We start from the raw sequence: 59,165 nt of genomic DNA on the forward strand, positions 1-59,165 counted from the left end.
TACAAGAACACTCCCACAGTTAAGGACGGTGCTTACTAATAGCGAAGTATTTTTGCACGGTTTATCACTATGCGGAAAAAGCAGATCTTGGTAGCGGCTATTGAAATCCGAAAAGAAAATTGGGGGTAACCACGCATTTTTTAGAGATAACTAAGCCACAATTATTCTAAAAAGCAGCAAAATACAAAGCAATGTATGGCGCTTTTTTCCAAATTGAAGCTTTATTATCTCTGAAAAATGCATGCTTACCCCCAATTTTCTTTTTGGAAACCATTGAAAATCACTTGCTAAGTTCTACTTTCTCCGCATAGTTTTAAAGCGCGCAAAAATATCCCTGTAATAGTAGGCACCACCCATAGGAAACCCGAGTATCTCCAGATGATTCGATGCTTTGTCTGCTTTCTCCCTGAGGCACGTGGTGTGGCAACGTGTGATTCGGGGAGCGGGCAGGTTCAAAGTACGAAACTTGATAGGACATGGGTTTTGTTGCATTTTATTTGAGCTGGCTCTGTCGCTGGTTTCACATAGAACTGCTACACCGTGCTGACGAGTTCCAATAAGAACGAAACAGCTGTCCACGGTTGCAGCCCTGTTTTGTCGGTTTCTGTCGGGTTGTTGTCTCGCAAAGTCAACTCTTTCACGTAGTATCAGCCTTGCAGTTTGTGTTACGGTATCTCCAGATGCGCAGAACGTATGCGCAGCAACAATAGTAGGCACCGTCCTTAAGATCAATAGAGCCGGGCCAGGAACGAATCAGGTCCTGATCCTGCATGGCTCCCGTAAGGCTCAATAATAAGGTAACACGCTGATTAAACGCTGGTATAGTGAGTCACTATGCATGCCACACGCAAACGGGTAAAGATGACCTAACACTTATCAGCACTGAGACACACGTACATCCCCGTGGTATGGCCAATACCGTACGCATGCGCACAACCATATCACCCGGGCAGTGGCAGCCATGGACAGCTGTTTCGCCCTTATTGGGGCTCATCAGCATGGCATAGCCGTCGGGTCAAGAAGCGGGAGTAAACCCGCGCATCGAGACCCTTAACTGCCGAGGCGAGTGCATAGCACTCAGTGCTGATAAAGATGACCTACACCATATGTACCGGTCTCCCATAAGTCAGTGGTTACAGTGTTTCAGCCTGTATCTGAGAGGTCATGGGTTCGATCCCCGTTGGGAACACGGAAATATAATTGATGTTTTGTTTCCGATCCATAAGTCGGTAATCCCGCTTTGCGTGGGATCGCGCGAGGACCACGCGTTCGCTCGTGAAAGGACCAACAAAGTGTGCGCGCGTGCAAGGAATACACGCACAACACGATGATCACGCTTACACAACGCGCAAGTCCGACACGAACTTGTTCTCTGATCTTTGGACCTTTTTCGGTTGTCTAAAGTTCTTTCACCTGGAGTGAGTGAGTGAGGGATTTAAAAAACAACCCGAGGAGCCAATAAGTTTGCGTCAAGTGCACAGCATGACCATCTGGCTTTTAAAAATAATGATAAAAAAAAGAAATGCAACATCGGGATACATGGGTCCTAGATCATCATCAGCTTCCTGTGATTTCCCCGTTTCGGATCGAACCTCATTTTGCTATGAAATCCGGGTCAGTAGTGTGCTTGTACTCAGTCCAGTTGCAATTGCATATGTCGGGAAATAGTTCAAAGCCGACAAAGAAAACTCACGTTATGGTTTTAACTATTTTAATTCCGTGTCTCGCATTAAGGGTAAAGGTTCTCGCCGATTGCAAAATCTTTGTCATCCTAGATCATCTATATCTTCGATCGTTCAAGGTCAATAATCACGCTTCACGTGATAATCACAACAGTAACAAAAAGTGAAACAGAGTCACGCATTACAAGGCTCCAAAGCAATTCACGTAAAGCAATGGCGACGGAGAGAGCAGATCAGTGTTCACTCCGAGAAGCACCATCCCAAATGCGAGATCGCGTATCAACATCGAGTTGATAATATAGTTGGAAGCGAGGCATTGTGGGAAACCTGATTTTTCCTCCTTTTAAGGCTCCATTTGCGACACATAGGTGCTCGCATCGATCAGGTCAAAAATGTAATTTTACATCAAAGTTAGAAAAAGTTGATTCGACTGAATCTTTTAGATTGCGTGGCGTGCCACTGAAAGGCCGGAAAGAAAGGTAAAATTTGAGCAGGAAGCGCTTGGCCGGCACACACAAGCTAACGATGTTACGAGCAAGTTACGACAAAATCAACTAAAAATGTTTTCTCGTTAGTAATTTGAAAGGAATATTTCAATTTCAGAATTCAAATAATTCACTGGCATTTGATTTTATTCTTTGTTCGGGACAAATTAAAATAAAATGTTCATCGGAGTAAAACATGATATGGGTACTTAGTATTAAGCCAACTGGGTCAACATTATTTTGCTTAAAAAAAAAAAAACAATGACCACCCATTAAAGCTGCCCGACTTTAAACAGCCAATGAAAATATTTTCTACACAACAAGTAAAAACGATCGATTTCCAAGTCTATTATAGTCAGCCTCTTTTACAAGAGCCTTTTTTATATGAACGTTGAGACTTTAATTAACAACATACACTCTGAATTTTGGGGCTGAGGATTAACGTTCTTATTGTTTTTAGGCAATTTGAGCCTGAAAAAGTTCTAAAGATGTTCTTCAGTTACCTGCTATAGTATTTCAATAAATCTATGCGGACGTGACCAGGCACCTATCAAAGATCAACTGTGTTTACAAGGCCCACCGCGACAAAACAAAAGTACCGGATACTGTAGTGAAGGATCTAATCAGCAAAAAAATTGTAAAACAAATAATCTAAGAAAAGAGCAAGGCTGATTTCACGGTCAGCCAGAAGTATATTTTTCCAATATTTCGAAAGGCACGCACTCACGACCTTTCTTCATCACACCCTGAAGAAGAAATATTGGGAAAATAAACTTCCCTGACCGTGAAATCAGCCTTGCTCTCTTTTAGATTACCTATCAAAGAGCATTATGTGCTGTAATGTGGTGTGAAGTTGCTTGTGGCACGCTCTTTTGCGCGGCTTACAAGTACTCTAGTGCTGGGCACAAGATGTCGCGAAAAAGAAGTTTTACTATGTACTGCAAGCATGCAATACGAAATCCATTGTTAATGTTTAAATGTGTCCCTTTATCATTTGGGTTAATTGGACTGTACAGACAGAAGTTTTAAAGGTATTATTTTATCCGTATTTACATTTGGTCCAAATGAAAATGTTCTTAACTGACTCTCCGCCTGGGTAATGTCCTTAGTATGTTTCTTAAGTTTTAGTTAATCTCAGCCCTAACGTTCTCGGTTCTTACATATAAAAAAGAGTGTACATACTTAGAGCATTCCTAGGCTGAGTCAGTTAAGAACGTCTTTATGTTTTGTTTTTAAAATGGGTAGTATAAATGCGCGTAAACTAACATATTGGTTTTCTTATTGTGTGGTTCATTTTGATCACCTCACTTTGCATTGTGTCTGTATTTATTGCTTCATTCAGTTATGCTTTGTTTCATTCAGTAATGCTATTTTTACAAGTGGTCACGTACGCATCGGTTATATTGAAAGTGTATTCTAAGAACATCTATAAGAAAATTTACAAGTTCAAATTGAAATTGTATAGATTTCAGCTTATACAAATTTTTGACGTGATAATGACGCCAAGCTAGCGTGGAAACTTCGTCGGATTTTTTTAAAGCCATTTTAAAGGGATGTTTTATCGCAATTTTTTTTTATTATGAAATGAATTTTAAAACACTTCTTCTTCGCAAATTCTACAAGGAAAAAATATGAACGTTCACTCCAGCCCCCAAATTAGGCATTGCTATAAAAAAGAGTATCCTCATGGAATCCACCTGTTCCTTGAATTCTTCGTTCAATTCAGCTTTTTGCGTTTGTTTCTATTTTTGAACCAGGCTGCGTCACTGATCACTGGCAACGTGCTTCATTTTGCATGCGCGTCACATTCGCGCGTGCGTGCGTGGGCAGAAGTTTCCGTGATGTTCCCATGCGCAGAAGATCGAAAATTCTCGCTTCATTTGTAAAAGTCGAGGGCTTCATGTTGGCTTCCTTAACTCAGCTCTCGGCAGGCCAATAAACGTGTACTGAATAAGTTTTATTGAAGCATGAATAATTTTTGAATACCAAACAGCTCGCGACTTTGACAAGTTATTTTTAGAACGAAGAATTTGCGGTTGCATAGCCGGTAGATAACCATTGATATTGAAATTCTGTAATGGCTTCTCCGCCTTATTAATTAACTCTACTAGCCTCCCAAAATTTATCAACACTTTATAATAGTTTCCGCTCGAACAGTTCTCAGGCAACCAGTGAATATAGTGATGCTCTGATTAAATGTACAAAATGCATCGAAACTGGTCATCGGATGTGAAACTGCGATTATTGCTACTTGTTTACTTAATCAGCTGTCCCGCAGAGATTCAGCCCCTTCACTGCAAGTTTCAACTCGCACAATTAAGGGGGGGGGGGGGGGGGGGGCCTGGCTATGCCCATACGGTACGGTCGCATGTGTGCTGATAATCGATGGAGAATACTTTTTAGAAAATCAAGAATTTTTGTCGTGAATAGGCGTTTCGTAGAACCAATGGTACCTTCTCACGCAAGCTTGCATCGAGAATCCTACCCCCCTTCCGTCTCGCGTGATATCGACTTAATGCTGTTCCGTTGCACGTACTTTGGTACAGGAAAGAACAACTTTCTTTAAATATCCTGTATAAACGTTTATTTTTCCTTCGACACAAAATTGGCTGGTTAACCTTTTTTAGTTTCAAGCACTTTATCAACTCAATCTATGTTTTGAGATGGCTTGTGATAATCAGAGAGGTTATCAGAGAGAGAGAGAAAAAAAAACAGTCGTTTTTATCAGATGGTGGAAATAATTTCGCAATTCATACAAAAGAAACTACTTATGCCTACTTGACACAGCCGTTACTGCTGAACGAAGTCCGATCCCGCGCAATGTGCAACGATATTTTTTCCGGCCATTTTGTTTCATTTACAAAAATGGTTGTTTCAGGCTCGTTCGGTCTTCCGGGTTTTCAAAACTAGAGTCAACTGCGATTCACAGATCACGCAGAGTGTTTATCTTTTATTTTTCGCAAGACCTCACGCGCGCAATTGTTGCTATAAATAAACAAAATTGAAAGCGACCTTTCGGGTTAAAGCAGACATGTTATTAAAAGGTCATTGTCCATCTCAACTTATGAGTAATCTAAATTCCTTTTAAATCGAAGCATGCAGTGTGTGAATCGAATTTAAAATCGTACATGCTGGCAATTTAAATGATTCTTGACATCCAGTCTCATTTTTTCAAATAATTATTTCATGGTCATATTTTTAAATAAATTTCGTTGGAGATATACTATTTTTTCTGAAGCTAGACGAGCCGTACGTAATTGGGAAATTTGGCGTAAGGAATTGCGAAAAAGGAAATGATACGTGATCCTTAAAACCCACAAACCATTAAAAATTTATATCTACGGTTTTTAACATCAACAGGAACCAAATTTTACTTAGCTTCCAAGAAACACTTTTAAATTTGCTTTTCTCTAGAATCTATCGTGTCACGTTCTAATTTCTGGGCAAGACCTCGGAAGCGATTATCGGGATTTATATCGGGACTGAATATTGTACTGTGTCTGTTTCAGGGTACAAGTGTTTTAGCAGACTAAACTGCGATTTCATTCTAGAAAGTTACAAAATGAAATAATCGTAACTCTTTCTAATAAACTGTAAACAAAATATAAGTGTCTTTAGATCATAGCCATCTGGTTGGCGTTTGACGTATTCGCGGCATTTTGACGTTGTCTGCTAATATGGAAATTGTCGCCGCAAAATCGGCCAGGTGTTTTAGAATGCTCGCAAACGAATGTCATCGTTGTTGAGAAAACAAGCACTACCTGCAGGCGAAATTTTTTTTTCTTTACAAAGAGAATTTGAATTCTATCAAAAGCAAGCATAAATAGAACAATTATTGAAAAATCCGGCTTGATTTCCTTGCGTAAGTTTGATCTTATCTCTTATGCTCCAGCAATATCACCTTTCGCTGTGGACATGTAATTATAATATAATTGCTCTCGTTCCCTATTGGCTGAAAATTGATGATGAAACCCCCGGGTCATGGCCTTCTATCGGGTTTCAAACAATACAAAGTGCGTAAACAATAAGAGCCAGCGCCTTGCGTGGCTGACAGCCATCACGTCTTCTCCACAGCGGATGTGCATTTAGAACTGACTCAAAACATTGCCATCAGGAAGCTTCAGGTACGCGCGAAAAATGGACTCGCCGACCAAAGATATTTTCAATGTTTTGGATGAATTCATCGCTGCCGTCGAAGAGACGAAACAAGTTTTAAAAAGCCCCAGCGTTCCTGGTAGAACAGACTCGTGTTGTCTGTGCGAGTGCGCCGTGCGGCAACCGCGAAGAAAGCTAGGACATTGCGAATGCGGAATGCTACAGTCGCGTCTGATCGGATCTGAGAGCGAACTGCACAGATACGACAATAGATATGAGGAAACAGTGTTTATTAATCAACACACTTCTCGCGAAAAAGAAGCCGAGGGTTTGGTGACAGAAATGAACTTGCTTCTAAACCAAATTTCTACAGCGGCTAACTCGTTGAAGAGGATGTATCGCCGCAGATCGGCGCCTGTTTTGCACGAAGTATGATGGATCGTTCTGGACGATCCGAAAATTCACCTAGTTGCAGCCGAAGATTAACTTGTGACGCACAAAGTTTCGCGCTCGAAGACACTGGGCATTTAACCACCATATGGAAGTAAATCAAGCGAATGGGAGACTATGTTCCTTCTTCTTGTTGATGTCTCTAGGTAAAATCTTGCACTACTAAATATCTGGTTTTGCTGCCACGAAAACCCTGGAAATCTGTCGAGTTCGACTCCGATCGAGGGCGCCCTCATGGGCCAGTAATCAATTATTTTGTTCGTGTTTGGAAAGCAACTATATACTCTGCGCAATTTTCACGCTCTGATGTAGATAAATCCGGACTGTCGCAATGAATATTTCCACTTCAGACATGGAAGGTATTCACAGGTAATTAATATGGAAAACAAAACGAAAATTCGGTACAAGATGTGGCCACGGTTGAATATATGTTTTGAAATCTCAGCTCGGTTTGGTGAGTTAATACTGCGTGCTGATTATTTTTGCGGCAGCTGGTAGTCTAAAATTATAAGCTTCTTTGGGTTTTCAGGTGTCAAAGCAGGTTGTGTTGGAAACCAAAGTAGAAAATAATATACATTTTGACATCTGGGATGTCGTTAAAGCGATACAAGTGTTCAAAAGACAAGAATGAAACAAAATTTGGTGTTATTTTTGGAACGATGTTTGTTTCATGTTAATTTCAGCGCGGGAAATTTGATGGGTTTGCGGGGAGTGGCTGGCAGTATTTATTAGAATCGAACAGTGACAAATTATATTTGAAATGTTTGAAAGTTTATTTGAAAATTTTTAAAATTTAATCGAAACAGAAAACCTTAGAGCGGAAGAGAAGACTCAAAACTTTCTAGAAAACAGTCGTTTGAAATTAGCAAATCGCTCATGAATAAATAAAAATTTCGAGAGATTAGCATGTAGATATCAAACAGGAACATGTAAATATTGTACATAGAGGAGGGATCGTGACTTAGGCAGAAATGTTTCCTTATTCCTGTATTTTAAATGTACGTTTGTTCGAGAAGCAGTAAAGAGAGAATAAAAGTATCATATCAAATTTAGTGCGAATGTAATCCTGTGTCCGTCTGTTATGTAAGCTAAGACGGCTGGGTGCACGCAACTTCAAAGCAAAGTACAGAGGGGAAAAATTGGTCCTTGTTGTACTGTTGAAATGTTGTCTTTGGTCAAGACATTAATTTTTCTCACTTTACTAGTTGGAAACCCTTCAAAGAATGAATACTATTTCCTGAAGGTCAAGATCGTGCAGTGTGGAGAGTGCGTGAAGGACATGGCAGGTGACACGTGCGTCGCGCGTGTCACGCTCGTCACGCTCGGAAGTCGCGAACAGCTTTTTGCGATGGCACTTAGCTGTAGCTCTCTTTTCCACTTGTAAACTAAAAATAAAGCACGGAGGAAACAAGAAACAAAGGAACGGATATTACTTACGACTATCTCTGTCATCCAAAATCGCAAGAAACCGCTCGCGTCCCGATACATATACACAAACGATCCCGTAGGAAAAAGTTACATAACTAGCTCATTATCATGCTTTGCCAGACACACTGATCTTTGTCCTATCTATGTCCAGGTACTGAGTGAATGGCACGTGCAAGGATGTTATGTAATCTCGGCGCGCGACTTCTGAAAGTTCACTTGAACAAACGGGAGCAATTTGCAGCTGGATATTCGTTCTAGATCAGGATCAGCAGTGGACTAAACGATCTTCATTGAGTTACACCTGGAACACTTAATTTTTTTGGTAAATTTGCTTTCAAGTTATTACATAACTTGTCAGTAGTTTAGCGTAAGTAATTGTTACAAACTCATTTGTAAACTGCAGGTGTAACTGATGAAGGTCGTGAGACGGAAACGGTCTTTATCTTTTTTTTTGTCAGCATATTCACACGTGCACGCGTGTGCCTGCCGCAGCGATTATTGTTTCACCATGAAAAAAACGATGAGAGAGAACATTTTTTGCTGTTTTTCTTTTTTACTTTTTTTTTGTTTGTTTTTATTCTGGTGTTAAGAGAGGGAGAAAAAAATCCGTGTTACGGGCACACTTACTGCCGAGGCGGGGAAGCTTCCTGATAGGAACAGTCAGTCAGAAATGCACGTGGAGATTTGGATCGCCTAAATTAATAGGGATGCGTGTGTATGTGTGACGACGAAACCAGTACAGGGTCGAAAAAAAATTTTTTTTTGAGCCAAAAATAAAGCCATCTGAATCAGGCAATTTTGAGTTCATAGGGACAGAAATAAAAATAAATAAATAAATACAAATTGAAGTGGAACAAAATAAAAGCGGCTTCCCCGCAGACTGAATTTGCGTCTGCGGCCTAGTAGTCTCCCTCGCAGCCGTTACGCAACGCTCCTCCCCGTTGCGTGACGACACTAAAAACGGCTGCGAGGGAGACCTTACTTGAAGAGTTTTCACCAACAGTCTAAAGTCCACCAATGCAAAGATGGTTTTCCCCTTATCTAGTACCCAGATCTTCTCAGGTTTTTCCCTACCATTGAATGCAATCTAAGAAGAACTCTGATTGGTCAACCTGCCAACACAGAGCCAATCAAATTCACGCAGCACGTTGCATGTAAGCTTTGACTCTTTGTTGCGCGAGAATTAGAGAAAACACAAATGTAGCTCAAAATTAGACGGCCAAAATTTTTATAACTGTGGAAACGTATTCACTCTGGCCCCGAACTGGATATAAAGATCTGGATCCGTCACTGAAACTGAGCTTTTTTCACAAATGCCACCTACAAATTTTTCGTGGTTTATACCAGAGAAAATAGCCGCGCTTGGCTTCCCCACCTCGAGGACTGATGTGGAATTTTTATGCAGTAATGGGGTGAAAAAACTGATATCTTTGACGAAGACGCCGCCGTGTTTGTATGGAATGAAGATGACTCAAGTTCATATTCCCATAAAAGACATGACAGCACCTTCAATTGAACAAGTGAACGAGTTTCTTAGCGTTACCGAAATGGCTCATCGGAGAGGTGAAGTAAGTAAGCTTACAAACAGTAAAATCGATCTTTTATAAACGCTAGCCTTGAGGCGACTTTACTCCACAGAAATATTAAGACTTGATTAGTCTCGCAGGGGTAGTCACACACTTAAGATTGGTTCCTACTTGTGCAATAAGCATCTAAGCAAATAAAAATTGTGTGAACCGATGTAATATAATTAATTCCATGTTGGACCTGCATGTGATAAGTACAAGCATTTATAAACGTAAGAGCTCAGCGGCCGGCAGGTTTCTTGTACAGGTCACTGCGATAATTGTATTTAAACAAGCTAAACAGGGTCTCCTAGCCCTTACCTCCATACTAAAAAGCTAATTCAGGGCTACGGCACGCTAATTAACCCACTTGCATTAGTCGTATACTAGTGCAACAGGGACCTGTGGTATGTGGCGTGTGGAATGTGACCTGCAAAAAAGACCTGTCCCTCAGTAGCACTACATGCACACATGTGGCCCTCAGGGCTTAAATTACTTAAGTTTTTCATTAGTGGGAAATGGTGTGAGATAAGTCCGGGTGGAGAGGGGGGGGGGACTCCCATATAAAAGTGATGGGGGCAATCGTCGTACCTTCTAGGGGTTAAAATTCATGGTTTGTTATCCTTTTAAGGGTGCTAAAATCTAAAATGACTTCTGTCAGAGGTATGGTGGCACTTTAAAGGGACCTGAGCTAGAAAAGATGAGAAGGACATATGTTGGTCAACTGATTTGGTACTTTTCAGGGGTAAAAAATCATTCAGACCATGCCCACAAAACAGAATTCTGACATCTATTAGGGGTTCTTCTCAAAATTTCCGATGATCACCGCGGTCACTTTTATATGGGAGACCCCCTATGGGGAGATATTAGCACAATCATTAAGCACTTTCAAGAAATGAAAAACGCTTTTTGATTCTCACACTAGTTTACACACTATTTTTCATATGCATGCTTGTGTGTAATACGAACCAGGCTTAAAACCTCTCCACCTTCCAGTCTCCCAAATTCCAGTGAGCTTGACTATCCACAGTCAAGTTCATTCCCTGGTTATAAAAATATGGTATGCTGTTTTACAGTGTTAACATTTCTCTTTTTGTTTATAAACCGTCTTTCACAAATTGGTTCACATATAAAAAATGATCCACAAATTCTGTTCAAGTTTCTGTAATAGAATAATTAGGGCTATACCCTATGACTTATAGCTGAAAACCCAGTTGATAAGACCTTTAAATGTTGCAGGCATTCTGGGTTTGCAGAAGCTACATACAATCAACGAAAAAAATCTTGGGAAGATTCCAAAGTTCTACTTCAATTCGACCTTCCTCCCCTCCCCTGTTTCAATGTTGAGCTTCAAAAATGAATCTTTTCGCATATATGAATTGTGGGGAATCCAACATTGAACAGGGGGGCAGGGGGGAAGGGGAAACGACAAACAAAGGCCTCAACATACAAAAGTAATAAATGTGCCGATGTCTTTATTTCATACCCACTTTCTGTTGCCTTGTTGAGTTAACCTTCCCAAAACATTTTGTCGTTGATTGTAGTTGCGACATTTGGCTCAATATGTGCTGAAATTCGTTTGGTCTGTAATACAGCATGAACAAAATTAACAGTCATAAACAAATGATTAAAATTACTTTAACCAACCAATAAAAGGCAAAGTTGCTAGAGCTTTAGGATATATACTGCCATAAATGCCAGGCTCCTGCTGTTTCATAATAATTATTAAGTCTTTCTGGTCATGCTTACTAATACAGAAGTATTTTTGTGCAGTTTATGACTATGCAGGAAAAGCAGATATTAGCAAGGGCTATCGATCAGAATCCACAAAGAAAATTGGGGGTTATAACTACACATTTTTTTACACGGAATGCCCTCAGGGCAGGCCGTGTCTAGGTTTGGGTTGGGTGTCTTTTTTTTTTTTCTTCGTCGTAGTCACAAATCGCCAAATTAATTTATGCATTGAAATATGTCCTCCCCTGGTAGGGATGTATTGTTCTGATTGTCTTCAACAAAAGCAGGCCAATCAAAATCTATTATTGGGGCACATATCATGAGAGAGGGGACCCACTCGTCCCTTCCTGTGTGACGTTAAATCATTATTTGAATTATTCATTAAACCTTGATTAAATTCTACCCTCTCCCAGAAGGGATTTATTGTTCTGATTGTCTTGAACAAAAACAGCCCAATCGAAAATCTATAATTGGCGCGTATTTCACGAGGGAGGGGACCCACTTATCTCTACCTGTGTGACGACGAAGCAACTCATCATTTCGAAAAGTTGTTTTTGTTCAATGGCGGCCACATGTATGAATTTAAGACTCTGATCTGCCGTTTTTAGAGAGAAAACTAACCTTTTTCTAGCGGTAAATTGAAATAATAACTCCCAAGTAGTACTCGACAGTTGAATTAAACGGTGGAAATTGGGAGAGTTCACAGCGAAGAAACTCCGCTTTCAAAAACAGATCAAATAATCAACGTGAAGGATTAGAGCTATAGGAGGCCAGACCAGTTCAGCGGGGTCATGACGTTATTGCAGAGCCATTTCTGGTATGATTCCTAGTTACACAACGATAATTAAGTATCACGCAATATATCTGAAAAAAGCCATTCAGACAATTATTTCAATTGCCAAGGGAGGATAGTTTTTAAATATCTGCGAAACATATTTACATTGGGGAATAATTGGGGCTACATTAAGCATTTCGTGTTAATGCCATTAGCCGAGCATCTTGTTAGAGATAATTAAGCAACAATAATTATAATAAGCTGTAAAATAAGGAATGTATGACATTTTTTTCCAAATTGAACTTGATTATCTCTGAGAAAAGGATCCTTACCCCCAATTTTCTTTTGGATACCATGCAAGCTAGAGCACTTGCTAATTTAGTTGTGCTTTCTTCACATAATTTTGAACCACACAAAAATATCCCTGTATTACTGTAGGTACTACCCATAGGATACCCGAGTATCTCATTATATGTAAAAGTAGGCACCATCCTAGCCTGATTCTCAGACAGTCCAGGTCACTTGCAGCCACACACTCTCTCCCTTTGGAGAGAGTGTGTGGCTGCAAGCGACCTGGACTGTCGCAGAAACAGGCCAGCCCAAATTCCTTCAAATATCATGTGTGATAGCGATTGGCCTGCACGCCCATTGATATTAACCACTTTTTAAATTTTTATATTTGCAACATTTTTATATCTTCATTTCTGACTAATAAATGGTGTTGTCACTTTGCAGGCAGTAGCGGTACATTGTAGATTTGGTTTAGGCAGAGTTGGCACAATGTTAGCCTGTTACCTTGTAAAAACAACCCACTGTACACCTGAGGAAGCCATTAGCATTGTTAGAAGAAAGAGGCCTGGCTCCATAGAGACAAAGGAACAAGAAAAGCTGGTCCAGGAGTTTAGTATGTCAATATTACCTTAATTGGAAAGTTGGCCATCATAATAATAATTTATTAATAAATAATTAATATCTTTACTAATATTATTTTTAATGCTAACCTTTAAAAAAGAGCTTAAATTAACACAATTATATTGAAAACACAATCTGGAGTTCACTTGATTCTGGAACAACACAATATACAAATAATAAACTGCAAGGAAAATATGTTTTTACTTTCTGAAAGTACAAAATTTATGTATTTATTTAATAGTACGTGCTTGCCCAACCTTTTAATTTGATCAGTAAATTGACCAGCTTTAATAATTAAAGCTGGTCAATGAACTGAAACCAGTTCCATTGAATTTCCATATTTGCTGCCCCCATCATCTCAGAGAAAAGGTGACTTTACCGATGTCTAAAATCAATATTTTAATTACTGTTAGCTAGCAGCAGCTATTAATATTATAAATATATAAATATTCTCTATCCTATATTTTATTACTATTTATTGAAGTCCAATGCATACATTATAATTTCAGTTGTGGGAGGGGGGGGGGGGGGGGGGGGGGACTCCAGTATATTATTCCTTGTTTCAGCACATACCTATTCCTTTATTTTTCTGTATGATGTAATAGGCGAAGCTAATAAAATAAAACAAATATAAAATATAAAAGTGATGGGGGGTGATCGACAAACCTTTTAGGGGTTAAAATTCATGGTTTGGTACCCCTTAGGGTGCTAACATCTAAAATGGCTTTGGTCAGAGATATGGTGGTACCTTTTAGGGTATTGAGCCAAAAATACAAGAGGAAGTAAATGTCAGTCAACTGATAGGGGTAAAAAATTGTTCAGACCAAGCCCACAAAACAGAATTCTGATACCTTTTGGGGGTTCTTTTCAAAGTTTTTGACGATCACCCCCATTACTTTTATATCGCAGTCCCCACCCGGCCAATTTTACAATTCAAGATATAGATAAGGATGGAATCTCAGCAAAGCCCTTAGTATAATATTTGTCTTTTAGATTTGTAGAGTAAAAAATGTGGTATTTAGGCTGGTTTATTGTGATGTTTCCCAGATTTTCTGGCCATGATATAAGTCCAGTTTGAAAATAATTGGGTGCCAAAAATTGACAGTATTATTTATCAATAGTTTGTGATGTCTCAAATCTTTTCATTTCATATTTTTTGAATTTTTTTTATTCCCAAGTTTACAGTCCTTAATTAGAAATCCCCCAATTTTCTTTCTTTCCAACACTAAGACCCTTCTTTCAGGGGTATTACAAAAATTATGGTTGAATGTTTCTAGCATATATTTATTTTAATTAATACATTATTTTAAAAAAATATTTATAACAACCTTCTGAGCAGAAATTGTTTTACGAATGCAAAATAATTATATGGAAATTTTTAAGAATTTTATTTAGAAGGAATTAGAAATTCTAGGAGTGGTCACGATAGAAGGGACTACCTTCAAAGGTTAAATTAATTAGAGAAAATGTGAACCTAAATAGAGGGGGTATTAGAAAAATTATTTCCATGGGGGTGAAATGGGTATTTTCTGGAACTAGACAGTGTGACTATATCTGTATTATACAACTCAAAGCTTGGGTCTAGGGTTTCCTATTTTTGTCTAACCGGAGTTCTTGTTAAAGATGAAATAATAAAAGAAAAAAACCTTATGTGAATGAAATACTGCTGTGTCCTGTGGGGAGTGGCGTGGAGAAAACTGCTATGTGAGCGAATGATAATTGTAGGTGGGGAGACTTGTCTCTTCTCGTTTTTTCATATATGCAATTTTTTCCAGACTGCTCTCCATTACCTAAATGCCTGTAACAGGCTAATCAAAGTTCTCCAGAATGAGATCTAACAAACCACCCCTCCCCAGTGGCCCTCTAAAAGAAGCAACCTGTGAAACATGCCTAAAAGGTCATTCACAGCCCAACTGCTAACACTGGTGGTACAATTGATGCATACCATGACCACACTCTAACAACTGACCCCCCTCTCTGTATAAAACACCCCCTTCTCTAAAGGTGCTAGATTATATGACCAGGCTAAAGCCCGGTTAGCTGACTCAGTTTCTAAATCTTGGCACAGACGTTTTTTGAATGACTTGTATCATCCGTTGAGATCACTTTCTGCATCTGTCTGTAATAATTACAGATTATTAGAAGGGCACTGTTTGTTAGCTACAAGTGAAAGAGTTTTAAAATTTGCCCCAGGCCGAGTTTTTTTCCACTTGCTGGGCAGCTCTTTTTTCACAGGGGTTAAACTTGTCATCATCTTGGTAAACTGGCAACCTGTGCCAGCCCAACTCAAGTATTAATTTGCCCCCTTATAATTAAGTCCCTCCCCTGGAGAAGGGGGTACTCACCTATATAAGCTATATAGGTATGTGTGGCACGAAAATAAAGGGAATGGTTTTGAGCTGTTTTGGTCTAAAATAGGGAATAGATTTTCACTATTTTGGTCTAAAGTCTTGAAATCGGTATGGATTCAAGAAACCAGGTCTGAAAATGTGTGTGAATTTTATGAGGTCAGGTCTGAAAAAGATCTCGGAAAATTGCATAGTTTGGTCAGAAATAGAGTCAGGGTTTGGAGACCAAACCTCCCCAATTTGGATGTTTTCAAAATACGCTCTTCAGCTCTTAGCCTGCGAACAGGCTTCCCTGGTGCGCTGAGATGGGAAGGGGCGTCTGACTGCGCCAGGGAAGCCTGTTCCCTGGCTATCCAGCCCTCTATAGGAGTCAGATTTGTATTCTCTATTATGCTTTACCCCATTTAGAACTACCGGTAAACTAGCAAATTGAGTTTCATTTGGCTGCCAGTTTGTAGGCAGGCTGCAAGCAAGACCTTTCTATCTGTCAAGAGAGGCTCCATCTGCTGGTGGTGTGTAGGGAAACTTGGGTACAAATTACAGTCGGACCTCAATTAAGCGGCCACCTTGGGGACTTTGAAAACTGGCCGCTTAATAGAGGTTGGCCGTTGAATAGAGGTATCGAATACAGCACTGTACTGACAAAAACATAATTCCGGACTTTGGAAAGTGGCCACTTAATGGAGGGTGGCCGCTTAATAGGTGGCCGCGTAATAGAGGTCCGACTGTATGTTCTTTTGCAAAACCGAGACACAACACCCAATACAAATTCATATATTTAGTTCTGCCTGAACTACCTCTGAGTCTTAATGGAATGAGATTTTGAAAATTCGGATGGAAAGAACTAAGTAGTATTACTAGTCACGGTTTCTTTTTTCTAGATATACATTAGAACGTTTCATTTGTTAGCAATATTTTTTGACAGGAGCATTGCGTGACCACTCATGAAAAACTTGCTGCGCTGGGGAGATTGTTACAAAAGCAACATCCGTCTGTGACGCAGGCTACATCCATGAAGATCGGATAATAACTTCCGCATTCTGTGCTGGATCGAACCATACATGTAAATTATTTGCAAATAAATAAATCCATGGATTTGTTCTTTGGGTCATATTTCCAAGCAAATTGGCATTCTGCGGTAGCTTTAATCTCCACATTTGACTCCATATATCTGTGAACTTTCATGAGGAAGTTTTGAATGTCCACAGGTATTTGCATTTTCACTGACTGCAATCGAATACTTTCCGATGGAGTCTGTTCCGTTGTGTCGACATTTTTTGAGTTAGTGTTCTGTGGAGCAGAGTTTTCTCTTCCTCTAGAGACAGAGACGAAGATACCCACAAGTAAAACTACATTTACAATTATCAGCGCAAAACATGCCCTTGCTTTCGTCGTATACAGGAAGCCGAGGGATGAAGACGAAGCCGCTCGGTTGGAACCCATTGTCGTTGTTGTGTCTGATCCAGCTGTTCAAAAGCCTTGTTTCATAATTTAGTGTTCATTCTCCAGTCAACATTTCAACATTCATGGTCCTTCAAATGCCACCAACATAAAGCTGTGAAATATTTCAAGCTTCGTAAGCTTTAAACGATATTTCATCGACCACCAAAGGTTTTCATCTCAGAGAGCGTGCGTGAGTGCGTATGCATGAACTCACGCGTATTCTGGGTCACGCAATATTTGTCAGTCAGTCACGAGCCAAACAAAAAAACAACTGGTTATACGGTGGTTCAAGGCTTGAAATTGGAAGGACGAGAAAAGGTACAGAAATAATATAAAAAAAAAAAACAACAACAATGGGCAAATGTGTCACCTGTCCAGTCATTCTCTTGATGACACGCAAAGTTACAATTTTCATTAAAATACGCTCTTTTTTTATAAGAATATACTCTATCAGAATATCGAGGCTGAAATTTGCGAAATTTTAAGAATATTTTAAGAATAAACCAGAGGTTGAAATTTTGAAAAGGATATATTTGTGTGTTGAAAATCTGTAAATAGAATACCATTATATGTTTTTAACTTTACCGTATAATATTATTCCTATTATTATTATAACGGCAAACTAGGCAACAAAACGAAAAAACCTGCACTAGCGCTAGCTGTAGCCAAATGTTCAATGCTAATGACAGTTCGATGAACGGTACATGTAATACATATGTACAGTATACAGCACAAAAGAAATGAACTAAACTGCAAAAAGTATCATGATAAATTCTTTCTTTGATATCAGGAGAAAATTTTCTCTTCTTGTTATTGATACCCCCAATACGTTCTAAAACGGAAATGTTGTAAGCTATAATTTAAGAAAAATACAAGAGTATTTTCAGTCTAATATCAGCAGAAAAATAAGAATATTCAGCCTGAGCCGGAAAAACAACATTCTTATAAAAAAAGAGTGTAAAAACACAATCTCAACAGCTCGATTTGTTAATTGTCAGTGAACCAGAAGTGGTTGACAAATATATATTCCTTTGCAAAAATTACCAACAGGAACTTAGGCTGATATGATGAGGTTTTCTAAATTCGGTATGATAAATCGATCTGTGAAGATGGGTTTTACAGTGCGACGCGCCTTACCGTGGCCACCCAACAAACCTTTTTTACAAGTTAGCCAATCAGGATACGCGAATTTGATTAACGGTCACGCCTCCTTACAAAGTCCAGCAGGCAAGTGATGCAACAACGAATTTTTGAAAACATATTGTTTTGTATTTTTTGAACAAGGAGGGAGATATCCTGATTGGCTAACTTGGAAAAAACGTTTGTTGGGTGGCCACGGAAAGGCGCGTCGCACCGTAAAGTATTGGAAATTGCAGTTTTACGTGACATCCGTAAATCACGCGAGCAGGACCTTTAGTATTCGACATATTCTATTCATGGAAAAAAAGTCACACCTTCGTTGCGTGCCGCGCGCTTGATTGATATCTACAAAGTTGCGTAGGCTTTGCAAAATCTATAAAAAAAAAATGTTCTGAACAGTCATTTTTTCCAGTGACTGTTAAACAAACTGAAAAAATACAAGCGCTCCTTGCAAACTTAGAGAAATCGTATTGAGCAGAATATATTTAACAAAGATTTTCGGTTTAAATCTACAGTATAACAGTATTTGTGGACATATTTACGAGCAAGACCCGTTTATCTTTTTTTCGTTTCTCATGCCTACTATATTTCCCGCTTTTAACCTTTAACGGTATTCTATTGTGAAAGTTTATTTATGTTTACTAACGTGTCAGACATGACGCGTGATATCCACTATGCAACTTGCGTAAATGTGAAACTGTGCACTGCGAAAACTTAAAAAAAAAATTAAACATCATTTCTTTTAAAATGACTGTTAGGATTCGGTTTAAGACTTTAAAAGCTATTGGATACCTATTTACCAGCGAGCAAGACCTATTATTCGACTTACTCTGCAATTAATGACAAAAAAAAGTCACACCTCAGTTGCGTGCCGCGCGCTTGATTGAAAGAAGAAAAATCACACTTCCTTCATGAAGCGCAGCGCGCTCGACTGAAAACAAACTGAAAACTCATAATCAGTACGCTCGGCGAAAACTAGAAAAAAATGTTTTGAACAGTATATCTTTACATAGACTGTTAGAACTATGACAGTTTTTCGGAGAGAGATTAACACGCGCAAGACCTGTAATTTTTTTCATAAGGACCGCAAGCTCATCATACTGCAAGCGCTTCGAATTCGGTGAAAACAAGGAAAAATGCTTGATCAGAATATTCTTAATCATCAAATGTAATCAGCTAGCATAAGGCTTCTTTTAAGGAGAAATGTCCAAATTCCAATTCGATGATTTATACACAGACCCTAAGCACAGCTGAGCGCCTCAAGTCATACACCGGGCATTGTTCACCTGATCGCCACTCAGCTTTCGATTACGCGCAATAAATTATAAATTATGTTTTAGTGCTTCGAGTTATACCAGGCATTTTATTAAGAGAGAAGTGGTCGATCTGAATGAGACTCATGCGGCGTATGCGCGCACCGGTGGTCAGTCCTCCTTGGGGTACACCAGTGACAATTGACCTGACGAGTGCAAATTTACTCTGCCCACTACCCCAATAGAGCTAAATTGTCACGCCGACAATTTCCCGATCAGTCGTGAGCTTTTCCGCTTAGCTTCGACCAAAGTCCCTCAGCGCTACCAAGGACAAAAGGACTATTGTCTAACGGCACAATGCCCAAGGTTGAGCCGGAACAATACACCATTTCTTGATACGATGGCAATGGTCTGTTGAGAAGGGACGCAATCAAGTTCCTTGAATTGAAAATTCGCCAATTTCGTATTCAGATAAATTCTTTTCAGAGAAGAGTGAGAAGATGTGGGGGCGAGTTAAAACTAACTCTTCCTTACTGGACTGTAATGACAAATGTTAGAGTAGGCTAATAGAATAGAGGGCGGGGCTAGAGGTCAAAGAACGATCTGATGTCCCAGATCGTGTAGGTGCCGGTTGGCGGGTGGGGCGGGCCTTAAGAGACGGGAGAGGGGTAGGGGTGTTCGCTACAAAATCTAACCTGCGGTTTGGGGGACGGGGGCAAAACTTAACGGTCTTAATTTTTTTTAAATAACACGATCTAATTAGGAACTGATGTCCCAAATCGGTTTGGTGCTGGTTGGTGGGTGGGGTTGGTGGGGAGGGTCTTAGATAGGGTCATGGACTCCTGATAGGGGAGAGGGGTAGCGGTGCTTACTACAAAATCTGACTTGCGTTTTAGGGGACGAAAGTAAAACTCATCCGGATTTCAAATTACGATCTTCTAAGATACGATACATTTTAGGTCGAAATGGAAAATCCAATCATCATTTACCTTTGCGGCGACGATGACTGAGGCAAACAAAACCAAATTACACTGTAATCACCCTTTATTTCATCCCGTAAAATACATTGCTTACAGAATAAGTAATTCACTAAATTTTGACGAATTTCACATAACAAGTTCTTAATCCCATTACCATTCGTACTTCAGTATAGCTCAAGAAAACAGACGACTTTTCCAAACCCAACCGCGTTCCTCTCACGGCCACACCGCATCTTTCCTGTCGACAAATCACGTTCGTTTCGTGTTTACATAGCGTTTCGTCAACAGGTTGCGTTCATTTCACGGGCCTCATTCACTTCACGTTAACAATGCGTTTACTTTGCGTTCACATTTCGTCCCCTCGCGATTCCGCTGCGTTCGGCATACGAGGAACCAAGGTATGGGTAAGAATGCCATCCGTTTTCTCAGAACACCATGCCTAACACTTTCAATCATATACAATTACAAAATCTAAAACTAATTAAGGTTCACCGTCATATTGAAAGAATTAAATATTTTACGAGCCACGAAGTGTATAAAAATATTTGCTTCGAAATTATTAACAGCCTTTTAAAAATTTACATTGTGGGTAGATTGCTCTTTGGTTGCCGAATAAATCTTTGTAAAAAGCAAAGTAATACGGGCAACAGTTCTTGTAGCTTGCTGCGCAAGAAATATTGCGTTGCAAGTTGTGACTGTTTGTTAACCGTATTACCACCTTCACGCGCAGTAAATTTCATGTTGCAAAAAGTAGAAGCGACGCCTACCTTCTGCAAAAGTATATTTGTTGCACGCGAAGGTGGTAATACGGTCAACAAACAGTCGCACCTTGCAACGCGACATTTCTTGCGCGGCAAGTTACAAGAAAATGTTGCCCTTATTACTTGGCCTCAAGTTTTGTAAATTACGTTTTTTTCTGCTTGTGCGTAATTCCTTTAAGTTATTTGTTTGTTTTTTTTCGCATTTGTTATTACTAGTGAATAGATTCTTGGCGTAACAGTGAAGTCGAAAATTTGCACAAAACTTTGTTTCAAAAAAGATAGACTTCACAAGACTACACTATCTAAAAAACCTACTGGACATAAATGTATTATTTACATAACTATTCTATGAAAAAGGGATATGCTTCTGATGATATGCAACGTATACAAAATGAATTTATTCGTACATTAATAAAAAAAAAAGGAACAAAAACGAAAAAAATTATTGCGGCTGGCGCTGTTATTTCTTGATACAGTGCTAGTTATCATGAATGACCCCCGAAAGAAATTTACTGGTAAAGCTATAGCTGGTTATAAAAAGACCCGTGTAGCGTTTTCTAACCAATCACAATAAAGAATGTCCTTTCTCCAGCCCTAATAAGGCACAAATTATTTGGCACGTTTTCCCGCGCTTGCAACGGGTCACGGTACGTTACACACGTAACGATTAGTAGCGATTGCGATTCAGTAGCGGTTGCTACTGGTGACATGTTTCTGATTAAGGTTCTTATTGGCGCATTACAATATTTTGGCAAAACTTATGTTCCTCTGTTGTCGTTAATTTGATGCAGCCAATGACAGTAATTACAATTTACCATTACTCAGCGGTTTTTAATCGATTGTTGCGAAACCAAACCAAAGTAATTAGTCTGGCCAATCACAACAGACGCACGCAACAAAATGAACCAATCAGAACTTGAAGCAAATGCATGTAACCGGCGCCAAGCGCGGGAAAACGCGTTCAAGCAAGTCACGATTGGTTTGGTTTAAATTCTCATTGGTTGAGAAAGTGGCGCGAGTTTTGTTAACCAATCACAGAGCGTATTAAAGGAAAACCAAAGCAAACACGAATTTCTTTCGACACTCAATGAAAAGCCGCTCTAAAACCAAGACTTATGAAACCCCAATTAAACCAAATATAAGTGACAATAATTAGGGAGGTAATATATGAAAATCAAATTCAATTTTTAAAAGCAAGACGGACTGTTGACAATATCAATGTTTTGTTGAAATTGAGCAAACTTGTGTCAAAAAAAAAGCTTGAAATAAATTCTTAAATTTAACTATTCGTTTCTCTTTTGTCAGGAAGGAAACACATCCTTGTAGCAAGGAATTGCCACGTCATTATTTCTCACTGGAAGATTTGCAAGCGTCCGTTTATATAAATGTATACAGAGGGTAATAATATTATAATTACGTAAGTTAGGTATAATTCGTGTTGATAACTAAACCTATATTTCATTTCAATAAATCTAAATTAACTGAATACCGATATATACTTTATTTGCCATCCATGAAAACAGACGACGAAAAAAGTCTCCGTCCGTTGACAAATGATGTCTTTGATGTCTTTCGTCTGTCAAATTAAACTAAGTTTAAACCATTTTACAGAAACTGAAAAAACAATACAAATGACAACCTCGCCAAGGCAAGTCGCATTAAAAAATTATGCAAAGATAATATACATAACTAATTTGGAAGAACTCTCGGTTTGAACAAAAGTTCTCTGAAAGGCAGCACAATAATTAAAAAACTTATATACAATACGAGCACCTTTTTTTTTAAATTCAGTTAAAGTCTCCTTGATACATTTTTTTAAAAAATGATTACTGCAACATGTCCAAAATATAAGGCGATTCATCTCTAATATGCTTCATCCTCGACCAAATTGGTTCTTTACTGTAAACAACTCGCACGGCTAAAAATACATTTGTAGATAATTATATCTTTTGATAAATGAACAGTTTAATGTTAGCATAAGTCCAATGTCGTTCTACGTTTCTTTGCTAGAAGCTGCCCTTTCGTGGAAAAATACCTTCGTTTGGTCTGTCAGCCTTCGTTCATCCTGCAGATTTTTTCAGTAGTCTCTATATCGCGTTATGAACGGGTTCTCCTTGCTTGTCCTTTGTATTAGTGCCCATGCTCCCACTCCGCTACACGTTGCCTCGGCTATCATGCACCCAGGAGGCTGGAACCCATTGAGGTTCCACATCAAGTTTATCAATCGTTTGTCTTAGTTCGTCGAACGTTCGCTCCAAGTCCGTGTTTACGATCGTTTTATCGAAGTAATGCCCGTATGTTTCTTCCATCTCTCGCGCTTTGTCTACCATATCACGCAGTTCCACGTCCTAAGAGGGAAATCAACAGTATTTAACATTCCAATACTGAGAGTCTTTCGACTCCGTTGATTTGTAAACAGATAAGGCCATCCCTTGTTTTGTCTTAATTTACTGTCGATCTGGGGCTTTAGGGGTTGGGGCACGTCTTCGATCAACTCAACGGATGACGTCACATTTGACTGCGCGACGACTGGGACGAGGCTGACTTTGGTTGTGTCCAGTTCCATTTACTGAGAGCTACTTCAACGGCCACCCGACAAAAAGAGCGCGAGATACATTATCAAAAATTTATATTACATGATGTTGGGAATGTCGTTGATGACTTACCGTCATTTGACCAGTCGGTTTAGGATTAAAAGGATCAACTTTTCCTCTTCTGAGGGTGAGGATTCTATCATAAGATGGCGGCGATATAAATACCACGTAAGGCTTCACATCTGAAGCTTTAAGCATCTTCAGCGCCTGGGGGAAAAAGCAAACCGATCGCTCAATCAATCAATCAATCAATCAATCAATCAATCAATCAATCAATCAATCAATCAATCACTCTCTCAATCAATCGATCATTTTACTCTATTAATTTACCCTGTTAAAGACGGTGAGGCCTAAAAACTTGACAGCTTTTTACAAAAACATTTAAAAGTGTACATGACAATTTGCTTGATCAAATTTTCTTTTTTTACAGCACCATTTGTTTATCCTCAGTTCAGAAAATTTGGACCTCTTGGGAGTGATACAAAAGTTAATGTCATACCTCACAGTGAAGATTTAAAATACAGTATTTGCCGGAGTTAGCCACTCTTCTTATGGAGTCCAGAGCTGTTCCATAATAATGACCCTCGAACTCTCCGTGTTCCACGAATTTGTGCGATACGATGTCTGTTTCAAACGCGGGCAGCGGTACAAAATAGTAATCCCTTTCATGTACCTCTTCTGGCCTCTTTGGCCGGCTTGTGTCTAAAGAAAAACAAACTTTATCAAATCACAAATCGCTACGAAAGGCAATCAGTTCCGGGAGAATATTAATAAGGCGCCAAATATGGTGTAGGGTGCTCACCAGAGTTCTCATATCTCCAATTCTGTGTGTCTGTCTGTCTGTCTGTCTGTCTGTCTGTCTGTCTGTCTGCCTGACTGACTGTCGGGCAGACGGACAAACTAATGCGAAGGCTATCAAGGTGAATAGGCTGCCTGGCTGACTAACCAAGCAACCGACTGATAAATGGACTGACTAACATGAAAATTAGTTTTGTTTGTCTGCCTGTCTGACCGTCTGGCGTCAGGGTGGATAGGCTGCCTGGCTGACTAACCAACCAACCGACTGATAAATGGACTGACTAACATGAAAATTAGTTTTGTTTGCTTGTGAATGAAAACTAATTTTCACCATCTTAAAGTAACTTGGAAATTGCCTAATTTTTAGCACACTTAAACGTCACTTCTACTTTTTAAACTAAAATTTAGAATTTAGATACTCTTTCCGACAATTAACCGTCAATTTGTTGTCGGAGTGGAGGTTCCCTTTAACTAGCTCATAAACACCGCGGTTATTAATTAAAACACTGCATTGCATGAATCTACTGAAAATAACGAAGTTTGCTTACGTGGTACCACTCCAGCGAATCTTTCCTGTGAAAAAAGAATCAGCTTCTGCCTCAATTCTTTTCGACCAACTTTGTCAGGTCCTGGAAACAAAGACAATCAATGAAGAGGTTAAACACTGAAAGCTACCCATGCGCGATCATGGAAAACTCAAAGTCCGTTTACAATAAACGAGGGAGAAGAGTTATAGCAAATAATTCCCCCTATTTTCAGAGAGAATTGAGAGAAATTCTTTATTTTCAAGGTGGCGCGAATCAGCTGAAATTATCTGTGTCAGGCGTAAATATTCGGGGATAAGGCACAATGGTCGAAAAAAAAAAATTGGTCCCACGACCGGGTAGAAGGAGAGTGTTTGTTCGACGCGAAGGATTAACAATGTCATAACAGGCTGAAGATGTAAGATAAAACAAAGCTGGATCGTTAGGCAACCCCGGGAACATTTTGTGAAGCACGAATGGTGCTGAATAGCCGGCGCGTTGAACATTTGCTGAAAATCAATGAAGACAAACTGCACGTGCGGTGGGTTTCGGATCGGCTGAGAACACAAATACGTGCACTTGTTGGGTTTTGATTGGCTGAGGATACAAACACGTGCACTTGTAGGACTTTGATTGGCTGAACACAAAAGGACGTGCACTTGTTGGGTTTTGATTGGCTGAAAACATAAACACGTGCACTTGTTCGGTTGTGATTGGCTGAGAACACAAACACGTGCACTTGTTGGGTTTTGATTGGCTGTTAACACAAGGTGGTTTAAAAAGCGCGTGTGGTTGTTGGTTTGCTGAGAGGACAAAGATGTTTGCACGTGATTAATGGGTTTGATTGGATGAGAAGTTGGGAAAACAAACACAAAGATGTAAAACATTTGCCAAAAATTAACGAAGGTACTGAAAGGTTTCCACTGACCTATAAGCACCACCGGTCGCTTTCTTTGAGGGTTAGGCTGTAAGAGCGCTACCTCTTCGTACGTTAAAACTTCGTCTGCAACATATTCTACGAACACAAAGCAAATGAAATCAAATTTAGCAATTCTCAAGAAGAAAACAACTTTTCGCAGTTAACTAAGGGAAATGTTTCAAGCTGTACGATATCTCTAACATTACAAACCTTCGTTATGTTGCGCGTTGTACAGGACCTTTTTTCTTCGCTTCCGCTTGAAACAAAGGCATCCCCTCTCTGGAGTAAGAAACAAGCAAAACAGAGTTTATTACCAAGAAACGCAAAGCGCTTTTGAGAAACCTCGAAAAGAAAATTAAGCTCTTGTAAAAATTTCTTCCTCAGCGAAAGTGGTTTTCAATTGAGTGTCGAAAAACCAAAACAAAAGTAATTACTCTGGCCAATCGCAACAGATGTAAACCACACAATGAACCAATCAAAATTCGAAGCAAATACATGTAACTGGCGCCAAGCGCGGCAAAACGCGTTTTGGTTTGGATTCCCATTGGTCGAGAAAGTGGCGCGAGTTTTGTTAAGCAATCACAGAGTGAGTAATGCAAAACCAAAGCAAACGCGAGTTACTTTCGACACTCAATTGAAAAGCACTCTATCGTGTAAAAATGGGAGCATTAAAGCAACAGGAAACAGGGTAGTCCTAAGCCTCAAACGCAGACGTTCTTTGGTTTGTCACGTGTCACGCACTCCTCCCGTGCGTGACGTGACGGAGCCAATGAACGTCAGCGTTGGAGACTTGGTATTCCTCTATATTCCTCTAAAAAATCAGTTATAAGGTTCTTACTTTCTTTATATGCTGGCTCCGTTTCTCGAGTTGATTTCTTCATCGATTCTTTCCTGTCGAAATAAAAAGCCACAGAGAATCTATCAGAGAATGCATCCAGATCCCCAGCGTGATTTCTTAAACGGCTTTATGCTTTCGAGACGTCAAAAGAACGGACAGCCCTTGAAGCTTTCAATTTAGCCGAAATTTTAGGTTTGAAATTCTCAAAACTTTCCGTATGGAAAGGGGCTTGGAATGGGTCTTGTTGCGTTAAATCTTTGGAAAAGAAACTTTACACCACATAGGCTCTCGATGAGCGAACTGTCAGGGAAGCCTGTAAAGTTGCTGCGGTAGCCCTGAGATGGCCTAGCATTCCACCCAAGGAGGGCAATAATACTCCTACTCGCTTAATTCCAGAAAAACCGATACAAAATGTTGGCAGTTAGAGGCCACAAGGCTCACAATCTTATAGCTTGCAGAACAGGCGTTATTTTTTTGGGCTTTTTCAGGCGAGCAGAGGCAAGCGCGAGTCGCGCGCGACACTCGCGCTCCACGCTCGCTTCGTGTTTGCCTCCGCTCGCCTGAAAAGCGCTAAAAATAACGCCTGTTCTGCAGGCTAACAGTCTTACCCTTTACATGGGGTCCATTAAAATCTGCAATGTACTCTAAGAAACGAAAGCAAAATGCTTGTTTGTCCAGTAATAAATGTATTTAACTTACTGTTGTTGGAAATGTTTGGATGGAATAAGTCCAGCTAAAGTTTTGCCTTCCTCGCCAAGTCTCCACGCCTAAACAAACAAAAAATAGAATACGATTGGAATCTGCAATTCCACAGCGACAAACCGATGAGTGGTGCCGGATCCCTTGTTGACCTGGATCAGCAAATTATTTCAAATACAAAATATTAGCGGCAGACTGATCCTAACGGCGGAGGTGACGAGCTTGATAGAAATAAATAACGAAGGCTAGAATAACTGAAATACATTTTAAAACACAATTGTCTTGCCTGATATTTCGGTTTGCAATACAAATCTTCCTCAGGAGCCCCTGAGGAAGGTTTTGTTTTAAAATATATTTCAGTTGTTCTAGCCTTTGTTGTTTACTTCTAAAAATAGAATACTTGGACGTATGATTCAAACCAAACATGGGAGTGATATCCCAGGGAAGGGGGGGGGGGGGGAAATAGTCCTCGGGACTTTAAATGGAGGTGTGCAGCCCGGTCCTTGTAACCCTGATTCCACACCTAAAATATGTAAATTTTCAATGCCCGTTTCCATGCCCTGCCTCTAAAATCCATACCGTTTTAGACTTGGTCTGTACAATCCAGACCCCTTTTCAAACTTTAGACCAAAATAATTAAAATCTGTTCCCATTTTCCGAAAAAAACCGCTTCAAAACCATACCCCCTTGGGGTGACACCATATAACTTATATAAGAGAGTACACCCCACCCCGCCCACTACCATGGAAGTCATATATATTCAAAACATGTTGTTTACAACATATCCCACTGCTTAAAAGCTCGTCACGTTTTGGGTCTTTTGTGAGCCCTTAAAAACCAATTTCCCTGATGAACAGTGAAGTTTCTTTTTGCCGATTTGCATCACAAGAAAACTGCCATGTGAAACTTGCTGGGCCCAGTTGCTCGAAGCATGGTTAGCGCTAACCTGGGTTAAATGCCATGACAACCTATAGGTTTTAATACCTCCTAACCAATGGTTAGCGCTAACCATGCTTCCAGCAACTCAGCTCTGGTGTACAAACATACTGGGAAAGTAAAGACCATAAAAAGGTATTCAGTTCGCTACTTCAACTTTTACATACGCCAGTTACTGTAATGTAACCATGGACACATGACGTCACTCACCTGCCACCAGTTGGGATCCTCCTGATTGACAACGTGCAGTATATCGGCTCGTCTGAATGCTAGTCCCAGTTCCCTGCACGGTATCAATTCGTCCTCGTATGGATGATAGTCGAAATGCGCTCGTACGTGCACCTCTCTGTCCGAGGGAACCCGGGACCGATTTGCGGGGTTCAGGACAAATGTCAGCGTACCATTCATATCTGCTAGCAACTCACAAACCTCTGCTACAGTTTTGCCTCTCATAACCACTCCATTTATTTCAAGGATCTCGTCGCCTTCTTGAAGGAGACCTAAGAAACCATGGGTGAAATAGTTCAGAAACACGATTTCCTTGGTTGGAATTAAGACATTTAAATGCTGGAGGGTTTGATGTTCATAAAAACAAAAAACATTAAAGGGCTAATTCACTAACAATGTGTGCTGTTACTCTGGGCAGTCTCGTGCGAAAACTCGCGTGTAAATACGCAAAATTAAACTCTCATGACTGGGCGAACTTAAACCTTCTTTCCCGCGCTCGGTGCGTGATGTATGTTTTGTTTTTTTCGCTCTTGGCATCAGTACTATTTTTTCCCGCGCTTGGCATCAGTTGTATGTTTCCCGTGCTCTGCACAGTTGCCTGTTTTCCCGCGCTTGGCATCAGTTGTATGTTTCCCGCGCTCTGCACAGTTGCCTGTTTTCCCGCGCTTGGCATCAGTTGTATGTTTACCCCGCTCTGCACAGTTTCTTGTTTTACCGCGCTTGTCACAGTTGCGTGATTTCCCGTGCTTGGGATCAGCTGTATGCTTCGCGCGCTTGTCACAGTTGCGAGTTTTCCCGCGCTTGGCATCAGTTGTATGTTTCCCGCGCTCTACACAGTTGCTTATTTTCCAGCACTTGGCAACAGGTGCAAGGTTTGCTGCGCTTGGAAACAATTACATGTCACTGACATTGAGTAACCTGGTTGGCACTGAACAGTTTTAATGTTTTGAGGCAGGTTTAGTGATCACTTTGTTGTACGACAGTCAATTGAGGCAATGGTTAACTTAAGTTCACGCTAAGACGAAACGATAACCCTTTTTCCCGCTACAACTTGCTCTCAGCAATTTACCTTCTCTTAACTCAAACCTTTGTGGCCCGAGCAGCCGAAACAATGCTGTCATTTGCGTAAACAACAGTTAAGTTTCTTCTTACCACACTTATCTGCTGCCCCACCCTTGACAATTCTTCCAATCAAGACTGTGCCATTTTCATTTTTTACCGTGGCACCCAGCGGCTCAGTCGCCTTGTCGATTCTCACTATCTTCACGTTGTCGTCTTCCACCAGTGAAAAATCATCTGTAGCTTGCTGCGGTTCTTGTTGCTGATCTCGCTCGGCTTCCATTTCTTGTTCATCTTCTTCGCTCGGAAGAGCTTCTCTGAATGCTAGCCTGTCGTGCGCTAGCAAGAGACCCTGAATAATGAAATTGGAGATAATTTCCACTTAGGAAAATTTCTTGAACAGCAACACAGGGAAGTTATACTTAACAGCTCTCAACTGAATAACCACACTTGGGATTTTAGCCACAGAACGGTATATTAAGAAGATACTGTTTCACTAGTAGTCTTTACTTTAATGGTTAGAATGGTTTTCTGAATATTAAAGATAAACTTATAAAGCCTCGACGTTTCGACGTCGTCATGACGCCATTAGAGAGATTTAGCTTCGCGTTTACGGCTAACGCCAAACGGGAAACGTCAAGCCGCTGTTTGTTCTAAAATGCATAAACTTGTGTTTCTCGTACTCACTTCTCTCTTTTTCGTGTTTTTTGATAGCTGTCGCCGACTGGGTGGAGATAAGCTTAACCCAAAAGCTTCATTGTTTTTCATCAAAGAGAAAACTTCAGCCTGGCGTTTGCCGTTTGCCGTAAATGCGATGCTTAATTTCTCTATTATCAAGAGAAAGACGAAACGTCGAGGTTTTACTGATAAAGTTATTCTTTAATATTCACACGTCTTTGCTTTAGCAAATCTCTCTTGATTTAGAATGGTTTTGTACAGAATATTAAACAGTGCCACAGGATATATATCGTCATAACAAACAGAGCAAAAACATACCAGCCCCATGGAACAGTACTGTTCAGTAAGCTTTCACTACTTGAATGGTCCTACTTTAGGATTTCAGAATACCTTATACACAATAACGAACAGCCCCAGAAGAAAGCACTACTCAGTAGCTTTCATTTATCGTTGACACACTTTAGGATTTAATCCGCGGACTACAACAGCTTGTACAACACAATAAACAATAGCTTTCATTTGAAATTGCCAAACGTTTTGATTTCATCCATAAACTTAAAAATTAGAAATTTGAACCACATTTTACAGTATAATAAACAGCACCAAAGGAAAGGTCTACTCAATAGCTTTCCTTTGATTTATCATCCGAAGGTTTCAACAACATTCCAAATTCAGGAGAAGTACGTTGAACATTTTTAAATCCTTACATCCTTAAATTAATGCTTCCCATAGGCTTTTCACTGTGAACAGCTGCTGCAGACAACTACTTCAATAACTAAATAAAACACTATTCAAAACACATAACTAAACCACTAATTTACCTGGAAGTTCGGTGATTGCAAAATTTCTATTAATTCTTCTGCATCCCTTGAGTCTCTTGTCGCCTCTAGAGAATGTCTCAACTGAAATATTCAAACATTTATGTTTAGAAAACTCTCGCACTTTCACAAGGTTTCAAAACTCGTTAATAATTCATAAGCCCATTGACCTATCAAATGGTCGATAAAACATCACGTGCAGTGGTTTTAAAACCCGATAAAACCTCCTCCTTATTAGTATGCGGTTAATGTTTTTCTCGTATGCTAATTTCCGACGTTCACAAAAGCATCATTGTTATGAACTCTCTTGACACACGCTTTCCCAGGAATGCTTTTGAAGCCGTTCAAAAAACTCGCAGCACGTGTTTTATCGGGATTTAAAACCACGAGGTGCTCGTGTTTTAAACATTACTTCATTGACAGCAAACGTTTACCGACTCGTATTAAATCACGGTGGAGGAGCATTTTCTCCTAAGATGTTCATTCTCTTGTGCTGCTGAGTTGGTTTCTTAGAAGGAAAATGTGTTTTAACATTGTATCTCTTGAAAGTATGCAAACCAATAATGACACATGTCAAGTGATTAACGAAATCATATGGTCATGTAGTAGGATTGCAATGATCTTTTTAAATCAAAACAAATTGATTACAGCCACTGCTTATATCTGGAAAGTGGTACGGTAACATTTAATAATATAACTAGTAGTAATCACAGATTGTTGGAGTGCATTCGAAACCTCACATACCGCAAATTTAGCAATGGTGGGCCATTTCCTGTTCGTTTCAATTTGACTTAATTCCTTTCAACGTTTTTTTTAACTTTTTATGCAGCTTTTCTTTCATCTTCACCGAATATTTGAAGTTTACTTTTCAAATTAATCCCCACGGTTCTACTGCTGCTAACCGAGCCTGAATAAAAGCAAACTTAATGGGCGAACAAAAATCTGAAACATGAAGAATTATTTTACTCTTTCACCCTGAAGCTACAAGATTAGAGGCGAACCCGAGTCCGCGACGGTTCTGACTGGAAAAAATTTTAATTTTTGGTTGCGTGACAATTGCAGAATATTTTCGGAACGTTTTTAACCATCGAGGTACGTATTTTAATACAAGACGGTATACTTTTTATTTTTACTATAATAATCAAAGATCAGGGAGTGCGTTCTATGATCTAGACCCAGGCTCTCTCCTTTGCTAAGTTGGTGATGATGTCATCCGTCCCTGCAAAATCTGCGAGGGATGCCAGATACGCGCCCCAAGATCCATTCATTCGTTGATTGTCTCATACAATCTCGACTCCAATCTGTATTAGGAGTACGTTCTTACTACGTCGAACGCAGCTTGCAACTAGAAAGGCTTCTTTTTTCACTACGCAAAAATTCCGCTGCTACGAGGTGCTCAACTTGTCTCGCGTGGAGCGCAGCTCTAGTTTTTTGGTGACGTAGGTTGACTGTAAATCAAGGCTGCTAATGACCAATCAGATTTGAGAATTTTGACACATGTTGATTGATTGATTAATTGATTGATTGATTGATTGATTGATTGATTGATTGATTGATTGTAAATAGGCTTCTGACCTGTGAAGAAAGGTGCTGTGAATTCATCACAACAGGCCTGACTGTACTCAGTCCTCTCCCTGATCTTTCCAGTTCCACCATTTTTGTGTAAACCTAAGGAAAGCAAGAATGATTAATTATCTCATCATCCATAAAATCTGACCAAAGAAAAATCATTTGGCTACACTTTTAACTTAAGTAGAGGAGGTGGATCCGTTTAATAGCCAGAGCTTTTTATTGTATTACAATGTCTGTATAGTCATCTCAACAGCCTGTAAACTTGACAATCTTACAGAATTAGAGCTAATGTTGACCAAAGTACAGTACAACAACAAAGTAAATATTAACACCATACTCAAGAGTAAGGTTTCAAAGTAAGTTGAATTTGATTTTTATGTTTTCAAACTTACTTTTGTAGCATCTTGAAAATTCTTCTGCTCAAACAGATTTTCAACAAATTCAACTTCCCCTCTATCCTGGCCAGACTGCAGTTTTGACTTGACCTCATTCATGCAGGGAAACAGTAATTCTTTTTCAGCTTCTCCTGAGGACATAGAAAATTGTGCAATACATATATGTTTAGAATAAAAATATCTACTATGTAAAAAGGGTGTTTACATGATACCAGCGCGACTGTCATTCCAGACGAGTTCACTCCAATTCCTTCTTGTGTCTCTGCATTCGCTTACAAGATACGAGCACAAAATCTCATACTAGAGCGAGTCATACTGGTGCGAGTTCACCCCAGTCACAGTACCGGAGTGAGATTTTCATTCCGGTAAGAAAACTCATTCCGATGTCACGTAAACACAATACGACTGTTTGTTCAGGCATGAAATCACTTTCCCGGGAGTCTAGAACAGGAAGAGCATGCTTCGTCTTTGATATTAAATCCAAAATGGCTGGCATGAAGTATTCCTTCTTGTAAACGTGCAATGAAATCTCATCCCTTCGTGTATACATGGTACAAAATCACAATGTCATACCAGTATCTGTGTATGGAACTTGCTTTGGAGCAAGTTTTCACATGTAAATGCCCCAAAAAAATTGAATACAGACAAACTTTCACGACATTTCCCCAAACACTAACATCCATTTGTGTACAAGCTAAGCTACTTAGCGAAATTTTCACAAAGTTTTGAACAACAAAACAGCAAAATTCCCCTCTAAGTCAAAATAAAATTAATGAGAATAAAACAAGAACCCACCAGGTTCGTCCTGATCGTGGTCACTATCGTAAGCCTCGTTTTGAAGAGCATAAGTATGGCCATCTTCAATATCCACATCCGCCTCAATAGTATCTAATTTTGTCAAGTCAAAAAGAGGCGTAGACAAAGACTTGTGCTTTTGCAAGTTTGACTGCGCTAAGTTTTTGCCCGATATTCCAAAATTTTTATTTCCAACATCCTTGCTCCAACCCAGACCAGGTGACACCACACCCACGTCACCATTGCCGTAAAATTCCCGACTGTTGTGCGATCCTTCCGATTCTGCATCCGAGTTGTAGTACTCGAACTGTGGGTCATTTTCGTGGTCGTGGATGATTCTTTGTAGTTTATTTCTTGTGTCCGAGTCTACCTTTCCTGTATAGTTAGCGTTAAAATCATCATGGCTGTCTGTACCATTGTTCATCCCTGCAAAGTAAAGTATCCTGTTTACATACAAAATTAAATAAAAATTGCCTTATTTAAAGGGGAAGTATCACGAGAATTTGATGTCATTTGAAAACCCCAAAACGTTTGTCTGTCAACAGAAACAAAAAAACAATTGTTTCGTTTTGTTATAAATTATCGCCCCAGTGAAACGAAACTGTCGATTAGTGCCTCTATAGTCAGAGACAGTATGTCAGAATGGATTGAAACTTGAAAAATGTCAGGCTGCCGTTTTTCAAGTTCTCGCATTTTTTGTTTCCAAAATGCGCTAGAACAGATCAAGAGATGTTCCTTTCAAGAATTGAGTTGATTTCTTTCCTCTCGTTGTTCTAGAATTATTTTGTAGCTAAGTGAAGGTCTTATTTCACCATTTTTAAGAAAAGAGGTCAAAAACACCATACTTCCCCTTTACGTGTCAGTGTATTTACTGCAGAGCACTACTTGGGGACTCTAGATTGAATTGGAATCTGGAAATGTTGCTTTTTGGGGAGAGGGGTAAACCTCTGGGATTAACACCCCTTGCCTCTTCATAAGTCTCTGTGGTTTCAGTCCAACTACAACAACATTTCCAAATTCCAATTCAATCTGGCTGGCCCCAGTTGTTCAAAGGCGTCTAAGATATACTTTACGTTAAATGTTTTCCAAGGTTTTCGTACACTCCCCAACTAAGCAGTGGTTAGAGTGCACATATTCGGTTGTACAAGAGGAAATACTGAAATCTTTGCACAGATTGAAACTGTCGGATAGTGACTTACCCACTGGATAAAGTTATCCGGCCTTTGAACAACTGGGGCCTGGTGTCCCCAATTCGTACTCTGTGCTAAATACAGTTCACACTTAAATAATATATCTTATTCGATGGTTTTACATATGATAAGTGCGGATATTTTGCGAGTTTCGTAGTAAAATGAGAACAATGAGCAAAATATCCGCGCGTATTATATGTATAACCATCGAATAAGGGATTTATTATTCCACTATTAAAAGATTTTGTTTTTTTTAGATTTTCTTTTCTGGTAAGAGTGTTGAAATACACCCGGCATTATGTAACTGTCCATTAGTTTCGGCGCGTGCGAATGGCATAAACAACACAGAAAGCAAGTGAAATGTCTTAGTCCGTATTCGCTCTGTTGTGAACCGGTCAAACCGGCACACTGCAGTGTATTACGGTCTTATATTTTGTGCATTCTCTTGACTTTATTTGGTGAAATGACATAATGGTGGAATAATAAAGTGGTTTATTCATTAGTTACTTAATTTATTTGCACCATCACATGCAACTGACAGTTGAACATAATTTTTACATTTTTGGCTCCCTGGAAGTTTTCTTGGTCAACAGTCTTCTCAGTTTACAGATTAAAAAAAGGAAGTAACTTTGAAAAGAAATCTTCTCAAGGAAGAAGATTCAGAGAACAATCTTACTGACCTTGGAAGAATTGTCTTCCTCTTCGTACTTTAAGAGCAATAACTCTGTTTCTTAGACACTGTAAAATAAAGAAAGGAATATTGCAAGATTTGGAAAAAGAAAATATTGGAACAATAAAGTGGAAGGTCTAAGACTACCATATTTTTCACCAAGTCTTTCAAATTACACAAGATCAAGGAAGGTAGTTTAGTTAATTTTTACTCAAAATTACATACTTTGTGAATACTTAAAATGACTTCTGTGTGTGTGAGATTCATCACATGTTCTCCATTAACTTCCAGAATCTCATCATTCACAAGAAGACCAGTCTTGGCGGCAGGAGATTCTACAACACGGAACAAACATTGTTAGCCTTGAACATCAAACAAACTATCACATATCAGGTTTCTACCACAACATACACACGTATGGACACCAGGCCTTTTCTGTTTGTGCACCACGACTGTGGAATGCCTTGCCAGTGGAGCTGAAATTGAGCCCCTCTGGTGAGAGTTTCAAAAAACGACTTAAGACATTTCTTTTTACAGTGCGACGCACCTTACCGTGGCCACCCAACAAACTTTTTTTACAAGTTAGCCAATCAGGATATCTTCCTCCTTATTCATAAAATACAAAACGACATGTTTTCAATAATTTATTGTTGCGTCACTTGCCTGTTGGACTTTGCAAGGAGGCGTGACCATTAATCAAATTCACGTATCCTGGTTGGCTAACTTGTAAAAAAGTTTGTTGAGTGGCCACAGTAAGGCACGTTGCACTGTAAGAAGGCATTTTATTGAATTATCTCATGCTAGGGTCTGTTTGAGGTGTTATAATGCTCTTAGTTTATATATTTTGATATTTCTAAACATGTAAAGCATTCTTGGACAGCGCTATATAAGTCTTTAAATTATTATCATTTATTTATTATTAACATTATACCTGGTGAAATTTCATCAATTCTTGGAGGAAATCCTTCATCTACCCCACCCATCACAGAGAAACCAAACCGTTTTTCATCTCCAAGTATCCTGACATTGACGGCAAATTCCACAGCATCATCTCCCTGTTGAGATAAAATAACAATATCTGACTCAAAGCAAGGGCAACAAGACAGTTTTATACAACAGGCTGCAACTTGGATGCCATTGCTGAAGCAAGAAGTGATCAGTGGTACTGCAACTTCCCGTTACGGGGGCCAGGAATTAGTCTACTCTCGGAAATTTGACGGCCTCTTGATTTTCACCTCACAATTCTGTCACTTCGTTTCACCAGCAGAGACAATAAATTCTTGATTAACTTTGTCTGAGAAGGACATAAATAAGATGATCGATCCATAAAACGAACAGCGAACAGTCTCTGTTACAATACTGAGAAAAAGGATGTATCTGAGACCTACAATCAAGGACAAAAGGGTTGGGACAAATTCGAATAATAAATTCACGATGTCCTCGTACGCACCGGACAGAAACACATTATGCAAGAACATAAAATATCTGGTAACTGACCCCCACCCCCATACAATGTTGAGCCCGAGCAAGAAAAAATGTCTTGTGGGACTTCAACATTGTATGGGGGGAGGGTATGGGGGAGTAAAATGCACTGCAAAAAGATAACATGGCTTCTTTATCAAATAGAAGAAAGATCCTCGTAGTTAGGAGGCAACTTAAGCAGTTGCAAAAAGAAAGCGTAAAAAACATTCAGGCTTGAATGGGGTTCGAACCCATGACCTCTGCGATGCCAGCGCAGTGCTCTACCAATGGAGCTATCAAGCCAACTGGGAGCTGGTCATATTGTGAGTTCGTAATATACCTGTGAAAGATGAATAAATAAATGTAAATATGAAACATAAGTCAGGTCACACTTCTACTTTGAAAGACTTGTTCCAAGACCTTATGTTCTTGATTGTAGTTTGGTATGAATAAAGGTAAGTCGAGAAGTGGGGAGGGACACTCTCAGAATTGACTAATGCATTTAAAAGTAACAAAACATGGTACATACATTGGTCATCATATTCTCAGCATAGCCATTAGTAAGATGCACTGGTACCATGCTATTCTGTGGAGGCCCGCCATTAATATGGGGGGCATCCATTCTACGGTACGAATAATCATGGCCAGATGGCCTGGCATTCGGCTGTTGAGAGATGAACAAAGTGAAGAAAAATTAGCAGAGAGATTGAACACAACATGTACTGGAAACTTTCACCTTTCATAAAATTTTTGCTTGGTTTGAAAATTAAAACAAACCTAGCACCACAGGAAAGAACTCTTCTGAATCAAGAGTTTCATATACAGACCCAGAAATTAGAATCACCTAACACATGTACAGCACACCAGTGATAAACAGTAAACATGAATGGTAATATTGCAAGATTTCAACTGCAGACTGTACAACATAATAAAAAGCACCACAGGAGATTTAATACAAGTAGTACCAGTGAATAGCTCCCAGTTTAATATCTGCTGCTTTGTGTTTATTTTGTGATAAAAACCGAAATTTTGCCCATAATCATAGGCTTTACTGCATAAATAAAGTATAAAGCAATGGTAAAACACTGTTAGTAGCAACATTTCCTGAAGGAATTGAAGGTGACATGCAAAAATTCCAGTGAATCTGAGCTGAAACAGCATAAAGCAATCAAAATACTGTAGCACCATAAGCAGGTTATGCTCCGAGCCGAATTATTCGTCTTCTCAAGGCATAATAAACAGCATCACAGGAAAGTATTACGCAACAGCACTGTTAAATTTTAAGGTGGCAATAAGTTAAGTTATTGCAAAAATCACTATGTCACAATATAAAGACACAGTTGAATGGAAGTACAGAAAAGTACGACACAATGAAAGTTTAGTCTACCTTCGGTACTACTCTAAAGATGTTTATGAAAAAAATAAATTAAGTATAAATTAATAAATTTAAATTAACTGTGTCCAGCATATTACTAGCTGTCCATGGATAAATGATAAATTTAAGTTCTTAATAGCTAATAAAAACATTTAATTAAAGCGACAAAAACTACAACGCAGCCCCAGACTGATGCGTCCACCTCAATCCTGAAATGCCTTTCAGTCAACAATATTATTTCTCAAAATTGATTGTTGTTGTTCCACATGACTAACAGAGAAAATTAAACCCATGGAAAATTCTTTAACAGACACTAAACACTGATTAGAGAGATATGTGGGAAGATCCTGACCAATAATTATAATGGAAAGACCACACAAGTATATATTACCATGTTTTGGTCGAGATTGAGCTATATAACCTTCCTACACCCACATGAACAATCTTTGTCATCTGGCTTGTGATGTGCCTTGTTCCAGAACGTTAATACAAGACAAGCGTCTGCATTCTTTCTGTGTTCTTTCATAAAATAAAGCTACTAACAACAAGTTGAAGCTTGTTGTAAAGTGTACATGTGTACTAAATCGAAAGCCTGCACTCCTTTCACTGGCAAGTTAATTTTATACAGGAAAGAATGTATAACTTGTTCAACAAAAAGCATCCAACATCAAGCACTCAAGACAGATATAGCGTTGGCATTTTTCAATTTGCATACTGCATATTCAAGACAAAGAAAGTAAGGAAATGTTTTTTTAACACTTGTGACCTTTAGAATGAATGACAAAAGTAAATATTGATAAAACATTCCACAAATAAGTTTTCAGCCAAACAAAATCAAGTCCTGTAAAACATTTTTAAGCAAAAGAACAGAGCAGATATTGAAATTAATTGTATTTTAGCCTTTTGTTTAATATTGATAATTTAATTAATTAATATCTTACTAGACAATGTAGACAAAATAATGTTTTGAGGACTTGGCACTAAATCATTTGAATGTCTTTTTCATGATAACACAGTCAGCTCTTTGTCTGCCTTAAGAGCTATTTCCTAAACAAAATTTGCAAGGTTAATTAGCCTTCCAGTGAAATATAAGGAGATAAGCAGTACAAGGTGGTTTTCATCAAGTTTTAAAATTCAGGTAGAATCTACTGAGCAGTACTCTCCTATGGTGCTGTTTATTCTGCTGTACAAGGTGGTTCTTATTTTCGAGTCTGTAGATGAAATCCTTAAGCGTAACAATTCAAATGAAAGTTACTGAGCTGTAAACCTTCCTGCAGGTAGTCCTACCTTTGAGTCTGTAGAACTAATGTGTGACCATTTAAATAAAAGTTACTGGGCAGTACTTTCCTGTGGTGCTGTTTATTTATGCTGTACAAGGTGTTTCTAACGTTTGAGTCTGTGGATGAAATCCTAAAGTGTAACCATTCAAATGAAAGCTACTAAGCAGTACTTTCCTGTGGTGTTGTTTATTGCGTTGTATGAGGTGGTTCTAACTTTTGAGTCTGTAGGTGAAATCCTTAAGTGTGACCATTCAAATGAAAGCTACTGAGCACTACCTTCCTGTGGTGCTATTTATTATGCTGTACAAGGTGGTTCTAATTTTTGAGTCTAAGGACCAAATCCTTAAGTGTGACCATTCAAATGAAACTACTGAGCAGTACTTTCCTGTGATGCTATTTATTATGCTGTACAAGGTGGTTCTAAAAATGAGTCTGTGGATGAAATCCTAAAGTGTGGCCATTCAAATGAAAGCTACTGAGCAGTACCTTCCTGTGGTGCTGTTTATTGTATTGTACAAGGAAGTTTGTGGTACTACTCTTTCCTGTGATGCTGTTTGTTATGCTTTACCCACAAGGCAGGCCATCTGATATTATGCGATGGTGCGATTTCGCACAATTGACCTCAAATCGCATCCAATTGCACAATTCATAAAAAATCGCACAATTCACAAAAAATCGCACAATTCTTAAATAAAAACCATAAATAAATGCCTTATCTGAAAAAATTCCGCGTCTGCACTTAGTTTCAAGACGATTTAATTTCGAAAAAGCCCAAGAAACGTTCTGCAACCATCGATTTCACAAACAATCGAGGTTCAAGGTGTCATTTTCGTTTTGGCAGTTATGGGGCCTGAGGCTAGTTTTTTCATTCTTAAGAATTGCCTATTGGTGCAACGCAAACAATTCTTCTCTTTAAGTTAGCCTATTAGGATTGCTGATATGAATCATAACATATGATCCTTCTGCAATAGATCAGAGAGAAACAACAAAAAACTTCAAGCCAAGGTGGTGCATGATACCTCTTTGGAATTCGGCAAGGAACCAGGGAGACTTCAACGTGGCCGTTCGCTTACTTTTGAGCAGACTTTGAAAGCTGCCGCGAATGTTTACATCTTCGGCGTAGCGTTACAAATTTGCATAAATGTTATCGAGATCATCTGCAAATGTCACGTTTTCTTCATTTTCTATCAACTGATTTCGGATTGTAACAGTGTCTTCGTCTGACAGATGACTGGATTACTTGTTCACTAAACCCAGTCTTAACAGTGAAGGAAGCGAAACTAAAAGATTGCGACTTTTTCGGCCGCTGTTTCACAAGCTGAGAATGGAAACACGCGCGATCGCTTTTAGCCCTGCTAAACCAGTACGCTGCATGCACAAAATTATGCTTGATTGTACCTTAATTAAATACTTTCGGTTGTAATCGGCAAGGAACCGAGAAAATGCTTAAGGAGCAAACTCTTTCCATCTCGATCATACACATCGCTCCAACAGGAACGTAAACACCGAACTGTGGCCTCGGATCACGTGTGAAAAACTTATCATGCGAAAAGTTCTGTTTCCCTGCCTTGAAACTCGATGCACTCGACTCGCGCCTGGATACTCGAAGCATCAGGACTTAATGTCTTGCCAATATCCCAACCTGCTTAATCTGCTTTCGAGTTTCGAGGATCGAGTCACGAAGTTCGAGTTTTGAGGGACTGTCAACTTACATTTGCACGGTACTGTTTGTGTCATAAATTCAATTTTTATATCCCAATTCACTCATAATTGCTTACTTTTTGTTCCTTTATGAAAAAATCGTCGCTAGAGCAGCATAAAGGGGTTTACTTTCTCAGAATCCTGGGAAAACAAGCTTAAAATAGTTGAGGGAAAAATCGCATAATTTGCATAATTTACCGCATAATAGTCCTTTCTTATCGCACAATCTACCTTGAAAATATCGCACAATTTCAGATTTTTTATCGCACCCTATCAGATGGCCTGACAAGGTACATGACTTTGTACATGTATGTCACCTTTCAAGCCAAGTCAAGATCGCATGATTACTGATTACAGCTGGATTGAGGTCACGGTGTTTAAGTGCTACTACGATCAAAATTCACTCAATTTAAAGAAATGTGACCAAATGAAGAATATTGACATGGCTGTCATTCATGGCATCCACAAAATTCCAACAACTACTGTTGAAGTACAGCCAGCAGCTACAATGCACAGTGAAGATTGCCAGCTATTTAGAGTTTGAAAATAACTACAAACATTTCAAACAAGGACACAATGTTTGAGTTTGGAGGACATGTTTCGATTACTTCGGTAGTCATCATCAGTTCAAGGAAGTCTACAAATTTTTGACTTCATAAAAGCTCAGAGATAACAAGGAAGTTTTAATTATAACTTGCAGATTGAAATAATAGCTAATTAATATGAATAACGTGATGCGGACACAAATCTGTGAAAATGTTACATAACAAAGAATACAGCAAAATTAGCAAATACAAATGACGTGGTACAAAAACAAATCAAAATTGTGTTCTGTAATATTTTCACAGATGTGCATTTGCTATGTAATAGATCAAACACAAGGAAGAGAATTTCCAAACACCGAGAAGTAGATTGGAAAAACGAGGCGCAGCCAAGTTTTCTTAACCAACTTTGAGGTGTTTGGAAATGGGAGGAAACACTCTTTCGGGTGTTTGACATATGTTCTCAAACTATTGATTGGAGAAATTCGAAGAAAAAGTTCACAAAATTTTACGATAATTAAGATCACATTTCCAAACCTCTTTCACGGTAGTGATTTCCTTTGTTTTCTCTTCATGGATAATTAATGAGTTTGAGAAGTAATATATCAAACACAAAGAGGAGTAATTCATCTGGTTCACAAACACCAAGAAGTGGGTAAAAAAAAACCCGCTCCAATTCATTTTTCATATTTAACCAACTTCGAGGTATTTAAAGGTTTAGATATACATAGGAGAGTGAAAATAAAGGATAGAAACTAACAACGTTTCAGTGTCCTCATGACACCATTATGAAGTTCGAAGTAACTCAATTAAAGTCAATGTCAGAAATAGTTCACCAAAATTGACATAATATCTGAATATGCAATGTCACGCAAATAGCTTTGCTTGAATTGAGTTCGATTGGACATTGAGAGATGGTGTTAACTCTCTAATTAGCAACATTTCGTAAACTAAACAATCAAACTTATTCATTCGAGGTATTTGTAAATTGGATGAAACCCCCTTGAGTGTTTGATACATAGATTCTCAAACCATGAAGAATTTTCGGAGAAATTCAAATCAAGATCGCATTTCCAAAACTACTTCACAATCAGTAGTGATTTCCATTGTTTTCTCTTCATGAATTATTAATGAGCATGAGGAGTTCTATTTGAAATATTACTAACAGTAATTTGTTTTTGCCTGTTTGTTTCATTATCCCCGAAAGCTCCTTACAGGAAGAGGATCATTATAAAATAAGTTAATTATTATTATTAGATATTACAAATGAAAGCTATTGAACTGTACTTTCTGTGATACTGTTTATTGGTAAATACAGTATAGAGTATTAAGTCTACCGAGGAAATCCTGAAGTCTGAAAATTCAAGAAAAGTTCATTTTTACTGATGGTCTCGTCTGTTTAAAAATAACGAATTTTTTTACTTGTCTTGAGCATACTGCACATAAATCATAAATCAGAGCAAATGGTTAATTCTTGCACCAACATTCAACCAACCTTAACTGTTATAGTGCCATCACTTTCTCGTTGGAAATTACTGACGTCAAGTCTGGGCCCTCTGTAGTACGACATCCCTTGAACAGTACAACCAAGCCAGTATAATGTGCTCACAACCTGTAAACAATATATTTCCACCATTACTGACACCAACTAATATTTACAGTATCACAAGAGCGAAATACAAATTAACGTTCTAAAAGAGATATTTGTTTAGAGGCAGGATGTCTGACAGCCTGCATCACTTAACAGGGACAGTGATCTGAAAGACAGTCAACTCCCTTCATTGCAGATACCCTCAGGGCCACAAGTTAGTGTCCTTGCTAGCGAGAATCCGTAATACAGTGAACTCTTGTCTTGGGGACACCTAGCTATTACGGGACACCCCAATAATGCGGACAGCAGCTAAATCCCCAGCAAAACTAAATTACAAACATTTGACTGAAATAAATTCCTGCTATTACGGACTCTTGCTAATAAGGACACTATAATATCGGCGAGTGCGTAACAGGGAGGTGTCAGCAAGGTGAGAGTTGACTGTATTATGCTTGGCAGTTTTGGCATTGGGTGGGGAGGGAGTCATAACATTCCTTCAAACTCTCTGCATTACAGGTTATCTTGCTGTGAAATTAGTATCTTGTCATATACAAGGGGTGAGGCTTCTATAGCAACAAAAGTGTTTGTCAATGAGTAAACTGATAACTGAGACCTGATCAAGGATTTCTCCACTGGTTTTTATCAAGTTTTATTTTTTAAATACATTTCCGTTGGCTTTTTATTCTCAGGAGATGTTAAATGACTTATTTCAACCTGGTATAATAGACCATGTTCGATTCTCGGTATTGAACTTGAATTAGCTTGCAATGGAGGCTCTTGCGGGGGAATATAATAAAAAAAATATTTGCAAATGAAAAGATTCTCTCTTATGCCACGTGTGCAAGCTAGTTCCGGTTTAATACAGAGAAAACAAATAATATGGTCTATTTATTACTTAAAATGTTTCAAGTAAAAGTAATGAAAATAAAGAGAAAACAATTCAAATACAACAAACAAAGGAAAATCAAATTGTCATGTATTGAAAATTGAACTTCCCAGAAATTTAATATATAGAAAAACAAGGAAATTAAGATTTAATTTTTTACAGTTTGGGACTGAAATGAATATTTCTTGAATAATATCATAACAAGATAAATTAAAATGTCTATCAACTGACTCAGGGCAAAAAACTTTTTTTTTTATTCCACTTGTCCATTGAACGAGTAACGTTCAGATTCTGGTTGTCCGAAAGTTAAATTCACTAGTCCGAAAAAATTATTAAAGTGAATAACAAAATATCATTAGAAAACGTAGAAATTGTATAATCTGTTTTGTATCAAATCTCGAGTATTTATTTTAACATTTTCTCCTTTGACTCCTCATCGATTTTACGGCTTATTCGCGGTAGCGGCGCCTGCTCTGGTTTTTCTTCGGTTTTTACTCGTTGAAAAGAAAACTAATGACAATGGCTCTTCTCGTGACTCACAAGAGAATCACGGCGAAAACCAGTGGCGGACGATCCATTGATGCCGACATAAAGCCTGCTCGCTTTATCGGCTACTGTCGGATACTTGCGGCACACAATGCAAAACATTTCATTCTTCTCCCGTCAAATTTAACCCAGGGAAATTCTTTTTTCCATGTTGGTTGGAATTTTCGAATTTGAGTTTCTTCATATTTTTTTCACTTTCTCACTCTTAGGATGTTCCTCTTTGCTGGAGTCAGGTTTTCTTTTACTACCGATTTTCCATAGGTCAAGTAGATAAGCCGACATCTTGTACACTGGCAGTGAAAACGTAGCATGTGATCTGATTTTATTTCCCGCGTTGTTTAGGTGGGTCATGCGACATTTTCAAAGCATCAGCGCCTTTTATATGGCAGAATGTCTTGAAGCGTTTCAAGTTGTTTAAATTACACTATTAGACTGACAGCAAAGATATTAAAAGGTTTTATTACTTCTTTAATGATCACAAAACTTGCCACAACGGTAATCTCCTCGTTCAAGTGTTAATGAAGCCTTGCCTCAAACGAGGTTCACATTTCCATGTATGGGATGTGGATCCCAGTCTTCATCGAAACAACAGAACCAGATATTCTCGGAAAACAGAAGCGAAAACAGGTAAGTTGCCGTGAAAAGAAATCAAACTTCGCGAAACTCAGGCTAGTTTACAAAGTCCAAAATGCTTGGGAACTCCGACCTCAGTGGAAAGAACATCTTTATTTAGGCAAACTCTACTCGTCTCGTAGGACAAGTGCTTTTGGAAATCTACTCGTCCAAGATTCGAGAGTACTCGTCTCGGACGGGCGGACGAGTGGAAGTTTTTTGCCCTGTGACTCTTTTTTTTAATTATCTTATTATCATCCGTTATAAATAATTGCTACACACATCCTCTAACTCTGTAGAATCTATGACTAGAACTCTTGCCCTACCTTCTGTATCACTTCATCTTCTGAGTTATATTTGCTAAACAAAACAAAAGAGATTTTAAAACATTAAAAACAATCAAGCATGCATCAAAAACAGTTTTTAAAAGCAAGAACACCTGGGGTGATTTACCAAAAAACCATTATACCATGCCCTAACAAGTCTGTCTATATATATATGTATGGTTGGCTGGATGGATGGATTCCCTCCACCTTGCCTCTCGCTTCTTTAATCTAGCCCACTCACACCTGCCATCATTTCCTGCACTGGGAAACAGTTCCACGTCAAGTGGAGAGAAAAGAGAGATTGCAGTTCGATCTCTGTTAATGAACTACAGACAAAGGAAATTTACCATGACTATATGAATTAGATAAAAGTAAATAATAGGCACCCAAAACAAGCGCCCTGGACAAGTGCAACTGAAGAATGCAGTGGAACCCTTCCTTATGACCACCTCGTTACATACAACCACTTTTTTGTACCCCAAACAAATTGAAAGTCCAGTTCTCACACACCACTGGGAGCCATGTCAAGCCAACCACCGCAACCTGGGTTATGATACCTGCTGTAGTACCTCTCCAACTTCAAAAACAAAAACAAAAACATTTTCCACTTATTTCGTTCCACTCAGCCAGTGGAAAATCACCCTTATTTTGAATTCTTAGTTTTACAGCCTTGCTAATCAGACCACCATGTTATTACGGCCCCGTTTTCATGGCCTGAAGTTGGTCATGTTTTAAGAGAGTTCTGCTGTACCTTCTACTGGGTTGTACAGGGTAAGATAAAAATTGTGCTTTTTCACAGTTGTTCAACAGCATTATACATAAAGTTTACAGTATCCTCTAGAAAATACTTTTAAGAGTGACTCTTCTTAAAAACTCACATCACATTATCTCCAACTTCTAAATCTTTTGGATCAAAGAGTTGCCAGGCGCTAAGACCAAGATCTCCACAAACGCTCAAGAATTTCTTCAAGTTAATCTGAAAATTAAAAGGTTATTTTATTATTTATTTAGATAATATTTATTTACATCTAATACGCTAACTAAAGCTTAGACATGATTAAAAGCCAATTAATAACAAAATAATACACAATTAAATGTTACAGAAATATTTACAGCTAAAGGGACCAATGTTAGCCTTGGTGCTGGCCTTTCGTTCTGCATTTCAATTCATAAAATGTTTTTGTCGCCGCGGTAAAATAATTTTCAGTGGGAAATACATTCATCGAACGCAACAGCGCTTCACGCATGTTGTTCATTTCGTCGCGTCAGAAATAGATTTTCAACCGCAAACTAGCCTGTGGAACCTCAAAAAGACCATGGTCATCAAAATAGTTGCTATGTTCAGAAACCTTTTAATCTCCTCATTTGATGCTCAGAAACCTTTTAATCTCCTCATTTGATGCTACAATACGAGTAAAGAGCGTTTTCCACCCAGCCCCAGCTTCGCGAGTCACGTATTTCTAGTAATAATATAAGAAAGGTTACTGTCTGTGCACTCTTGTATCTGAAGCTTCTCTGAGATTTACATGTTTTTGCAAGAGACAAATGTAACAATAAACTGCAAACTGTATAAACCACTCCTTGTAAAATAACTATACAGATGAAATGATTTGTATTTAAGTAACCAGAAGTCTAAAAATAGTGGATATCCAGTTGTCCAATTTTCTTAAATATCCACTCAACAAGAACACAATAAAATATTAATACAATGGATAATTTAAATATGTAATAAATGTATGCCTATAAATAAGGTACATTTGTACAATTTGTATTGGCAATTCCAAATAGTTATTTCTAAAAAAAGAATTTTAAATCAAAACAAACGTCTGGAACTTGCAAATATGTTCTGCTAAACCATAAATTTAAAATGGTTTCTGCTCTTCATTCTGTGGAGCTGTAGCAGTCTATAGAGGTGAGTGTGTTAGGCATTAGATAGAACGGAAGGTGGTTCATGATGTAGCATCTTCCGTCCTGTTGTTTCCTAAGACAAGAAACTTTGCTCCACAATGTCTCTCTTCACCCATGTGTATTATTAAATGGTATTCACTTAATATAGCGCCTTTTAATGTTAAAATGATCAATGGGTACTGGCGACATACCGCTGGAAGAAACCCTGTGATGGACTGACATCCCATCTGGGGGTGGGGGGGGGGGGGGGGGAGTGGCAATACTCCATGCTGCTTTATGCTACAAAAACCAGGTTAATTAAGCTCTGGTTGTATGAGCCACCTGTGATTTGAGGCAACTTGACCTCCCCCCTCTCCCTCCCTGTGTTCTATAATCTATAAAATAATTTCTTTAAGTAAATATGATAAGTACTACGACAGTACTGTTCATTTGTCTTATGATATTATTAGTTAAATACCATTTATAATAATGCCTTGAACACAAAGAAACTGAGATGCTGTTTCATAAAAAATGGAAGACTTGCTTTCAACATTTCTATAAAGTTATTGCTACAATCGCAAAAACTTGGAAAAACACAAAAAGCTGCAGAAACAATCCACTTTACCTTCTAATTCCATAAAAAGCTTTAATTTCCTACAAGTGCTCCTAAACATCCAAATAACTTTACAGGCTGTATTTTCTATCCTTTCAAGTTTATTTGACATGTAACGTAAAACATCTTCACTAGCCATTTGTGGCAACTTGTTTACACATGGTATGGTATATTTTACCAATAAGCCACAAAAACACTTTCTTGCTTCTTCTTTGGGTAATATGAACCTCACACGGCATGCCAATAACAGGCGACAGTGTCAGAGGTGACTTAATACAGGAAATAAAGTTCATGCAATCTACAGACTACATCCTGTTTAAAACTAATCTAATTTTTTAATTAGTGTTTGCAAACCTTTTGTGGGGATTAAATAGTGAATTCAAACCTATTTAGAAATGAACAAAGCTATAAGGCACAAGACTTTATTTATAAGATAAGCAAAGACTTTGTGAGAAGAGAAGAGAAAAGAAAAGGCAATCAATAACTTGATTTTTAAGTCCCTTAACAAAGTAGCCCCAGTGTACTTGTAGTTCTGAACCTTAAGTACTGATTAGATGAATGAGTGAAGCATAGAATATAATCCATGAGGTTCTTAACATTGCCCAGAACTCAGACGTATCTAAAATGAAGTTTTAGCTACAGTGGGCAGGTGCAGATTCAGACCGGTTTCCATTGTTTTACGGAAGGCGGTCAGAGTTTTGACAATAAATAGCATGATATAATTCCCAGGATTAAGATTAGTATGAAAAATACCCATCAGTGTGACTTGAAAACCCAGGAAATGGCACTTTCAGGAGTAAAAATATAAAAACATCCTGGGGAAACATGCCCCCAGAAGCCACTAGAACCTCCCGCCTTTGGCGCTTGCAGTGTCGGAAAACAATCATTTTTTTTTCCTCGATCTGCACCAGGTGGGGCTCTTCTGAGGAAGTCCTTACCAAAGGTTGTAACTAAGGTGTCTTCCGTCAATCCAGTGAGAAATTAATGTTAAAAGGAAAATTAGCAGGTTAATTTAATCATTGAATACACACACAGCAACCATGTATAGCAGTACACAAAGTGCAGTTCATAATATTAAATAATAAACAGGTTTGCCAAACCTGAAGGAGCCACTTATAGAAAGAGGTTTTGCCACATCTGGGACACAAATAATAGCTAATATTTTGACGTAAAGGTAGAGAACTAAAGATCTACATATAGATGTTGTCAGTAGCTTATTATAGTATCATATAAACCACAACTAAGAAAGGGTTAAGTCACATTCAGGCCAAAGAAAAACAAGACAGCTAGAAGTTGTCATGAATTGACTAAAAGTTATTACTTCTAGTAAGCTTCTCCCTGGTTGGGATGTGAGTCTATCACAGGATACCCAGTATGAAGACACTAACATTTTCTCTGATTTAGGGCTAATGCTTGAAATGTCAGCACTCAAATCTCTTTACATTGGCCAATTTACCTTTCTTTATCAATTTCTTTATAAATATCACTCCCCACAGACACAGCATGACAGTTTCTTTAAAAACTACCCCCTTATCTATGAATTAAGTACTACTCCCCCTGCCTGGGATCTGTTAGTCCATCACAGGACACACAACATGAAGACCTGTAGTATGTATATTAATATTTCTCCACCCACCCAACCCCTAACATTTTGTCAAGTTTTCCTGAAGGTTGATTTAGATGGCAATATTGTAACTTTGTTGTATGCAACATGCTTGTAACAATGCTAAGTACTGTAAAACTGTTACATGAAAATCAATCCTATGACCAGCTGCTTACAACTGTCACATGATGAACTTAAAACATATTTTCAAACATTTTACAACCATATGACAATCACAGGTCTACGCAATGTTAAAATGATGACAGTTGTAGAAGTTTTTTTTTTGTTACATGACATAACTAACATTCATTACAGATGTCACTTATGACAATGCCAACTGATGATATGGGTTTGGCATTCCTCATTTATACAACCTCTAACAGAGTACTGTCCCTCTGCAGAACTAGACATTCAATACTAACATTGAATAGTATAAAAAGAAAGGACAGTGTTTTATAGCACCACTTCCATTCCTTATTATGCCTAAATAAATAACACATGACCTCCAAACTTCAAAATCCAACTAATGATTTATGTTTTTTTACTGCTTTCAGTCATTATTACTGTAACAACTGACAGACCATGAAATTACAAAACTACAGAAACCAACAAAATGGGAGGAAAACAGCTAACCATTAATTTATTGGAAGGCATGTTAGTAGTGGTGTTTTGCAAATCTTTTATCTCTGGATAGAAATACAGCCATGCAGTATGCAACATTTCACAACATCTAATGAACTTCCAAAGACCCTTTCCCATCATTTAAGCAACAGTTGGCTTACAACACAGGCACAAGGTTTTGATTTCTACAAAATCCTTACAGAAAATCAATATAAATTATTGTAAAAATTATGCAGCTTGATTTTAATTCTTTGTTCACACTTCTACTGTAATCTTGGCAAAAAAACAATTTTCACATATTTCAGGCGTTCCTTTAAATTATTCAAAAATAGTTATCACTCTTTGTCTCAAGAAATTCCAATTAGCACACTTAAAGGAATATTCCTAAATTCATAAAACAATACATCAATATAAATCTTGATAACAGTTGATAACACACACACACACACAAAAAATCTGTGAGACGGTAGGTCTATGGCAAACTAAAAAAAACGAATTTCTGTGATTGACAACATGACGACAGCAAGACCAACATATTATGTCAGAAGATGTGAGCACCAATATTTACTTAGCAACAACATTTTTTAGCATTTAAAGCGATTAAATGGAAATCCATTGAGAGAGCGAGGGATAAACACTTGTGCTACCCAAGGAAAGGAAGATAAGGTTATGACTGAGTGTATTATCGAAGAAATTGGTAACACAGCCAAAATATAGTATTTAGTAATACATTTATCATATGCTTTTCTATCTTCTTAAACTTCAAAATAAAAATTCCACAATTTTCACTGGCCATTATTCACTATAATAACTGTTTTTTGTCGTCTTCTAATGACATTTGCCAGGCAAAGAATAAAATAATGAATTAAATTACTTTAATTACGATGACGATTCACACTGGATCAGGAGAGCTTATTCTTTGAATTAAAATTAAAGTACAGGGTTAGGAAACTTTAACAGTACGTATAATTTTAAACGGGAGGATTTCTATCTAAAAACGCCTTTATAAGAATATTTTTTTTTTGCAAGATGAAGTGAAGTTAACATAACAGTTTAGTGAAAAAAAATCCGATTAATTGATGAAAACAGCTTGAACATTTCGTGTTTCAAATATGCACTTTAGTCCACCGCTAACGAACGGGAGACAACAATAACATACTTTGGGATTTAAAGCGATAATGTGGCCGCTAGTCACGAAAACCGGTAATGTTGCACAAACAAGGTTGGAGAAGAGCCATGGCACTTAGCATAACACAGTGCATATATGGGGAAAGTTCAACAGAAAAATATATATTCAGAAAAACTTCAATTTGTTACGAAAATTTCGATCAAAGTGTGTACGGAGTTAAAACTGATCGGATGACAAACAAAAACTTTTGTGCTGGCAAACAAGGGTCTTTGAATCGATCAGCTATTTATTTCGAACTTAACTAAAAGACGAGTTAATTGAATGAAATCATCGATTCGAGACATTGGGTTTCTGTCAACAAATGCAAATTAAAATGCTCAAGATTGATGCAACGAACGTTGTGTGATGTTGAACACGTTAGTGACAAGAAAAGTATTCCATGAATATGCGATCGGGCTCTTTGCAATTAGTTTTACAGAATGCGAACAAGGAGATCTCGTTGTGGAATAATCTGGGACAAAATACATCGTGAAAAATATTTTTGCATGACGACTGAACGTAAGCTTGTATACAATGGCGCTTCTCGTGCGATATAATTAAACTGGTTTCCGGTCACCTTACCCAAAATTTCACACTAGCAAGTGTGGAAAATAGCCTCTTTCAGGACTAAAACGATCGCCAAACTTCGTTGGAGAAAATAAACGATTATCATAAAATCTCTGAAAGAAATCACATGAGTCAAATAGAACTTTCAGTGTACAGATTGATGTCGCTTTCAATATTTTTGAAAGTGTTGTCAGTGTTCTCCGAGAATGGAAGGTCACGTATACCAAACACAATCAACTTGAGGCACAACAACTCGAAGAAACAAAAACAGGCATCATAGATCTATTCTTGAGTCTTAATTTTCAAAACAATAATTAGATATCACACGTTTCATTCACGTTAAACGCCGAGAAACCACAAAATGCTTCATCAACAAAACACTGGTTTCACAAGATGGAATATGAAAAGAAGGCATTAGAAATGTAAGCTTATTTCCGTGGAAAAGCAAAGCTTACTGCACGAAAATACAAGTGCTTTTTCATACCTGAGATTCCTGGGGATTTGGAACTTCGATAACATCCTGAAGTATCTCTGAATCTGGTTGTATTCGCTTCACAAGGCTGTGGATATACAGAACAAATATGCGAGCTGAGTTTGGTATGTGCATCTCTAGATCTACCCGTAGCAATCGATCCACAAAGCGAAACGAAGGTTAACAACTTACTGGCACAATAGAACGCCGTCTTGTAGAGATTCTAAGAAGCCTGACGAACCAAACACTCGCCCAGTAGCCTCCTGGATAAAATTAAAGACGTTATTAGGGAACTTTAGCCGGTCGTTTTCAGGCGATGAGCACTTTTGCGCCGAAACGCCATGCACTTCAGAAAGATGATGTAAATTGACACTAAACGTCTCCAGACCATACCTCAATCCATTGTTGAATGATCTGTTGGGCCGTATCAGATTTCAACGAAGTATCGACGGAGTCTAGTTCATAGTCCACTAAATCGTCCGTACTCGTCGTTTCGTATGCTTTTTGGCGAACCATGTCGGTGTATAAAGAGGCTCGTTCGGGTCACATAATTCCCAAACAAATGGATCCTTTCAACCCGAAAAAGAGGTTTGAACTTTGGGTCTTAAGACAATTTAAAACAATGGCGATTTTTCGACATTTTCGAGCGACATTTATAATCCGTCCCACTATCGTCAAACCTGTGACATAGATCAAATACTTCGCATACACTCCGCATCAGTAGTCCACTATGGCAGCCATTGAGGAATTTACAAGACGTACTCTGATTGGTCAAAAGACAATAGGAAGAGAATAAACTGTTTGGCTAGAACTCGCATAAGCACTCGCATACATAACGCGGCTTTGCCGGAAAAAAATTGTTTGAGTTGCTATCAATTAAAAAATCCTAGCCTCTGGGTAAAAACAAATCTTTGTTCAAAACTTCACGAGGATGTTTTTTTCCACTTTTTTTTGGCACAATACCCAAGCTTGTTTCCACTGTTTTATTATATTTTTTTTTTCGGCGGAAAAACTAACCGCTAAAGGAAACCTTTTAACGTTGTTTTTCGTACTAACGGAAGTACATTTTTTATTGTTATATAATTATGGAAGGTTGTTGGTCCGACTGAAAAACCTCTTAATCATTTCTGATTGATGAAAAATATTAAAACTGGCTAAAATTTCAATCTTCAGCTTTACATGTTGAGATTTTAAAACAGTGAAAATTTAACACATTAACAGAGGCACGGACAGAGAATTACAACTTTCTTTCCCAACTAACTTAAACCAACTTAATCAGACTTTCTCTCTTGAAAGCCTTTTTTTTTTAATTTTATGACTATTCTTCCCGTTTTCCGCAAAATTTTTCGCGGGAAAAGTTAGCCGGAAGCAAAAGGAGACAGGAGACCTGGGGGTGCAGTATTAAAGTGAAATCCAATATCGAGTAAGCAAGAAAAGAAACGCTATATAAGAATAAAATTATATGATAAACAATATTTCCAAATGATGTTTAATATCAATGCGCCTGAAACATAAAAAGTAAAGTGTCTTTTTCAAATGATTAAAAAAAAGTATTTTGTCCCAATTTACACTAAGATTGTTTCAAAAATTAACCTCACGCGGCGCGCTTTAACAAACCGCTAAGAGCAAACATGAATCTTTTTCTATCCAATCAGGAGCAAAAAGCAGGACCGCAAACACACGCGTTTTTTCCCGCGCCTGGCGCGGGTTCAAGATGCAATAGCTTCCAATTTGACGTGTTATTTCCGTCTGTTTTTATTGGTTGCCCGTGGCAATCTTGGTTTTAGTTTTCCGACAGTCATTAGCGGCTAGTTATTGGACTTCCTAACGGTAGCTCGTAGTTTGAAAACTTATCATAATATATGTCAAAATAAAACTTTAGTCTCAACTCTCGTGCTGTTCACTTCCAAGAAAAGAAGGGCACACCCACCCCTCCCTTCTCAAGTTACAGACGCTGTCTAAATACTCGATCAATTGCAGTTGGCGATGACGACTAAAATCATGAATGAGGAACCCAGGTGAGCTGCTGTTTTAATGAAAACCGGTAAACCTTTGTTTGTTTATCATCGATGGCAAAAACAGCCTTTGATATCAGGAGCCCCCCTGTTGATATTTATTGTCGAGCATCACGGCAAAAATGATTATTTAACTCGTGCCAGTCCATATGCGTTTTTGGCAAGGGTCAGGGGGGTGAAGGAAACCCCCAAAAGGTCTATATGTTATTAAGACCATGTGCCACTCAACGAGGTCGTGATTCTACGATTCCTAATCCTAAACGGGGTATCTTTATTTGAGGCGTTTTCTAGAGTGTAATATTGCGAACGCACTCAACTGATGCAAGCTCCCAAATATCAGCTGCGATATAGATTCTCAGGCCATTCGTAGAGAATTCATAGAGAAGCACAATTAGCTGTAATATTTTGGAAGTACCGAGTCGCCTCCCGATAACTCGAACCTTCAAGGGAAGTGAAAAAAGGTTCGAGTTATCGGGAGTCGACTGTTTCAGTAGAACCAGGAGCCCATGGGCAACAACTTTTTTTCTGAAACGGAATTTGTTGAAATTTGGTAAATTAGTCTAGAACGGAGTATAAAGAAAATCTGCATCATAGAGGGCAAGACTGTAAAAAGACAAAAACAAAAACATTTTGTTGAAGTCCGATACAGAAAATGAAAACAGCATATTTCTGTTTTACTTCCCTAAGGATCAGTCTTAATTTTTGTAGTTTATAATTTATTATCTAAAGTATTTTACTGATCCAGATCTGCGAACGATAAGGTATTCCTCGATGCCTTGAAAGTCGCTGTGGTCTTTCCCAATTTAAAGTATTAAGAAATTTACCCGATTTCTTGAGTGGGTATTGATTTGAATAAAAATCACTTCCATCAACTTAGGTCAAACGAGTCTTTATTACTTGAGTTACCTAGCACTAACGGCCTCTTCATATGAGCCCGGTCGACCGGGCTGGCTCGGTTTCCTAAACTCCCCTTGCCATTCTTTTCACTACCAAAATTTCGATGTGTTCACATGAGAAGGCGGGCTGTCCCGATCACCGAGATGTCAGTTTTTGCCACCGATATCTCGGTAACCGAGCTGGAAATTTTTCTTATATGAAGTTTTTTGGGGAACACTCCAGCCCGGATACCGGTACTGTCCGGGACGAAACATTTTCAACTGCACATGGCTTGTAAGGTCGCTAACAAGTCGGAAGACGGTTCCACAGGTGTTTTGGGGGCCATTTGGACATTTTTAATCTCGGTAACCGGGATTAAATTTTCCATATGAACAGAAAACAAAATTTGTCCCGCTTACCGGGCTCATATGAAGAGCTCTAAGACCCGTCCAACCCTTGGCGATCGTGCATTCCAGTCAGCGGCACCTTAACTTTGGAATGCATTACCTTCAACAATTCGGAACATAAAGACATTGGACACTTTCGAGACTGCTTTTAAAACTCATTTCTCTAATTTAGTCTTTAAATAGATTTTTATTCATGTCTTGTCTTTTAACTAGCCGGTCTATTGACTAGATAATCGCTGCCTTTGATTGTATGGGCATGTAGTTTTTAATAGTTTCTTGTGTTCTTAGTTGCTCTTAACATAATTGTATTTTAACAATATTGTGAAGCGCAACCGAATATATCCATATAGAAGTTTGCGCTATACAAATGTAAATTATTATTATTATTATTATTATTATGATTATTATTATTATTATTATTATTATTATTATTATTATTATTATTAATAATTAAAGGATCCAACAAAGCACAAGATGCGAGATTGGATATCCATGCACGTGGATTCTGGGAGCAACGACGATCGTCATTCTTTGATGTAAGGGTTTGCCACCCCAATGCTGAGTCGTATAAGGACCTGGAGCCGCAACAGATCTATCGTACGCATGAGAATGAGAAAAAGCGCCTGTACTCAAGGAGAGTTCTCGACATTGGGCATGGAACATTTACACCTTTGGTCTTCACTACAACTGGCGGAATGGGCAATGAATGTTTGAGATACCATAGTCGATTAGCGGAGCTGATTGCTATCAAGAAAGGGGAGCAATATGCCAAAACCATGTCATGGATCAGATGCCGAATTTCATTCGACCTGTTAAGATCTGCACTCGTCTGTCTTAGAGGTTCTAGGACATTAAGAAGAATTCAACGTGACATCAAGAACGCGGACATTGACATTGAAACAGCAGAAGGGGCCATTTGAGAGATGCTTATTTTGTTTATTTTTTTTCTTTCCTTTTTATCAAGTGGAACTGATTTTAAAATGCCGAATTTAATTTTTTAAAAACTTCATGACATTTGTTTTTTTTTTCTTTTTCCTTACAAAAAAATTATTGCTTGAAAATATCATCTTTCTTTTTAATCGAAATGAATTGTGAATAGGTGTTTTTAATAGCTCTTTTTTTATATATACTTTTAACTTGTAAATAGCAATTTGTGTGGAATATTTTAATAAAGAATTATTATTTTAAAAAATATTAAAAAAAATTATTATTATTATTATTATTATTATTACTATTATTATTATTATTATTATTATTATTATTATTATTATTATTATTATTATTATTATTATTATAAAGCGGGGTCCAAATTTAATGGTCGGCGAATAGTCGGCAGATAACCACCAAGAAAACCAGCTCAGTAATCTCGCTCCTCCCCATCCACTCCCCCCCCTCTTCCCCCCCCCCCCCCCCCTTTCCGAATCTTGCACAAAGTTTCCATGGATATAAGCTTTGGTCTGAAAATAGGTAGAGTTTTACTGTATTGTCAGCGGTATTATTGCAGACATTTAGGGTCAGTTTTGGGATGAAAAAAGTCCAGTTTTCGGGGCTGGGTCCAAAACAGGGTGTAAAAGATCGCAGCATATAAATTTGGCTCCGCCAAAAGATTATGATTTTTATCTACCTGATGTTACTACCTCGTCCTAAATGCCTTTTCTTATACAGTTGTCCGGAGAGAAAAGAAACCCCTTGTAAGGGACTGGTCAAAAACTATAGGGTGGGGTGGGTCATCAGTTTTTGAGCACATGGTAAGGGGAGGGTCGTGCAGTTTTCAGCTACCCATGGGGGGTGGGTCATTCTATTTTTAAGAGGAATAGGCACACAGTTATCTACCAACCTGCAGGTTAAGTTTCACTAGAAATAGAAAGTGTTCAAGCTTAATTCTCTGAGAAATGTGCGGCAGATCAAGACCTGGTAGTGAAATACATACATCACCTTGCGTACCTTAACATGATGAAACAAAAGAGAGAAAGAGGAAGAAGGGAGAAAGCAGAAAGAGAGAGTATTACTTGACCTATGAGGATGTAGGGTGGGGGAAACTCCTGTGAGGATTTGCTGAGCAAGCAAAGAGTGTCTTTCCTTAATTTGCTGAGAAAGCAAAGAGTTTCTGTCATTAATTCGTATATCGAAAGACACAAGCTGACGACCGAAAAGAAATAAAACGAAAAAAAAAAAAAACAAAACAAAACAAGCTTCACTTGGTGTCAGTGTATTCACTGGCAAAGACACAAGTGCCTCTGAATCGAGAGTCAGCGGCTCAGAAGCATGTGAAGACTGCGCAGGAAGGTGGGAGTAATACCTCCTATCATGATAATATCCCTTCGCAAAACTGGTATCCAGCAGTTGGAGTGGCACTGATAGCGATGTACCATTAAGCGTTCTTCACCAAACTTAATCCCTTCTGAAGCGAGGAGGTTTATGATTTTGTCGTACAAAAAAAACGTGTTTTCCTTAACATTGCAACCAAAAATTTAATGCAACCATGTTTAATAGGGGGTGGGTCATATAATTTTCAACCTTCGTTTAGGGGTGGGTCAGTCAGTTTTGTGCCAAAAGGAGGGGATGGACGACGTATTTTTTATCCTCCACATTTCCAAATGCTCTAGCCCACCCCACCCTATACTTTTTTACCAGTCCCCAATTGTGTCTACACCCACCCCCCTCCTTGGTGCATCTCTAAACAGTATAAGGACACGGTACCATAATGCTGGATTGAAGTACAACCGTGATCCAAAGGCAGACAGGAGTGGATATCCTTTCTCAGTTTGTCTCATCATTGACACGCGATAGTTAGTCAGCGAAAGCAGACGACAGTAAGAAAGTGAGAGTTAAGAGGAAGAATTTAAAGGGTT

At 38.5% G+C, this 59,165-nt stretch overlaps 2 protein-coding genes across 3 annotated transcripts; one reads left to right on the forward strand and one right to left on the reverse strand.

The window, feature by feature from the left end:
• The first annotated feature begins 9,161 nt into the window (after window positions 1-9,161).
• On the forward strand, window positions 9,162-17,125 carry LOC146473257 (dual specificity protein phosphatase 23-like). The gene is made up of 2 exons (XM_085118466.1): window positions 9,162-9,708; window positions 12,950-17,125. Exons 1-2 carry the CDS (start codon window positions 9,454-9,456, stop codon window positions 13,136-13,138), a joined length of 444 nt encoding a protein of 147 aa, XP_084974592.1. The 5' UTR covers window positions 9,162-9,453; the 3' UTR covers window positions 13,139-17,125.
• Window positions 17,126-20,336: 3,211 nt separating this feature from the next.
• Window positions 20,337-54,109, reverse strand: LOC146473258 (protein PALS1-like). Of its 2 annotated transcripts, XM_085118468.1 has the most exons (24): window positions 53,409-54,109; window positions 53,208-53,278; window positions 53,028-53,103; window positions 46,963-47,060; window positions 46,085-46,118; window positions 43,619-43,735; window positions 37,755-37,889; window positions 36,696-36,819; window positions 35,990-36,099; window positions 35,775-35,832; window positions 33,905-34,330; window positions 33,107-33,240; window positions 32,718-32,810; window positions 31,146-31,226; window positions 29,740-29,998; window positions 28,570-28,859; window positions 27,424-27,491; window positions 26,725-26,777; window positions 26,097-26,165; window positions 25,896-25,982; window positions 24,992-25,072; window positions 24,145-24,347; window positions 23,718-23,852; window positions 20,337-23,399 (listed from the first exon to the last, which is right to left on the reverse strand). In XM_085118468.1, the coding sequence occupies exons 1-24, from the start codon at window positions 53,529-53,531 to the stop codon at window positions 23,205-23,207; spliced, it is 3,120 nt and encodes a 1,039-aa protein (XP_084974594.1). In that variant the 5' UTR covers window positions 53,532-54,109; the 3' UTR covers window positions 20,337-23,204. The 2 variants fall into 2 exon arrangements, with proteins under 2 accessions (XP_084974594.1, XP_084974595.1); XM_085118469.1 differs by lacking the exons at window positions 43,619-43,735; window positions 46,085-46,118; window positions 46,963-47,060; ... (1 more) ...; window positions 53,208-53,278; window positions 53,409-54,109 and adding an exon at window positions 38,992-39,214.
• Between the last annotated feature and the right edge of the window lie 5,056 nt (window positions 54,110-59,165).

This window comes from Pavona decussata, unplaced genomic scaffold (assembly GCF_977016875.1).
Source record: "Pavona decussata unplaced genomic scaffold, jaPavDecu1.1 SCAFFOLD_94, whole genome shotgun sequence".
NCBI classification, from domain to species: domain Eukaryota; kingdom Metazoa; phylum Cnidaria; class Anthozoa; order Scleractinia; family Agariciidae; genus Pavona; species Pavona decussata.

Excerpts from the sequence above, each read along its gene's own strand:
- LOC146473257 (XM_085118466.1), top strand. The coding sequence starts at position 9,454 with ATGCCACCTACAAATTTTTCGTGGTTTATACCAGAGAAAATAGCCGCG. Across the intron at positions 9,709-12,949 it reads TGGCTCATCGGAGAGGTGAA|GCAGTAGCGGTACATTGTAG; the intron begins GTAAGTAAGCTT and ends GTCACTTTGCAG.
- LOC146473258 (XM_085118468.1), bottom strand. The coding sequence starts at position 53,531 with ATGGTTCGCCAAAAAGCATACGAAACGACGAGTACGGACGATTTAGTG. Across the intron at positions 36,820-37,754 it reads CTGAGAATATGATGACCAAT|GGAGATGATGCTGTGGAATT; the intron begins GTATGTACCATG and ends TTATCTCAACAG. Across the intron at positions 27,492-28,569 it reads AGGATCCCAACTGGTGGCAG|GCGTGGAGACTTGGCGAGGA; the intron begins GTGAGTGACGTC and ends TTGTTTGTTTAG.